This window comes from Protomyctophum bolini, assembly GCF_963924005.1.
Source record: "Protomyctophum bolini genome assembly, chromosome: 24".
NCBI classification, from domain to species: Eukaryota; Metazoa; Chordata; class Actinopteri; order Myctophiformes; family Myctophidae; genus Protomyctophum; species Protomyctophum bolini.
The window spans coordinates 30,346,037-30,401,036 of record NC_137885.1 but is presented as its reverse complement, the minus strand read 5'-3'; the positions used below and the strand labels follow the sequence as shown (position 1 = coordinate 30,401,036).

Here is a 55,000-nt window from a genome sequence, read left to right as displayed (position 1 = left end):
CATAATGTGCCACAAAAAATAGCTGTCTGAAATAGCTGTACATAGATGTCCAAAATGTCCAACTGTCCAAACATGATCGCCTCGTTCGGCCAACAACACATATCTCCCTCCCTGCACAGAAGCGCATGCACTGATGCCTGATTTATTCTTCGTCGTATAGCACGTGTTCCGTGCTGAAAATGGCTGATCTACGAGCTCACAACGCGTTGCGTCCGCAACGCGTTGTGAGCTTGCCGATCAGCTATTTTCAGCACGTGGAAAATAAAATATGCAGGCTGTGAGAACTCAGACCCTCCCTGCCCTGAGGGGTGAACAGAACAATATGGGTTACTGGAAGAGAGAGTGTGTGTGTGTGTGTGTGTGTGTGTGTGTGTGCGGAGATGACCCTGAACTGATAAATGTGTGACTGCATCTAAAGCGCTGGTTGGTTTCTCAACCTGTGGTCCGGGGACCACCAAGTGGTCCTTGAAGGACCTCCAGGTTGGTCCTGAGAGTCAGGTGACCAAATGGACCCTCCCTGTGGCAGGGGGGGCGGGATCAAGGTGTCTGTGAGTGGGGTCAGGTGACAGGGCTGGCTCAACAGGCGCACCTGCAGCAGATTGTGTCACTTAATGTGTTCTCTGTTGCAGTGAGAGGCTATGCTGGGTCCAGACAGAGCCACACAATAGACTCTGGGTATGCGCACGCTTAAAGTGAATGGCCCATCGAGTGGCAAATCAACATGCAAAAGTGAGTTTAACATTAACATTGTTTAATGTCGTTTTAATGCAATCAGACAGGACTTCTCTGTTTGGATGTAGTTTTTTGCCACTCAGTAGCAGGGGTTCCTACATAACTTCCTGGTTTGGTGATGATGTCACACGCAGTGTTGTTTTCGTCGAACTAAAACTAAGACGAAAAATGTTCGTCGACTACCTTTTTTCACGGACAAAAACTAAATGAAAACTACGCTATATGACGACTAAAACTAAGACTAAATATACTGACAATTTCGTCAAGAAATAAAAACTAGACTAAAAGGGACTAGTGGACAAGAGATCCAGTATAAGTGAATTTACACTTGGTTGCATGCTGAAGATAGTCGATCTACAAGCCCACAACGCGTTGTGAGCTTGTAGATCGGCTATTGTGTAAATCGGCTAAGTGTAAAATCTGTCATTTCGACGGCATCAAGGCCCGCCGAAACACATTTTAGTCGACTAAATCAACTGTAGATTTAGTCGACTGGAATTTGCGTGACATTTAGTCGACTAAAACACTAAGACATTCCAGGTGACTAAAATGTGACGAAAACTAAAATGAAAACTATTCAAGAGACTATGACTAAAACTAAAATAGAAATGTGCTGCCAAAAACAACACACATAAATAAGCCTCCATACGCCACATTCCTGCCTGTTATAGTTGGATGTTAACCCATTCTGACCTGAGATCAGATTCATACGAGGTTTCCACTGGGACACACACTGGTCTGATGAACCCATTCTGACCTGAGATCAGATTCTAAAAATGTCAGTCGTTCTTCGAATTTTTCAAAAATAGCAGACCTACAAGCTCATAGCGCGCCACTCGGTGGCGCGATATGAGCTTGTAGATCTGCTATTTTTCAATAGGTAAAGCATAACATGATGCTAACACCAAAATGGGTGCCCGGTCAGAATGGGTTAATTAGCAGCGACCGTTTAGTTCATGTTATCGGAGTATATAGAATTCACTGTGACTTTGTTACACTTTAGTTTTGGCTCCTGTTGATGATGTTGGAGATAGTTCGTTTGTTTTAAAAACCCATTTTGGCTCTATAGCTATTGAAAAAATAGCAGATCTACAAGCTCGTAGTGCGCCACTCGAGCTTGTAGGTCTGCTATTTTTTTTACTTTTTTTGAAACGGTCAGGATTTAGAAGACTTTTTTTTTTAAGAATCTGATCTCAGGTCGAAATGCGTTAAAGAACCACCATTCTTCCGTGCGTTTAGAATCTGATCTCAGGTCAGAATGCGTTAAAGAACCACCATTCTTCTGTGCGTTTAGAATCTGATCTCAGGTCAGAATGCAGGGTTAAAGAGGAATAAACGGCCTACTTGAGAACAACTGCCTGTGTCGTGTCCTTGATCTATAAGTGGCCACAGACCCTTACAGATCTTTAGCTCTAGAGAGCATGAAATGAAACCAAATGGACCATTTCAACTTCAGGGCAAAGTGCCAGGCAGGGGCAACGTTGGCATAAATATACAGTACAGTGGCATGAATATACAGTATGTTGGCATAAATATACAGTACAGTGGCATGAATATACGTTGGCATCAGGGTTTCTCTACTGAATCCATTTAGACCATGAGGATCTAGAAGATATCTTCTAAATCCTGACCTCATGTTTCTACGTCAGCGGTGCTCAAAACTATCCCATGTCAAGGAAAGGAGCCCCAGAATTATCTGTAATTGCCGCCGACCCCCGCCCATCTGGAAATATGTCCGTTCCACTATAGACTAGGGCATCATGACAGGTTCCTGTTCGGCTTCCCCCAAAATATAAAGATGCCCTGAAATTAAAAGAGCGTTGAGCCAGAAGGCAAAGCTCTCCGTCTAACCGAGCAATCTTCGTTCCTATACTCTCACCTTATATGGTCATGAAGTGTTCCTACTCTCACCTTATATGGTCATGAAGTGTTCCTACTCTATATATGGTCATGAAGTGTTCCTACTCTATATATGGTCATGAAGTGTTCCTACTCTATATATGGTCATGAAGTGTGGGTCATGACCAAAAGAATAAGACCAAGGATCACGTCCCACTGGGAGGAGACCCCCAAGGACCCCAGACCAAGGAAACACATCGACTCACTGGCCTTTGAACGTCTCGGAATCCCCCTGGAGGAGGAAGTCACTAATGTTGCTCTGGAGAGGGAAGTCTGGAGCACTCTGGTGGAGCTGTTGCCCCCGCGACCCGACTACGGATAAGCGGTTGAAGATGGATGGATGAAATTAATCTGACTTAGTTCTGCTAATGTAGAACAGATAATATATGGAGGAAGGACTCATTGGTAGCCCCCCCCTCTCTCTTTCTATCTCTCTCACACACACACACACACACACACACACACACGCACACACACCTCCGTGCAACAATTTTAGAAGATTACGACAATGTGAAATGTTTACTGCCAAGTGCCAACTCATTGCTGTGTTGCGCATGCATGCACGCACGCACGCTCGCACACACACACACACACACACACACACACACACACACACACACACACACACACACACACACACACACACACACACACACACACACACACACACACACACACACACACACACACACACACACACACACACACACACACACACACACACGTCTCCTCTGGGTCGCAGGCTAAAAAAACAACAGAAGTTTGGGAACCACAGAATTCTATAACGCAGCCCGCCAAGAGATAAAATTAAGGACTCTATCGCGGCTCATGGTAGCCGACACACAGGTGGACAGGACAGTACAGTACAGTACAGTACAGTACAGTACTGGTACAGTACAGTACAGTACAGTACAGTACAGCACAGCACAGTACAGTACAGTACAGTACAGTACAGTACAGTACAGTACAGTACAGTGCAAAACAAACACAAGTACCTGAAGTTGAAATCTTTCATCAGATGTCTTGTTGTCCTTTGAATCCAGAGAGAGACAGACACACACACACACAGAGACCCTGTCTCTAATGTGTGTTGGGGTATAGCTTGTCCCCAAAGCCCCCTCCTGAACACAATAGTCTGCCACACACACACACACACACACACACACACACACACACACTGACAGCTCACCTAGTCAACACGGGGGGCCGTACCAACTCCCTCTGTGACAACAGAGGGGTGTCTCTGAGCCCGACCGTCTCATCATCCACTCCTTCCCCACGACGGACGCTCACACCGCAAGTCTTATACCTTTTGTATTAACAACTTGTAAATGAAGTATTTGTTTCGATAGAGCGTCGTCCCCCGCTGTGCCCCCCTCCCCTCCCCCCCCCCCCCCCCCCCCCCACCCCTCCCCTCCCCTTCCCCACCCCCACACACACCGACGCCATTGGCTTTGTCCGTTCTACAAAGCGTGGCTTTACTGAGGCTGGTAATTGGATTGAGCTGTTAATCCCTTCTGACCGGGAGAACCAACTCCCCCCTGTTGGTGTTTTTGTTTTTTAAGCATTTAAAAAAAGCGTTTTTAACTCAAATCTTTCTCTATTTTCAGACGGGGGGTCGAAGGCCAAAAAACATATTATTTTTGGAGTCCTTGGCGCGTAAAAGTTTGAGGTGCACCAACTGACTCAGAAACATGAAGGTTTTTCAGAAATGACGGTTTAGAAGAGACGTTTTGTAGAAGCGGTTCCGACCAGGTCTAGGTGGGTTAAGACCCTGTTGCCATTTAGCAGTTATAGCTCTCTGAATAAGTTCTGGTGTGGCGCGGCGCAGCGCAATCTGCAGGCCGATCGGTGTCAGCGCCTTGTTTGTTTGTGTCTGACTGTGTTTATGTGTGTGTTGCCACTGTTTTTTTTTTTTTTATATATTTATTTTTATCCCACGATTTTGTAACCCATTTTTCACCCCTGTGTCAATCATCTAATGTGATCCTGGGCTCTACACACCCTCCACCAACCTAGTCCCCATATATGGGGGACAAGGGGAGACCAACCTAGTCCCCATATATGGGGGACAAGGGGAGAGCAACGGACTTGAACTCATGCTTCCTTCATGCCTGAGTGTCCAAGTTGCTCCTTTACACCTGACAGGGGGGAGTTTCCCTGGTTGGACGTAGCGCGTGGAAGGAACACATTACATGTTTAAGCATTTATTTCATATTTACATGTCTTCTGTGGTCTCTAACATTACACCTATAGCTACATGTTTAAGCATTTATTTCATATTTACATGTCTTCTGTGGTCTCTAACATTACACCTATAGCTACATGTTTAAGCATTTATTTCATATTTACATGTCTTCTGTGGTCTCTAACATTACACCTATAGCTACATGTTTAAGCATTTATTTCATATTTACATGTCTTCTGTGGTCTGTAACATTACACCTATAGCTACATGTTTAAGCATTTATTTCATATTTACATGTCTTCTGTGGTCTGTAACATTACACCTAACTACATGTTTAAGCATTTATTTCATACATATCTTCTGTGGACTCTAACATTACACCTAGCTACATGTTTAAGCATTTATTTCATATTTACATGTCTTCTGTGGTCTCTAACATTACACCTATAGCTACATGTTTAATGGTGAAAAGCTGGATTTTGCGTGATGGCAGGCTCTCAGTCAAATCTGGTCAAAATGGAGGAATGTCAGAGCTGAAATCGACATGTAAATATGAAATAATTGCTTAAACATGTAGCTAGGTGTAATTAATCAGTACTGTAGTACCACCTGGTATGGATGTCTGTCTGCAGCCCTAAAGTCACAACTTCTGCAACAAACTGAACATTTATTGTTCAAAGATTGTTGGACAACAACTTCAGAAACTTTATACATCCACATACTGTATATGATAACAGCATCCTAAGCTTAGCAAGGAATATCACCTCTAACGCTAAGCATGTGTTGTATGGAGAATATTCTACCTTCAGGAAGGAGATATGGTGTTCCAGCATACAATAAGGTCAGACTAAAGAGGTCCTTAATTGTCCACCAGTCGACCTTGAGACTTAATCAGGAGACGTAGTAGCCACAGGATAATCTAAGCGGTGGATATTGCTCTTGTCTTCCTCATCATGCCCCCCCCCCCCCCTAAGGACTGAAACATGCCCCCTCTAAGGACTGAAACATGCCCCCTCTAAGGACTGAAACATGCCCCCCCCTCTAAGGACTGAAACATGCCCCCCCCCTCTAAGGACTGAAACATGCCCCCCCCCCTCTAAGGACTGAAACATGCCCCCCCCCCTCTAAGGACTGAAACATGCCCCCCCCCCCCCCTCTAAGGACTGAAACATGCCCCCCCCCCTCTAAGGACTGAAACATGCCCCCCCCCCCCCCCTAAGGACTGAAACATGCTCCCGCAGTATTTAATTTGTTTTTATTGCGGACTGCGGAGCTCCTGAGATGTAGGTTCTGTCAGAGGAGAGCCGTAGCCTATACTTAGTACACGGTGTGTGTGTGTGTGTGTGTGTGTGTGTGTGTGTGTGTGTGTGTGTGTGTGTATGTGTGTGTGTGTGTGGAGGTGTTATTGACACGTCACTATGGAGCAGACAGCAGCATGCTGCCGTGCTGCTGAAGCAAGAGTCCAGTCTGGGTGAAATTCACATCGGAAAATTAATATAACGGCGCGTGAGCCCCGCCCGGACCCACGGCCCGTTGGTCAGGGACAGAGACGGCCCGACCCGGGCCCTGACAGGTCCCGACGTGGCTTGCAGGTCTCTACCCTGAAGGAACAGGTGTGTGTGTGTGTGTGTGTGTGTGTGTGTGGTCCTACCGTCGGACCACCAGGGCCAGCCCGCTGAGGCAGCTCTTCACCAGACAGACGGCCCGCTGCCTGGAGCCGTTGACGGGGACAGAGTTCACACTCAGCATCTCATCTCCAGCCTGCAGAGACACCGCGGCCGCCTCGCTGTGCTCCTCCACCTGCACACACACACACACACACACACACACACACACACGCACACGCACGCACACGCACACACACACACACACACACACACACACACACACACACACACACACATTGATTGATTGATTGATAATTGTATTGACAGTTTGTAGAACGGGTACAGTTCAAATGAAGGTATACAGTGGAGGTGCACGGAGATGAAACCATCATCCCATTATGGTCTCGTTGTTATTGTGAAATGTTCTAACTTCTCCATAATGACCTTATTCTTATTTTGGTGAATATTAATTCATCCTTCAATGACTTCAATATAACATTAATATACTTATGTTGACTGAAACCAGTGTTGTTTTTGGCAGCAAATTTCTATTTTAGTCTAGTCATGGACTTTGGAATAAAAACTTCATCTAGTTGTAGTCATATTTTAGTTACCTGGAACGTCTTAGTGTTGGTCTAGTTTTAGTCGACTGAATATCATAAGACGACTAAATCTACGGGTGATTTAGTCGACTAAATTGTATTTTGGCAGCCCATGCGCCGTTGTAATGACTGACTTTAGCCGATCTACAAGCTCACAATGCGTCGCAACATGACGCATTGTGAGCTTGTAGATCGGCTATTTTCAGCACGCAACCAAGTGTAAAATGACTTATACTGGATCTCTTGTCCACTATAGTCCCTTCCTGACATTTTAGTCTAGTTTTTATTTGTTGACGAAATTGTCAGTATATTTAATAATAATAATAATAAAACTTTATTTGTATAGCACCTTTCATGACATGAAATGCAGCTCAAAGTGCTTTACAGAGAAATGGAGGATAAAAGAAAAGCAAGGCAACAACATTAAAAAACAAGCAGTAATGCAATACAGTGAGGACATGAATAACAAAAATAAAAAATAAAAGATCAATTAAAAGCAATGTTGTAGAAGTGGGTCTTGAGCTGAGCTTTAAAAATGTCTACAGAGGCTGCCTGTCGAAGGTACAGTGGGAGTTTGTTCCATGCCGACGGCCCGTAGAAGCAAAAAAGCTGCTTCCCCGTATTTTTTAGTTGCCATTTTTTTGGCAAAGCGAGCAGGCCAGCAGTGGAAGACCTTAGGGGGCGGTTTGGGACATATTTAGGCAGGCAGTCATGTAGGTAGGAAGGTGCGAGACCATTGAGAGCTTTATAGACAAGTAAAATAATTTTAAAATCAATCCTAAAAACAACCGGAAGCCAGTGCAGTGATGCCAAAACTGGAGTAATATGTTCTCTCATCTTAGTTCTAGTTAAAACTCTGGCTGCTGCATTTTGGACAAGTTGTAATCTGTCAGTTGTTTTCTTAGGCAGTCCAGGAAAAAGTGCATTGCAGTAGTCAAGCCGAGAAAAAACAAAGGCGTGGATTAGCGTTTTTGCATCGTCCAAGGACAAATAGGCTCTGATTCGTGCAATATTTCTAAGGTGAAAAAGGCAATCTTGGTAACATGATTAATGTGTGAATTGAAATTCAATTCAGAATCAATAATATCCCCCAGGTTCTTTACTTTACTGTTACTTTCTACAGTCAGTTAGTCTTAGTTTTAAGTCCTCATAGCTTAGTGTTCAAAAAGGTAGTCGACGAACATTCTTTCGTCTCAGTTTTAGTCGAGGAAATCAACACTGACTGAAACCCATAGAACTCTGTATTGTTCCTGGTTCCGGTGAAGCGGTGAGTCGGTGGTAACCCGACCACCGTAATAAAACATTTAGCTCCACAGTAGCTGTAACCAGAGGATGCAACGGACTCAGAAGTCCCCTGCACTGGATCAGATTCTATAAACGTCTTCTTACATCCTGACAGTTTTCTGAAAAAGCCATGTTTTCTATGTCAGTCGTTCTTCGATTTTTCAAAAATAGCAGACCTACAAGCTCATAGCGCGCCACTCGGTGGCGCGCTATGAGCTTGTAGATCTGCTATTTTTCAATAGCTAAAGCATGACATGATGCCAACACCAAAACGGTGCGTGTCGCCAAACAGAACATGCAAGGAAAATGTGTATGTGTATATTAATTCGCATTGCCATTTGTGACTCAATTTGACTGGGGACTGCCATTGGATTTTTTTCTTTTTAGAATTTTCGTTTTTTTCATGTCATATAATGAAAGCAGGGAATCATAGCTTCAAATGGACATATTGGTTGTTCAGTTTGACCCACCAGTTTTGGAAATATGGCTCACAGCGAGTTGAGAAAACAGGCTTGAAAGGTTCACTTCTGTGGACTCTAACATTACACCTATAGCTACATGTTTAAGCATTTATTTCATATTTACATGTATTCTGTGGTCTCCAACATTACACCTAGCTACATGTTTAAGCATTTATTTCATATTTACATGTCTTCTGTGGTCTCTAACATTACACCTAGCTACATGTTTAAGCATTTATTTCATATTTACATGTCTTCTGTGGTCTCTAACATTACACCTATAGCTACATGTTTAAGCATTTATTTCAAATTTACATGTCTTCTGTGGTCTCTAACATTACACCTATAGCTACATGTTTAATCATTTATTTATTATTTACATGTCTTCTGTGGTCTCTAACATTACACCTATAGCTACATGTTTAAGCATTTATTTCATGTACATGTCTTCTGTGGTCTCTAACATTACACCTAGCTACATGTTTAAGCATTTATTTCATATTTATAACATGTCTTCTGTGGTCTCTAACATTACACCTATAGCTACATGTTTAAGCATTTATTTCATATTTACATGTCTTCTGTGGTCTCTAACATTACACCTATAGCTACATGTTTAAGCATTTATTTCATATTTACATGTCTTCTGTGGTCTCTAACATTACACCTATAGCTACATGTTTAAGCATTTATTTCATATTTACATGTCTTCTGTGGTCTCTAACATTACACCTATAGCTACATGTTTAAGCATTTATTTCATATTTACATGTCTTCTGTGGACTCTAACATTAAACCTAGCTACATGTTTAAGCATTTATTTCATATTTACATGTCTTCTGTGGTCTCTAACATTACACCTAGCTACATGTTTAAGCATTTATTTCATATTTACATGTCTTCTGTGGTCTCTAACATTACACCTAGCTACATGTTTAAGCATTTATTTCATATTTACATGTCTTCTGTGGTCTCTAACATTACACCTAGCTACATGTTTAAGCATTTATTTCATATTTACATGTCGATTGACACTTATTTCAGACATGCTCTAGTAGTGACTATGAGCCCACTGGCTGCAGGACTATTGTAACTGTGTGTCTGTGTACTATATATCTACAGTGTGCGGCACTGTTATCATTTTTACGATATTCTTTTCAGGCTATAGCAGAGATAATTTCTGGAACATGAGCTACGAAACCAACCTCAATGCAAACGGATAACAATGTTATCTCCTCTTCCTCGTGCAATATCACGATAAGCTGACACAAAGAAACCCGCAGGCTGGCTCTGGTCCATATAAGCCTGATGCACTTCACTGCTGTTCCATTCAGGCTATGGGACTGTTCTCTATTCCCCCCCCGGGAAGCGGGAACCCCCACACGGAGTTGCACCACTCATTTCACACGGGTGTGATTTTTTTTACCTTAGAAATGAGCAGGGCCTCCCCGTTCTCCCGGCCTCCTCTCAGAGTGAATCCCCAGGGCGCCCTGCCTTTCAGACAGACCTCCACCAGCTCTCCTCCTCCTCTTCCTCCTCTCCTCCTCTCTCTCCTCCTCCTCCTCTCTCTCCTCCTCCTCTTCCTCCTCTTCTTCCTCCTGCCTCCTCCTCCTCCTCCAGATCTCCTGATGTCCTCCTGCCTCCTCCTCCTCCTCCTCCTCCTCCTCCTCCTCCTCTCCACTTGTCGTCAAACTTCAGCCACTTCATCCTGACGGCGGACAGCCTCAGGTCGGCCCGGTAGTCCACCATGTCCATGGTGTGTTTCTGTTGCTGCTGCCAGTAGTGACCCTATAGCAGTAGTGAACAGTAGTGAACAGTAGTGACCCTATAGCAGTAGTGAACAGTAGTGACCCTATAGCAGTAGTGAACAGTAGTGAACAGTAGTGACCCTCCTGTCTACATGTGGAAGTGTCCTTGGGCAAAGACACTGAACCCCTAATTTCTCCCGATGTGCTGGTTGGTGCCTTGCATGGCTTCCACCGCAATCGGTGTATGAATGTGTGTGTGAATGGGTGAAAGGGTGAATGGGTGAATGGAATGCACATTCTATGTAAAGCTCACTTGGATAAAGGCGCTATATAAACGCACCATTTACCATTTATTCGTACGTCTCTAAATGTTTTGATGAATTGAAAATGGTGGGCCCTATTGTAAACAAGTGTAATGCTTTATGCATGGTGTCGTCCACTCACTGTTAACAGCTTTTGTATTGAGTTGTACTTGAAATGTACTGTAATTCTGCAAACTGTTATTAAATCAATCAATAATCAATCAATCAAGTCGTTTTACGTCCCGTCCTGATCGAAAATGTAAATGTAAATCAGAGGCACCCCCCCCCCCCCCCATGCAAACATGATCGCAAGCATATTTATGCTACCACTGGAATTTAACTTTTTGTTTTTAAACGTGAATGAATCCTATAAACTAAAACTACTCACCATGTCATTCTACACGTATATATTATACACGCTTCTTCCACAGACATCCATGATGATGATGATCATCACATAGTTTGTAAACTATAGTTTGTAAACAAAGGTTTATAATAGAATACATCCTTGTAGAAATGTTTCCTCCGTCCGTCTGTGTTTCAGTTCAACAACAGGTGGATGATGTTATTGTTGTGATGATGATGATGGACGCACGGCGAGTCTTATCCTTTAGTTTCTTCTTTTCTTCAGACTGTCTGATCGATAGATCGATTGACAAACTGATCGATTGATTGATCGATCGATCGCCGCGCGTTACGTGTAGCTTCTTCTGTTGTTGTTGTAGCCTACGACTCGAGGTTAACAGTTAACTTCTTCTCTAACGTCCGTGTAACCTATAGTCTCTCTCTCTCTCTCTCTCTCTCTCTCTCTCTCTCTCACACGTCTCTCTCTCTCTCTCTTTCTCTTACTCTCTCTCTCTCTCTCTCTCTCTCTCTCTCCCTCTCTCTCACACGTCTCTCTCTCTCTCTCTCTCTCTTTCTCTTACTCTCTCTCTCTCTCTCTCTCTCCCTCTCTCTCTCTCTCGTCGAGCTGCAAGTGGCAACAATCACGCACACGCACGCGCACGCACACACACACCACACACACACACACACTGGCTATAGTGTGTGTACCAGTGGACACCCCATAGCCCAGAGGGACAGGCGCACTGCCATTGGCTATAGTTACGTTTTACAATAGTTTTATTTAATATGATGAAAGTTTGGAATCAGCCAATCAGCTGCCTATTGTTAATGATTGAATGAATGAATGAATGAATTAATGAATTAATGAATTAATGGATGAGTGAGCGAGCGCGCACGCGTGTGTGCGTGTGTGTGTGTGTGTGTGTGTGTGTGTGTGTGTGTGTGTGTGTGTGTGTGTGTGTGTTTGCTGCATATGCATCATGAATGAATGAATGAGTGAATGAATACATAAAATAAATGAACCATAGCTGCATGATAGGCCTATGCGGCCGTCGGCCATGCGTCAATCATTATAACAAAGAACTTTTGTTTTGGGTAACCATGGAGATGCGGGCGTGGGTATAAACGGGTTGGTTACCAGGGCAACCAACGGGCCAACGGGATCACAGCGCCTGAGCGGCCCAGACCATGGGATCTCATCTCGTCCACTGCAGCCTAAAATTTGTAAATTCCACAAAGAAGTGGAATTTACAATAATTTTGGGTTATAAATAGGAATTTAAGAAAAAGGTGTAAACATAGCTGTGTTATATCATCACTTTGGGTAATACTATATCTTGTGAAACTTTAAAAAGCATTTTCTGTCAGAGATAGTTATACAATATACATCCATAAAGAATACGTTAGCTTTATACTTTTGATAAACAGTGTACACATAATGGATTCTCTCTCTCTCTCTCTCTCTCTCTCTCTCTCTCTCTCTCTCTCTCTCTCTCTCTCTCTCTCTCTCTCTCTGTCTCTCCACCAGTGAGCACCCAGTTTCCCTGAGGCAGCAGCTCCCCCTGCTGGCTGCAGCGCGGTACTGAGGTGGAGTCGGTCGTGCTGAGGCTGCAGTTGACGCCAAAGAAACTTGAGAAAGAAGAAATAAATCAGCAAACGACTATCCGCTGAAAACTACCGTTTATTTTCATAGGGATTTAATATTCTATGCATTACAATTGTTTAGCCTATTGCATGTCTTTATTATCAACAATTCAGTAAAGTAACAGAGGAATCCTTCGGAATTGTATTTATGTCAGTCCCAATTGTCCTTGAGTAAATATAATGTAGCCACGTCACGTTTTGGTTTACGACTCTAGTTTAATTCAGCCGGGACGTCATAATTAGCTGCAAAAGAACCCCCCCCCCTCCCTCCCCCCCCCCCCCCCCCCCCCCCCCACACACACACACACACCATCCCTGTCCGCAACAACTATGGCTGCAACAATTCATCGATTAATCGTATTCTAATCGATTTACTCAATTAGTTGTAAACTAATTAATGTCAAGAATTTGTACTAAGAGAAAGCGTGACTGCACGTCGCAGCTACATATGTGTTCATTTGTTCAAAGCCATATAAGGAGATTTGGCTCCCCATTTGAACGGTGACCCAAATCACGGTCACTCACTGATTTGGAATTTTGGAGTCAGCGATTTGGAGACATGTGCTGCAAAAAGCTGAAGCCCAGGATGTTGGCTGTAGTGTATAGTTTCCAAAGCTGCTGCTGCTGCTGCTATGACAACTGTTGTTTTCTTCTAGGCGAGCCTCTCCTATATACAGGTTTGTTTTTAGTTCAATGTCAATTTGTTTTAAAAACTCATCTTAATTGTCCCTATAAACACAAACATGAAATGCCATTTTAATTTAATGTTTGTGTTTTTTTTACATCACCATTACATCACCTATATAATCAACATGAGTTTAATATGTTAGCACCCCTCACTTCACATGGGTGTGATTTTTTTCCTATATACAATAATTTTAACTCTTGAGAGTGTAAAATTAAGCCAAATGGGGTCCATTTGGTTTCATTTTATGCTCTCAAGAGTTAAAGAAAATATCTATAAGGGTCCATCTGGTTACCAACTCTTCATTCAGCTGGTGACCACCTGGAACCCCCTCAAGGACCAATGGTGGTCCCCGGACCACTGGTTGAGAACCACTGACTGTAACCCTGCAAATAAACAAGTCATGCAGCACCCCTCCTCCTAAACAGCAGGTGGCAGCACCGCTCCAGAAACGGAATAAGTTTAGCCCAGTGTTGCCATGTCCGCTTGTTATAAGCGTTGTGTTGTGTTCTATAAAGTTGCTTGTAATTATTGGTAGTTGCTGGTTGCATTTTTTGGGGGGACTTGTTTCTAAAGTATAGTTGCTGATTTGGGACTTGCTTCCTAATGGCATTTAAACCAGTTCCATGTCTTGTCAAGGACCCCCATTAATGTAATAATTTTAATAATTGTAATAAAAATAATAAAAAGGACCCTTAGCCTACATTAACATCTAAACACATATTTTGTGCCAGGACCCTCCATACCAGCTCTGTGGCCTTGTTGTTAGAGTGTCCGCCCTGAGACTGGGAGGTCGGTTGGGGTTCGATCCCCGGCCGGGTTAGACCAAAGACTGTACAAATGGGACCCAGTGCTCCCAGCATCAAGGGTTGGATTGGGGGGGTCAGTCCCTGCTTGGCACTCAGCATCAAGGGTTGGGTTGGGGGGGGTCAGTCCCTGCTTGGCACTCAGCATCAAGGGTTGGGTTGGGGGGGGTCAGTCCCTGCTTGACACTCAGCATCAAGGGTTGGATGGGGGGGGGGGGGGGTCAGTCCCTGCTTGGCACTCAGCATCAAGGGTTGGATTGGGGGGTCAGTCCCTGCTTGACACTCAGCATCAAGGGTGGATTGGGGGGTCAGTCCCTGCTTGACACTCAGCATCAATGGGTTGGGTTGGGGGGTCAGTCCCTGCTTGGCACTCAGCATCAAGGGTTGTATTGGGGGGCCAGTCCCGATTTGTGTCGTTAAAATGTTTCACAAATATTCCACATTTGTCTCTTTTTTTAATGCATTGCTGAGTGCCAAGCAGGGACCGCGTTCTCTTACCCAACCTGGCAACGACCCTGGCTTCGCCCCGGAACAACAACACCAGTCAGAGGTCAGAGTTCACCAGGTCATTCTGCAGTGCGGTGGTATGTCTGTCTGTGTGTTTATTAACGCTCATCTTTATTCTCTCATCTTTACTTTTACACTCGTTATTTAATGTCGTCTAGTGTTTTTTACCCACGGGACGCTTCACTGTTGTTATCGTTATTGTTGTTGTTGTCGTCGGTTTTATTTGCGCGCCGTTCGGTGTTGTGGAAAAAACGGAAGCTAAAGCTAATGCTAACACGCTGCTGCAGTGATTGAACATGTCTGTGTGCGTGTGCGTGCGCGCGTGTTTGTATCCGTGTGTGTGCGTGTGTGTGCGCGCGCGCGGCGCGTGCGGGGGTGTTTTATGTTTTGTATTTTTTGTCTGTTCCACAATGAGTTTTTAATATCGGTGTTTTTTTTTACATCAAGGCCCTTCATTTATTTATTCACTATTTAATCAACGGACCACCGTCTGATGACATTTAGCCTCTCGGACCCATCTGAGCCACGGACCACCGTCTGATGACATTTAGCCTCTCAGACCCAAAACTAAAGATTATTTATTTATTGTTGGATAATGTTGTGTCCACAGTTCCATGCAGTATTGCTGTTGGTACCATTAGGAGAGATTATACAGGCAAACGTTGATCAAAATAACAATTCCTAAACATTCTCTAATTGTGTAGACATCTCATGTTCGTATGTTAAGTAATGCAGATGTTTATAACAATAATTTGAGTCTTGAGAGCGTAAAATGACACCAAATGGACTCATTTAGCTGGGGACCACTTGGAACCCCCTCAAGGACTGCTAGGTGGTCCCCGGACCACCCTGGGACCCCCTCAGTCCGGTCCTGATGAAAATATGAAATAGAGTTGATATTAGCAACAACATTAAGCAAGACTTTCACAAAGACAAAATTCTGTAGACACTAAATTGAAATGAAATAAAAAATGGGATGAAAAAAAAAAGAATAATAAATGGGATAAATCTATTAATACTACTACTACTAATAATACACAACAAACTACTGGTAAAAAGTTACAATTAGTTGAATCGTCAAAACGCCTGCATTTGATCATCCATTTATTCAGGTTAGATTAGACTATTTTATGGTTTTATCCAGAAGGTAAACACGTTAGTGTACACATTCCCCAGGAATAGCCTAAAGCATTCTGTCTCCACACAATGTTTTAATTGTTTTTATTCTTTTTAAATATTTCTGCTTGTAGCAGATTTGTTTCAAATGTATTATTTTTATAATTAAATTATTATGGCCACTATAATGTTTTAGTTATTACATAACTTAATATTCTACTGCCTGTTATTCTTCTTGGACAAATATAAAAAAATACTCCACTGGGCACGGCCGTGGGCTAGCCCCTCCCCTCTCTGGGCACGCTGTGGGCTAGCCCCTCCCCTCTCTGGGCACGCTGTGGGCTAGCCCCTCCCCTAACTGGGCACGCTGTGGGCTAGCCCCTCCCCTCCCTGGGCACGCTGTGGGCTAGCCCCTCCCCTAACTGGGCACGCTGTGGGCTAGCCCCTCCCCTCCCTGGGCACGCTGTGGGCTAGCCCCTCCCCTCCCTGGGCACGCTGTGGGCTAGCCCCTCCCCTCCCTGGGCACGCTGTGGGCTAGCCCCTCCCCTAACTGGGCACGCTGTGGGCTAGCCCCTCCCCTCCCTGGGCACGCTGTGGGCTAGCCCCTCCCCTCCCTGGGCACGCTGTGGGCTAGCCCCTCCCCTAACTGGGCACGCTGTGGGCTAGCCCCTCCCCTCCCTGGGCACGCTGTGGGCTAGCCCCTCCCTCCCCTCACTGTTGCCAAACTGGGTAGTAAAAACAGTGACTAAATATGCATTCATTTAAGCCTTTTTTTAAGACGAGAAACGCATCTTTGGTCGTCACCTTTAGCATTCAACCACCTTTAACCATTATTTTACACTACACTGAAGAATAGCAGAACTACAAGCGTACTGTAGATGTGCTATTTTTTTGCAATATCGAGAAAGTATGTGAATAATACTGAATATAATATATTAATTCAGAGTGAACTCCTCCTCCTTTTTAACAACAGGGTTTTTGGAGTCCCGGAACGCGGGGGAATTGGCAGCCACGGGCGCTACGTGCGTTATCGTGAAACGCATGCACTGAGCGACGCGCACACTTTCCCCAGTAGCCTAAAAGCCGATCCACAAGCTCCATTATGGTTACACCCCCCCCCCCCAATGTTAACCCATTCTGACCTGAGATCAGATTCTAAAAATGTTCTTCTACATCCTGACAGTTTTCTGAAAAAAACGTCAGTCGTTCTTCGGTTTTTCAAAAATAGTGGCGCGCTACGAGCTTGTAGATCTGCTGTTTTTCAATAGCAAGGGGTTCCCGCCCAGAATGGGTTAAATTACCTGTGTACTTTTTTATTTATTCACTATTTATATATATATATATATGTGTACTTTTTATATCGATTATAAATATAAATAACCCATTCAGGGCAGGAACCCCTTTTGGTGTTTTAAACATTGCCATACTTTAACTGTTGATAAAATAATAGCAGATCTACAAGCTCATAGCGTGGCACAGAGTGCCGCGCTATGAGCGTGTAGATCTGCTATTCTTTTGAAAAATCGTGAAAATGTGGTGCAAATCTTTGAATATATATTTTCTTTCAGAGTAAACGTTTTTAACTCAAATCTTTGCCTCACACCGCTGAGTTGAGTTTACCTGCCAGCCAGGTTAGGTTGTCTGCAGTGACTCTGTCTGTGTCAATATAGACTGAATTAACCTTCCACTGCTCGCCAATATAGACTGAATTAACCTTCCACTGCTCGCCAATATAGACTGAATTAACCTTCCACTGCTCGCCAATATAGACTGAATTAACCTTCCACTCCTCGCCAGAAAGCCTAATGGCCAATCAAATGGTGGTCCGTGGCTCAGATGGTCTGAGAGGCTAAATGTCATCAAACGGTGGTTCCGTGGCTCAAATGGGTCCGAGAGGCTAAATGTCATCAGACGGTGGTTCCGTGGCTCAGATGGGTCCGAGAGGCTAAATGTCATCAAGCGGTGGTTCCGTGGCTCAGATGGGTCCGAGAGGCTAAATGTCATCAGACGGTGGTTCCGTGGCTCAGATGGGTCCGAGAGGCTAAATGTCATCAAACGGTGGTTCCGTGGCTCAGATGCTGAATAACTAAATAATGGACCTTGACGTGAAGATGGTGTAAACTGTAACTTAAGTAATAAAGTAATATGTACAAATGTTGAGGCGTTTGTGCTTCACGTGAATAATTCCAATGTCCACATAATTATGATACTAATAGACTAGTGCTGTTATTGTTAAATATATTCTACATTATGATACTAATAGACTGTTATTGTTAAATATATTCTACATTATGATACTAATAGACTGTTATTGTTAAATATATTCCACATTATGATACTAATAGACTGTTATTGTTAAATATATTCCACATTATGATACTAACGGATGCTGTTATTGTTAAATATATTGTACATTATGATACTAACGGATGCTGTTATTGTTGAATCCAGTTTGAAAGCAGCGCAGCAGCAGTAGACGTCATGGACACCAGAGCCTTACAGAACCCTTACCCGGACTACGATGGCAGCCCTGCGTCCACACAGGCTCTGTTCGATGCCCAGGGAAAGGTAAGGAAGTCTCTGTGTGTGTGCGTGTGCGTGTCACTGTGTGTTAGGCTTGGGCGATATTGATTTTTTGATATCTGTATAGAGCGTCGCAGTCCCTCCCTCTTTCAGAACGACCCAGGAAATGAGTGGCCCAGGAAATAAATCCCAATGCATTTTCCCCTCATAGGCTTTTCTTAAAGTATTTATTTAAAGACGGTTACGCCGCGGACAAAGCCAACTCGGATCGTGACAAATCATGACGATGAACACAATGTTTTGGGGCCGATCAAATAATGTATAAGAAGAAAAACGAAACAAATAGTGTTGTGTCTCCTGCCTTTATTTTCTTCTTTCTAATGATTTGATCGGCCCCAAAACATTGTGGTCATTGTCATGATTTTGTCACGATCCGAGTTGGCTTTGTCCGCGGCGTAACCGTCTTTAAATAAATACTTTAAGAAAAGCCTATGAGGAAAAATGCATTGGGATTCATTTCCTGGGCCACTCGTCGTTCTGAAAGGGGGCGGGACTGCGACGCTCTATTGATGCCGTGAATTATACCGCGATAATCGGTATTATCGATTATCGGCCTTTTTCATTTGGCTGGAAGGAACCCGAAATGCTGCCAAACAAACAGCAGTATTTCCAGATGTTTTCTTTACGAACCGACTTGCTAGGCGCCATGTTTTGTTAGCTCTCCTGGGCGGAGGCGGTCCGCCAACGCTGCTGTCGCGGTAATTCAGCGTCGGTGCCAGTCAATGCACGGACACTAAGTTATATTAGGCAAATTATAGTTGTTTAAAATGAAATACTCGTAAATTCATCACACAGACAGACACACACACACACACACACACAGTAATGTAGACGTTTATTAAAAAAAGATTACGATTAGTATTATGACGGTATTCGGTATTATTTATATACTATATTACCGGTATATTGCCCAAGCCTAGTGTCACTGTGTGTGTCACTGTGTGTGTGCGTGCGTTTGTGTGTCACTGTGTGTGTCACTGTGTGTCACTGTGTGTGTGCGTGCGTTTGTGTGTCACTGTGTGTGTCACTGTGTGTCACTGTGTGTTCGTGTGTGTGTGTGTTAGGGCTGCACGATTTTGCAAAAAAAAAAATAACCTCGATTATTTACCTCGATTTCGGTTTTGATTTTGATTATTTTTCAGTAAAATATGTTTTTTTTTAATGCAAACAAATGTGAATTTTCCTATTGGAATAAAGTCCAAACCTTAAAAGGATCCCTGGCTACAAGACAAATATGCCTTAAAACATTACACTTGCCCTCTATGAATAAAAATTTATAAAAACATAAATATTTTATTTCTTTCATAAATAGATAATCTTTCAATCAATAGGGACTGCTCCTATCGCAGGTTGATATATGTCCATGTGTGGTCCAGCCCTATGGAATGCATATGCTAATAAAAACAACTTAATACTTCCTAAGAATAATATGAGCATCAAAGCAATATTTAAATACTTTTTATTAGCATGTGCATTCCATACATTCCCTGGGGCTGGACCACACATGGACATACAGTATGTCATATGACATCCTCAACTTGGTCAGGAGTAGTTCCTATTGAGTGAAAGATTCTCTATTTATGAAAGAAATAAAAAATATTTAAGGTGTTTTTATTTTTACTTATAGAGGGCAAGTATAGTGTTTTAAGGCATATTTGTCTGGCCAGGGATCCTTTGGGATTAAACAAGTGAAAACGTTTACAAAATATGTTCAAATTCATTCTTAAAAAATAGCCAATTTAATGTTTAGGTGCCCACTCTTCCTGCACCCTTTGCAATGTGAAATGCCTCTGAATCTGTAGGCCTAATCCTTTTTCATTTTGATTCTGTCTCGTCATATTATGGGCCATGTGAAAAATAATGATGCCACATCTCTTTTCAACTTGCGAGTGACAGCTGATGCTTGTACTGTGAAGACAAAAGTTTCTGAACGTCTCATCCTCCATTTTTAAGCGTGCTGAAAATAGCCGATCTACTAGCTCACAGCGTGTTGCTGAGGCGACACTTCGTGAGCTTGCAGATCAGCTATTTTTTTGCACGCTCGTCGCTGATGCAACAGGTCGTACGGCGAAACATAATACGGGATTCCCGTTTGTTTTTAGCGAGACGACGTACAGTCAGACACACATGGCTATTGGGTCCTCGATGCAAAATAAACAGTAGTGTAAGTGTACACTACCCAACTTTACGATAATAAGGGACAGTAGGTCGGGACACGATATTGATATTAAAGCTTCATGTTCTGCAGACTGCAGCAGCAGTCCCACTCGCCGATTAGCTCTGGTCCATAGCCCTAATGCTAGGGTAGAATTAGCATCAGGGCTATGGACCAGAGCTACTCTCGCCGCTATGCCTGTCCATTCTCCAGGCGTGCTGCCGCCGTCTCCCACAGGGACCGACCCTCCACTATGTCGGAACTAAAACCTGTCCCCGTAAAAAGTCTGTGCCCGTGAGAGACTGCAACACGAGCGCCCCGACCTTAGAGGTCCCCTATGGTCCCAACCGGCTCCAGCACCCGCAAAACAAACACAAGCTCAGCGGCGTGTGCAAAGCGTGGCGTGTGCAAAGCGTGGCGTGTGCAAAGCGTGGCGTGTGCATCCACAACTTTTACACCGCTGAGTAGTTTTGCTCCACATCTGAAACGGAGAAGCCGAACCATTTCAAGACGACAGACATTGCCTAGCCCATTTTAGCAACTAAATCCTCGTTCCTATCGCTCCCCTGGCACGGCTGGCAGACATGCTAACGCTGCAGTGCTTTCAGGTTTCCTCCATAGATTGGTTTTCTCTCTGCGCGGCAGAGGGAGGAGGAAGTAACTACGGTAGCTCGGCAGCCTGCAGGCGAGTTCGAGAGAGATTTACCGTAAATGCCCTAGTTGAAGGGAAAAACGATTTTCGATTATCTTTTTTTTTTTAATCGTCCAAATCCAAAAATCGCGATTTCGATTGAAATTTGATTAATCGTGCAGCCCTAGTGTGTGTGTCACTGTGTTTGTCACTGTGTGTGCGTGCGTGTGTGTGTGTGTCACTGTGTGTGTGTGTGTGTGTGTGTGTGTGTCACTGTGTGTGTGTGTGTGCGTGCGTGCGTGTGTGTGTCACTGTGTGTGTGTGTGTCACTGTGTGTGTGTGTGTGCGTGCGGTGCGCGCGCTGCACATTAATCGTGCAACACTATTTGACTGTCAAATAAATTTTAGTTTGACTGTCAAATAAATTTTAGTTTGACTGTCAAATAAATTTTAGTTGCTACAAGAGAGAGACTTTAACCCATTCAGGGCGGGAACCCCTTTTGGTGTTTTGAGCAATTATGTTATATTTTAGCTATTGAAAAATAGCAGATCTACAACAAGCTCATAGCGCGCCACCGAGCTTGTAGGTCTTGTAGGTCTGCTATCTTTGAAAGGTCGTGAAAATGTGGCACAAATCTTTGAATATATATATTTCAGAGCGAACATTTTTAATTAAAGTATTGGCTTCTTGGGGGGGGGGGGGTCCCTGGAAGTCCATATTTTGAGATGGGGGGGGGTCTGTGGCCCAATAGAGATAATTCTGGGGGTCCTTGACATGAAAAAGGTTGAGCACAGCTGACATAATAGAAACATGGGTTTCCCTTCCTAACATTTTAGTCTAGTTTTTATTTGTCGACGAAATTGTCAGTATATTTAGTCTTAGTTTCAGTCATCGTAGCTTAGTTTTCATTTAATTTCCATTCGTTTTTGTCAGTGAAAATAGGTAGTCGACGAACACTTTTCGTCTTAGTTTTAGTCGACGAAAACAACACTGAACAGAATCCCCCCCCCCCCCCCCTCCCCCCACAGCTCACTGCGCCGTTCGCCCGCCAGCTGAGCAGCAAGGTGAGCGAGCTGCTAGCGGTCATGGAGAACGGGCTGAAGTCTGCCGACCCCAGAGACTGCACCGGATACACGGGCTGGACCGGTGAGTTCTGGATTCCAGATTTATAGACCTGTAAGGGTCCATTTGGTTCCATGTGTTACACACTCTCAGGCCCCTTTTCCACCGGTTGGTTCCCAGTGGGAACCGGTTCAGTTCTTTTCCACCGGTTGGTTCCCAGTGGGAACCGGTTCAGTTCTTTTCCACCGGTTGGTTCCCAGTGGGAACCGGTTCAGTTCTTTTCCACCGGTTGGTTCCCAGTGGGAACCGGTTCAGTTCTTTTCCACCGGCCGGTTCCCAGTGGGAACCGGTTCAGTTATTTTCCACCGGTTGGTTCCCAGTGGGAACCGGTTCAGTTCTTTTCCACCGGTTGGTTCCCAGTGGGAACCGGTTCAGTTCTTTTCCACCGGTTGGTTCCCAGTGGGAACCGGTTCAGTTCTTTTCCACCGGTTGGTTCCCAGTGGGAACCGGTTCAGTTCTTTTTGGTTCTTAGTCCATGAGCCAGAGCTCCAAAATTGAAACGTTAATTATGAATTGAGTGGAGCAAAACCATACCTATATTAGATCGTTATCACCATTAAACTTCCCCAATTGAGTACCAGTACTTACACGAAGACAATGATTTATTGTATTACAAAATCTTAAATTTAAATGAAATGAATGATATGAAAAAGCTACTACTGTGGAAGGGTTTATCATGTATTCATTTACTTGTATTGATCCTATAAACAATTTAATATTGCGTATAGTTTGCCCACCAATTTTGGAGCTCTGGCTCATGGACTAAAAACCAAAAAGAACTGAACCCGTTCCCACTGGGAACCAACAGACTGGAAGCCAAATCTCGCACCGGAAGTGACATGAATACAAAGCAGTGAATGGAGCCGGCTGGACCAGCTCATAACAAACATTATTTATGAATTATGAACCATTGAGACCTGTGTCATATATGTATGTACTAATGCAGATTGAAAAGTTGCTTCCTACCTTTGAGTTAGTGTTGCTGAAAGACACCCAGATCCAATTGTATATTCCATATTTCCATATGTACTATAAGAGTGAACTAGTGTCAACACGGAGGCACACAGTGACAGTTGTGAGCATGGGCAGATTGCACTACCTCTGCTACAGCGTACGTCATGAAAACGGCCATTAGGGGGAGCCATAGTACAGTGAAATACAGTGGGGAATATCTATTGATTCATTGATTGAATACTTTATTGGCAGAAATGTAATCAGTATAGGGTACAGTCAAACACATCACAAAGGGATCACTGAAAAAAGTCCTTGCTGTCTTGTTTCCATTCAGGTCCTGGCCCAGGACCGAATGGAAACAAGACAGCAAGGACTTTCAATCAATTCATAATCATAATAATAAAAATAAAAAAATAAGATATGTAGGCCTGCAGGTTGGCGAACAAAGAAGGGCTTATAAGGAGATGGGGGTAATAGTAAATAAATCCCGCCGTCATTCATACTGTATTTATTCCCCGACCCGACATTAAAATAGGGAACAACGTGCGTCCCGTATCAGTTCATTACGGGGCTCGTGACAGGCTGCAGACACTTGAGAGTTGGGACTAGCTGATAGCGCCGCTGCTCCTTCAGTTTCGTTGTTTACAAAATATATATATATATTTTTTTATTGGGATTTGATCATTGATGCAAATTCTAAACGTATGGATGCAGCTGCAGAAGTTGTGTTGCCTGAAGGAATGCATAGTTGCGTTCTCCTCAACTGCTGCGCAGCAACAACAAAAAAATATAAAAAGAATGAAGAAAAAATCGTTATAAATGTGAGTCGTTTGGCATCCCTAGCCCTTTACCCGTTCTGAATATTATGAACACCAAATGACGCACAGTGTGGGTAATGAGATGTAATGGATCACATTACTGATTGGGAGGGAATTGACCTGTTGTGTGTTGTACTAGTGCTAGTAGTGCAGCAGCTGCAGCGTCTCTAGGCACACACACACACACACCCACACACACACACACACACACACACACACACACACACACACACACACACACACACACACACACACACACACACACACACACACACACACAGTCACAAAGCAACCAAAGGTATGGCTCCCCCATGTCTTGCAAGTATGATCGAACCCTACAAACCCTCCCGCTCACTCAGATCAGCCAACGCAGGGACGTTGGAAGTACCCTCACTAAAAACGCCGGGACAACAACGCTCCACACGTCCCAAACTCTTCTCCCTTCTGGCTCCAAAACTGTGGAATGCACTTCCCATTGCAGTCAGAACTGCAGCATCACTCCCAATCTTCCGCAGTAGTCTGAAAACCCATCTTTTCAGACTCCATCATGGCCCATAGCACTTACCCCACCCCCCTTAAATAGCATTTCTGTAGACTTAGATTAGCATTTGACACAGACTTATAGCATGTTATGAAGACAGCGCTATAATTGCATTGTATGTAGTCATAGCACGTCATAGTACATATGTATACATGTATACATAGTAGTTTATATGTATAGTTTCATTATATAGATATTCCACTGTTACTTTCTTAGCTTACGCATGTTTCATGATAAATGTTTTTATGTGATGTATTCCCATGCTTTTTTTTTTTGTTCTTGCTTAATGTAAGTCGCTCTGGATTAAGAGCGTCTGCTAAATGCCTAAATTGTAAATTGTCACTCACTCACTCGCGCACTTGTCAATTGGAGTCCCCCCCCCCCCCGGCCCCACAATGCGATACAGAAATCCTCCACAGTCTGCTGTGAGGTTTTGAACCCGTAGCAGGGATGCGAGGTCCATGGATGCTCCAACTTGTACGCCAGTTGCTTTAGCCAAAGCATTGTTGTTTGGCGTGTGGCGTAACATAGCCGAGGGATGTTTTTTTGTGCTTTGGCGTCATGGCTTTGTAGTTTCGGTGGTGGTAGGAAGAAGTGACTATCTGTCTCTCTCTCTCTGTCAGTACTTAGTTTAGACAGTTTTTGGTTTAGACTAGTCATTGGTTAGACCAGTCATTAGTCCTATACAACTACAACCTATCTCAAACCCTCACCCTAAACCTAACCTCCCACGAAGCAGCACACCTAAACCTAACCTTAACCCCATGTCTAACCAATGACTAGTCTAAACTAAGTATGCACCCCAGTGTTGTTGCTAGGGCTGCAACTAACGATTATTTTCATAATGAATTCATCTGCCGATTATTTAAACGATTAATCAGATTATGACACTTATTTAGCTATCATCTTAAATATATATTTGAGGTTATTTTAGTTCTTTTTTTCACTTAATTTTTATTGAAGGAAGAACAGACACAAACAAAAACTCAACTAACAAGACAATACGGGAAAGAAAAAGAAAAGAAAAAGGACAAAAAGTAAAAGAAAAAAAGGCTGCATTTTTCATATTACAATAAACATTCAATGAAATTCTATTGCAATATCGCTAGGCTGAGAGAAGAGATTCCACTTTTCCCATTTTTTATAGAATTTATCCTCTTGTAGTCTACAGTATGAATGTTAGTTTTTCCATAGAATACAGTTCCTCAATAATGTCCATGCATTGATCTTTCGTTGGTGGGTCCTGTTGGTACCAGCGTCGTGTGATTGCTTTTTTACTTGATGCTAAGAGGATCTTGATTAAATATTTATCATGTGTTAGAAACTCTTCAGGGATATTTCCCAACAGTAGAAAAGAAACAGACAGAGGTATCTCAAAACACAGAATGGTCTCCAAAGTGGAGTGAATATAGGTTATTTTAGTTCTAACTAACAAAAAATATAATTCATTCAAAAATTAATTTGATTAGCTGCTGCTTTTCAAATAAAAGACAAACTGAATTAAAATGAATCAAAGCAACTCATGGTGTCTTTAAGGCTTATTGTGACTGCATACATTTGATGAAAGAATAGCTGCACATGTGTCAGTCTAGATTAGGAACAGTAACTCTTCTGAACTCAAATAGGTCATTTAAAAATAAATATTCAAGCCATGTGTTTTGTTCTTGACACTTTGGCTCACTCCTCTTTAGCTTAGTTACACTTTAGCACTGGGAAAAAACTATGGTTAAGTGAAGAAATCACCTATGATAAGTTGAAAAAAATCTCTAGTGATTAGTTGCAGATTTGATTAATCGATTACTAAATTAGTTTACAACTAATTGAGTAAATCGATTCGATTACGATTAATCGATGAATTGTTGCAGCCATAGTTGTTGCGGACGGGGAGTGTGTGTGTGTGTGTGTGTGTGTGTGTCTCTCACAGCGTGGGGCTGGAGGTGTGGTCACAGTGGTGGGGACGGCAAAAAGGGGATGTTGCACGGAAAACTGTGTGTGGCACACAATGCATTTCAGTGGTGACACGTGATTTCCTGAAGATGATTGTTAGACTGTTTGGCGTGTGTTGAGGTTGGAGGACAGGGCTGTGCAATTTAGGCATTCACAATTTAGGCATTTATCAGACGCTCTTAATCCAGAGCGACTTACATTAAGCAAGAACAAAAAAGCATGGGAATACATCACATAAAGACATTTATCATGAAACATGCGTAAGCTAAGAAAGTAACAGTGGAATATCTATATAATTAAACTATACATATATACTACTATGCTATACATATGTACTATGACGTGCTATGACTACATACAATGCAATTATAGAGCTGTCTTCATAACATGCTATAAGTCTGTATCAAATGCTATCTAAGTCTACAGAAATGCTATCTAAGGGGGTGGGGTAAGTGCTACGGGCCATGATGGAGTCTGAAATGGTGGGTTTTCAGACTACGGCGGAAGATTGGGAGTGATGCTGCAGTTCTGCCTGCAATGGGAAGTGCATTCCACAGTTTTGGAGCCAGAAGGGAGAAGAGTTTGGGACGTGTGGAGCGTTGTTGTCCCGGCGTTTTTAGTGAGGGTACTTCCAGCTTCCCTGCGTCGGCTGATCTGAGCGCGCGGGAGGGTTTGTAGGGTTCAAACATACTTGCGAGATATGGGGGAGCCATACCTTTGGTTGCTTTGAATGCCAGCATCAGAGTTTTGTATTCTGTGCGGGCAGCGACCGGGAGCCAGTGGATTTTATATATAAATAGAGCTGGTCACTGAGCTCTCATTGACTCCAGTGTATATTATATATAAATAGAGCTGGTCACTGAGCTCTCATTGACTCCAGTGTATTTTATATATAAATAGAGCTGGTCACTGAGCTCTCATTGACTCCAGTGTATTTTATATATAAATAGAGCTGGTCACTGAGCTCTCATTGACTCCAGTGTATTTTATATATATAAAATACAAAAATTTGTGTGTGCCCGACTGCCCGCACACACATACACAAACACACACACACACACCGAGTAGGCTACCGCTCTAGTCTCTCCTCTGACAGAACTGACGTCTCAGGAGCTCCGCAGTCCGCAATAAAAAACAATTTAATATACAGCGGGAGCATTATTACCACACTAAGCAAAGTTGGATTTGTACAGTGCAGAAACTGCAGATGCACAATAACGTAGGTGTTCTTATTATTGTGGGTCTGGGTTTCATGATGCAGCGCGAGTCCACGTTGCGCTGATTGACAGTGCACGGGCACGGGCAGCAGCTACTGTAAAAAAAAAACTATAATTAAGTAGGCTACTTTTTAGTGTGACGTCTGTGTGTTATTGACTTCTTGTTCCTTTTGTGGGTTTATCCCATTCTGGGCGGGTTGTTATGCTTTAGCTTTTTTTTGAAAAATCGCAGAACGACTGACATAGAAACACGGGTAGGTACCCTCACAAAAACATGCAGTAATCCTGGTCTCTAAACTGCCTCCCCCTGGCCGGCCGGGGCGCCTGATGGAGGGGAAAGGAACTGGTTGGAATAACGTGTTCCTTCCACCTCGCTACGTCCAACCAGGGAAACTCCCCCCTGTCAGGTGTAAAGGAGCAACTTGGACACTCAGGCATGAAGGAAGCATGAGGTCAAGTCCGTTGCTCTCCCCAGGTTGGCGGAGGGTGTGTAGAGCCCAGGATCACAGTAGATGATTGACACGGGGGTGAAAAATGGGTTACAAAATCGTGGGATAAAAAAAAAACAAAACAGAAACACGGCTTTTTCAGAAAACTGTCAGGATGTAGAAGAACATTTTTAGAACCTGATCTCAGGTCAGAATGGGTTTATCACCAGATAGTGCAGCTGTGAGTGGGTAGCTGCTGCGTCCGTGCACCAATAGAGCGACTATGGCGGCGCGCATGCGTGCTTGAAATATTAAATAAAAAAATGTCGGGCTTCCGGGCCGTTTCTGGACTTTACCAACGGGGGCTTAGGGCCGGGCCAGGGCCTCTAACCTCCACCTCCACCAGGTGTTTACAAGTCTTTCTGCTCCCTCCTTCTCCCATCCGGCCTTCGCTTGCGAGCCTCTTATTGTGCCACAAAAAAACAGGCACAAACATTCCTTTGTCCCGGTCTCTCCGTTCGCACACTGAACGCTGCTGTGGGTAGATCGAGGATATAACCTTATGATGAGCACTTTTCACTTTTTACTGTATTATCTCGTGCCTAATGTCTAGATGCACAACATGCACTTTTATGACCTTATCGCATAGCACTTTAATTGCCTGCACTTTAATGGTTTAATGTGCACCTCTGTACTCTGGTATCTGCTATGTTGAACTGTTTGTTTGTTTGTACTGTTTCATTCATTTTTTAATGTACTGTCTATGCTGCAACCCAATTTGCCCTTCGGGGGACACTAAATAAACTTGAACCTTGAACCTCCCCCCAGGCATCGCTCTGCTGTACCTCCACCTCCACGAGGTGTTTGCCGAGTCGTCCTTCCTCCAGAAGGCTCTGGACTACGCCTGCCACAGCCTGAAGTGTCTGACGCAGCGTCAGGACGTCACCTTCCTGTGTGGCGACGCCGGGCCGCTGGCCGTGGCCTCGGTGGTCTACCACCGCATGCAGAGAGCCCAGGAGGCCCAGGAGTGTCTGAGCAGGTAGGAGGGGGGGGTCCCGGGGGGGTCCCCGGTGCTGAAAATCGGGGTAGCATCAACAGTAGGCATGTAACGATTCGCTCGACTCACGATACGATTCGTATCACGATATGAGGTTCACGATACGATTCTTCACCTGGGCACAGACACACACAGCTCCCCTCTACAGTCACAGACACACACAGCTCCCCTCTACAGTCACAGACACACACAGCTCCCCTCTACAGTCACAGACACACACAGCTCCCCTCTACAGTCACAGACACACACAGCTCCCCTCTACAGTCACAGACACACACAGCTCCCCTCTACAGTCACAGACACACACAGCTCCCCTCTACAGTCACAGACACACACAGCTCCCCTCTACAGTCACAGACACACACAGCTCCCCTCTACAGTCACAGACACACACAGCTCCCCTCTACAGTCACAGACACACACAGCTCCCCTCTACAGTCACAGACACACACAGCTCCCCTCTACAGTCACAGACACACACAGCTCCCCTCTACAGTCACAGACACACACAGCTCCCCTCTACAGTCACAGACACACAGCTCCCCTCTACAGACACACACAGCTCCCCTCTACAGTGCTCTACTACTGAAAGTGACTATAATTTCTCTCCAAATGAGAGAAATATGATGGAATATGACTAAAGCTCACATTTCACATCACACACTAGCCCCCCATTAAAAAACAAAAACAAAAAACACTTCACAAAATCAAAAAACACAAAATCGATTTTTTTATTTCAATGAATCGATTCATATCGTCGGGATTAATATCGATATATATCGATATACGATATATCGTTACATGCCTAATCAACAGCCATTCTACCACAGGTCTTTTCGAGGAAGCAATTTGATTGGTTGAAACAGCCTTCTAGCCGGTGGTTAAACCACCACCTAATCAAAACAAAGAATTCAGCCGCTCTGTTCTCCCAGAGCGCTATAGCAAACTAGGTGGCTAGGCTAGCTAGTTTCTTGGGGAAATTTGTGGTCGTATAGTGACTACATCTGTCATTAAAAAAAAATATTCTTTCAGCGATTTTCTTAGTTTTAAGGGTAACTGTGGTAGAATTGCATAAATGTGTGACTAAATGTTCTACATTTCATTATGCTTTAAGTAGCATGTGGCATGTCAAACTAGGGGGGTTTTCATCATTCTGAATCCATTCCAAGCATTAGTTTTGCACGAAAAACACTCCTTGTGCTAAAAAAACGGCCATAGACACTTGCCCAAATGTGCCCGAATGTGCTGACTTCATCACATTTTGTGATGACGGCTATGGCCTTTTTAAGCCCAAAGGAGTGTTTTTCGTGCATAACTAATGCTTGGAATCGATTCAGAATCCTGAAAAACCCCTAGTTTGGCCATAGACCCCCTAGTTTGGCCATAGACCCCCTAGTTTGGCCATAGCCACTTGCCCAAATGTGCTTCATCACATTTGTGATGTAATGTTCTCCCCCACAGACTGCTGCAGCTCCACCACAAGGTGGTGATGGGAGCAGGAGGCCTCCCAGACGAGCTCCTCTACGGACGGACAGGTTACCTCTACGCCCTCCTGTTCATCAACCAGCAGCTGGGCCAGGACACCATCCCTCTGCAGTACATCCAACAGGTACGTCCACCCTCCACATCCCTTCCTTTTCCCCTCCATCAGGCGCCCCTGGTGGCCAGGGGGAGGCAGTTTAGAGACCAGGATTACTGCATGGCGATCGAACCCCGACCAGTTTCAGGGCGAACACTCTAACCACAAGGCCACTGTCTAGTTACCCTAACCGAGAGGTGGGCAACTTTGACGATGGAGAGGGCCACTATAGTTCCACACTCACTCCAGAGGGCCACTATAGTTCCACACTCACTCCAGAGGGCCACCATAGTTCCACACTCACTCCAGAGGGGCCAGTATAGTTCCACACTCACTCCAGAGGGGCCAGTATAGTTCCACACTCACTCCAGAGGGCCACTATAGTTCCACACTCACTCCAGAGGGCCACTATAGTTCCACACTCACTCCAGAGGGCCACTATAGTTCCACACTCACTCCAGAGGGCCACTATAGTTCCACACTCACTCCAGAGGGCCACTATAGTTCCACACTCACTCCAGAGGGCCACTATAGTTCCACACTCACTCCAGAGGACCACTTCAGGGCTCGAAATAGCGACCATTTTGGTCGCAAATGCGCCTGAATTTTAATCTGTGCGATCTCAAAATATAACTGGGCGCACCAGTGCTACTGCATATAATTACTGTAGTGCGACCAAAACGATCGCGACCGAAAGTGTCGCGGGCCGGTTCCCTCCCGCGAGATGATTTAAACTTGTAGAGCATAACGATCTGAGCATGTAAAAAAAAAAGTAAGTTCCTAGTCCATTCCTGTCCAGAGTTATGATTGTTTAAAGAAATATCTCCTTGGCTTCTTCTACTTCCTCTAACCTCCCGTCAGTCCGTGGACTGATTGGGTGATCAACATCAGCTGGACCTGAGGTCCTCAGCTGTGAGAGACAACAAAAGGGCTCAATTGAATGGAATGTGTGGAGTCACACACACACATTTATGATGACGTTATGAAAATAACTTCTCATAAATATATACAGTATATATACATATATATATATATTTTTTTTACTTAAATCAAAAAGCAGGCCTACATAAAACAAAGGGTTTTGTAGCCATTTACAAATTCAGAAATTATAGCAGAGACAGTATTTAGAATTTAATTATATTTTCAACTGGTTTATTGCCACAAAAATAGCATCTCATACCAACTGGCTTGTAGGCCAGTGGTTCCCAAAGTGGGGTCCGGGGATCCCTAGGGGTCCTCGGTTAAATGATAGTTAGGAACCAAATGGACCCTTATGGGTCTGAAACTCTGAGAGTGTACTACATACTATGGGTAAACCAATTTCACTGTACATTTGTACACTCAGTTAAACTAACTTTGATTTTATGGGTCCCAGAGATAGAAATGGGGAACGGTAGCCTAATTCAGGTCAAACTGGGGGTCCTTGAAATGTAAATAACTGAAAATCACTGCTAGAGCCGTAAAAATCTTCTCATATGGGGGTCCCTGGCATATATTTTCAAATGGGGGTCCGTGGGCTAATGAGTGTCAATTTGAGGGTGCTTGACAAATGTTGGGAACCGCTGTTGTAGGCTACAAGTGTAATAATAATGAATGTAAAAAATCGATTACATATTGGTGCTCGTAAAATTTTGGTGGGTGCTCCTAATTTTTTTCTGGTGCTCCTTCATTCTGAATTTGGGAGCACCAGTGCTACCAAGTAAAAAAGTTAATTTCGAGCCCTGCACTATAGTTCCACACTCACTCCAGAGGGCCACTATAGTTCCACACTCACTCCAGAGGGGACACTATAGTTCCACACTCACTCCAGAGGGCCACGTTGCTTATTCTGTAGCAAAATTAGCTGATCTACAAGATTACACTGCGAGGTGTTTTGAGCTTGTAGATCAGCTATTTTTGTTATAGTAACTTTGTGAACTAAATACAAATGCACTGGGCATAAAATGTTTTAATACTAGTAATTCCAAACCCCAAAGAAAACTTCAGACCACAGAAAATCCACTGAATGTTCAAAGTTCATGTTTTTTGGGTGTAATTGAGGTCATAAAACCTAAAAGAAAAAAGAAAAACAAAAATAAACGAAAATAAATGTCATAAAACCTTTAACCTATGCTGTGTTCTCCGCCGCAGATCAGCGACGCCATCCTGGCGTCGGGCGACAGCCAGTCCCGGAGGTTCCGCGTCCAGGAGCAGACCCCTCTGATGTACGAGTGGTACCAGGAGCAGTACGTGGGCGCCGCGCACGGCCTCGCCGGAATCTACTACTTCCTCATGAAGGTGAGTGGTACCAGGCATACTTCCTCATGAAGGTGAGTGGTACCAGGCATACTTCCTCATGAAGGTGAGTTGGTACCAGGTATACTTCCTCATGAAGGTGAGTGGTACCAGGCATACTTCCTCATGAAGGTGAGTGGTACCAGGTATACTTCCTCATGAAGGTGAGTGGTACCAGGCATACTTCCTCATGAAGGTGAGTTGGTACCAGGCATACTTCCTCATGAAGGTGAGTGGTACCAGGTATACTTCCTCATGAAGGTGAGTGGTACCAGGCATACTTCCTCATGAAGGTGAGTGGTACCAGGTATACTTCCTCATGAAGGTGAGTGGTACCAGGCATACTTCCTCATGAAGGTGAGTGGTACCAGGTATACTTCCTCATGAAGGTGAGTGGTACCAGGCATACTTCCTCATGAAGGTGAGTTGGTACCAGGCATACTTCCTCATGAAGGTGAGTGGTACCAGGTATACTTCCTCATGAAGGTGAGTGGTACCAGGCATACTTCCTCATGAAGGTGAGTGGTACCAGGTATACTTCCTCATGAAGGTGAGTGGTACCAGGCATACTTCCTCATGAAGGTGAGTGGTACCAGGCATACTTCCTCATGAAGGTGAGTGGTACCAGGCATACTTCCTCATGAAGGTGAGTGGTACCAGGCATACTTCCTCATGAAGGTGAGTGGTACCAGGCATACTTCCTCATGAAGGTGAGTGGTACCAGGCATACTTCCTCATGAAGGTGAGTGGTACCAGGCATACTTCCTCATGAAGGTGAGTGGTACCAGGCATACTTCCTCATGAAGGTGAGTGGTACCAGGCATACTTCCTCATGAAGGTGAGTGGTACCAGGTATACTTCCTCATGAAGGTGAGTGGTACCAGGCATACTTCCTCATGAAGGTGAGTGGTACCAGGCATACTTCCTCATGAAGGTGAGTTGGTACCAGGCATACTTCCTCATGAAGGTGAGTTGGTACCAGGCATACTTCCTCATGAAGGTGAGTGGTACCAGGCATACTTCCTCATGAAGGTGAGTGGTACCAGGCATACTTCCTCATGAAGGTGAGTGGTACCAGGCATACTTCCTCATGAAGGTGAGTGGTACCAGGCATACTTCCTCATGAAGGTGAGTGGTACCAGGTATACTTCCTCATGAAGGTGAGTGGTACCAGGCATACTTCCTCATGAAGGTGAGTTGGTACCAGGCATACTTCCTCATGAAGGTGAGTGGTACTAAAGTAGTGACGTAGCGTCCGACAAACGCAATACATTACAAATTGACTGTTAAATAAAGTTTTGTGGAAGAAAAAGAAATCCCTGGAAAAGAAATCCATGATGATTGGTCGGTTTAGATAAGAAGAGTCTGACACAAAACAGTGTCGTCGTTAAGCAGCAGGAGGATCCGTTTATCTCTAGCACAGTGAAGAACGTCCAACACATATGCAATGATTTACTCGCCTAATGCTGCCTGCAGGTTCCATGTTTAATTCCAGCAGTGTGTAACCTACATTATCTACAGTGACATAGTAACGGACTTCCTGTGCAGAAACTGGCCCATCAAAATAAGAGCCACTTGTATTGATTAGTCAACACTAGTTTTATTTCTGAGTCTTCTTACAGGACGTTAACGTCTCATTTGAGTGCCTGTCAGCATTCTCTATAATAGCCTACTATATATCGGGGCACGGTGGCACAGTTGGTAGTGCTGTCGCCTCACAGCTAGAAGGTCCTGGGTTCGATTCCCGCTCGGGACGCTGTGGGTGCTGGTGACGTGTTTCCTCCTCCGCGTCATCAGTGCCCATATACCCGAAGGCGGGGTTGGCGAAAGGGCCTTTCTGTGTGGAGTTTGCATGTTCTCCCCGTGTCCCCTAGGGTAGATACCCTCACAAAAACATGCAGTAATCCTGGTCACTAAACTGCCTCCCCCTGGCCAGCCGGGGCGCCTGATGGAGGGGAAAGGAACTGGTTGGAATAACGTGTTCCTTCCACGCGCTACGTCCAACCAGGGAAACTCCCCCCTGTCAGGTGTAAAGGAGCAACTTGGACACTCAGGCATGAAAGGAAGCATGAGTTCAAGTCCGTTGCTCTCCCCTTGTCCCCCATATATGGGGACTAGGTTGGTCTCCCCTTGTCCCCCATATATGGGGACTAGGTTGGTCTCCCCTTGTCCCCCATATATATGGGGACTAGGTTGGTCTCCCCTTGTCCCCCATATATATGGGGACTAGGTTGGTGGAGGGTGTGTAGAGCCCAGGATCACATTAGATGATTGACACAGGGGTAAAAAATGGGTTACAAAATCGTGGGATAAAAAATATATATACAAAAAAAAGAAAAAAGGGATAAGTGACTGTGGGGGGCCGCCAGTTGCCCATGTATTATCTGACTAATAATAACGCTGTATGAATGTACAGTTTGTCTGTAACGCTCTTAACCCCCCCCCCCCCCCCCCCCCCCCCGGCAGCCTGGCGTGGTGGGCGGGGCCGAGCTGGTGCATCGCCTGGTGAAGCCCAGCGTGGACTACGTGTGTCGCCTGAAGTTCCCCTCAGGAAACTACCCTCCCTGTCTGGGAGACAACCGAGACCTCCTGGTGCACTGGTGTCACGGAGCCCCCGGGGTGGTCTACATGCTGCTGCAGGCCTACAAGGTGAGACCTGGTCTACTGGGGGGTGGTGGTCTACTGGAGGCTGGTCTACTGGGGGCTGGTCTACTGGTAAATGGTAAATGGTAAATGGTGCATTTATATAGCGCCTTTATCCAAGGCACTTTACATAGATTGTGCATTACATTCACCCATTCATACACCGATGGCAGCGGAAACCATGCAAGGCACCAACTAGCACATCGGGAGCAATTAGGGGTTCAGTGTCTTGCTCAAGGACACTTCGACAGTAACTCTGGGGGAGCCCGGGTTCAAACTGGCAACCTTGCGGTTCCCATCCAGGCACTCTACCCCTGAGCCACCGCCGCCCCTGTGGGGGCTGGTCTACAAGGTGAGACCTGGTCTACTGGGGGTGGTCTACTGGGGGCTGGTCTACAAGGTGAGACCTGGTCTACTGGGGGTGGTCTACTGGGGGCTGGTCTACCTGGGGGCTGGTCTACCTGCGGTTTGTCTACAAGGTGAGGTCTGGGGGTGGTGCAGGGAAAAATCCGGCCTAGGGCGCCAAATTGCTCAGTGCCGGCCCTGTGGACTATTTTACAGTGTTGTAAGATTTAGATGGACTATTTTACAGTGTTGTAAGATTTAGATGGACTATTTTACAGTGTTGTAAGATTTAGATGGACTATTTTACAGTGTTGTAAGATTTAGATGGACTATTTTACAGTGTTGTAAGATTTAGATGGACTATTTTCAGTTATTCGTTGTTTTAAGACGCCATTTCTTGACCCGGTTGGCCAAACCATTCTTCTACATATTGTGCTAATTGTTTATAAATGATGAAACACAGTTACTAATGTGAGGAGATCATTTATTTATAAATGATGAAACACAGTTACTAATGTGAGGAGATCCTTTATTTATAAATGATGAAACACAGTTACTAATGTGAGGAGATCATTTATTTATAAATGATGAAACACAGTTACTAATGTGAGGAGATCATTTATTTATAAATGATCAAACACAGTTACTAATGTGAGGAGATCATTTATTTATAAATGATCAAACACAGTTACTAATGTGAGGAGATAATTTATTGTTTATAAATGATGAAACACAGTTACTAATGTGAGGAGATCCTTTATTTATAAATGATGAAACACAGTTACTAATGTGAGGAGATCATTTATTTATAAATGATGAAACACAGTTACTAATGTGAGGAGATCATTTATTTATAAATGATGAAACACAGTTACTAATGTGAGGAGATCATTTATTGTTTATAAATGATGAAACACAGTTACTAATGTGAGGAGATCATTTATTTATAAATGATGAAACACAGTTACTAATGTGAGGAGATCATTTATTTATAAATGATGAAACACAGTTACTAATGTGAGGAGATCCTTTATTTATAAATGATGAAACACAGTTACTAATGTGAGGAGATCCTTTATTTATAAATGATGAAACACAGTTACTAATGTGAGGAGATCATTTATTTATAAATGATGAAACACAGTTACTAATGTGAGGAGATCGTTTATTTATAAATGATGAAACACAGTTACTAATGTGAGGAGATCATTTATTTATAAATTATGAAACACAGTTACTAATGTGAGGAGATCATTTATTGTTTATAAATGATGAAACACAGTTACTAATGTGAGGAGATCGTTTATTTATAAATGATGAAACACAGTTACTAATGTGAGGAGATCATTTATTTATAAATGATGAAACACAGTTACTAATGTGAGGAGATCATTTATTTATAAATGATGAAACACAGTTACTAATGTGAGGAGATCATTTATTGTTTATAAATGATGAAACACAGTTACTAATGTGAGGAGATCATTTATTTATAAATGATGAAACACAGTTACTAATGTGAGGAGATCCTTTATTTATAAATGATGAAACACAGTTACTGATGTGAGGAGATCATTTATTTATAAATGATGAAACACAGTTACTAATGTGAGGAGATCATTTATTTATAAATGATGAAACACAGTTACTAATGTGAGGAGATCATTTATTTATAAATGATGAAACACAGTTACTAATGTGAGGAGATCATTTATTTATAAATGATGAAACACAGTTACTAATGTGAGGAGATCATTTATTTATAAATGATGAAACACAGTTACTAATGTGAGGAGATCATTTATTTATAAATGATGAAACACAGTTACTAATGTGAGGAGATCATTTATTTATAAATGATGAAACACAGTTACTAATGTGAGGAGATCATTTATTATTTATAAATGATGAAACACAGTTACTAATGTGAGGAGATCATTTATTTATAAATGATGAAACACAGTTACTAATGTGAGGAGATCATTTATTTATAAATGATGAAACACAGTTACTAATGTGAGGAGATCATTTATTTATAAATGATGAAACACAGTTACTAATGTGAGGAGATCATTTATTGTTTATAAATGATGAAACACAGTTACTAATGTGAGGAGATCATTTATTTATAAATGATGAAACACAGTTACTAATGTGAGGAGATCATTTATTTATAAATGATGAAACACAGTTACTAATGTGAGGAGATCATTTATTTATAAATGATGAAACACAGTTACTGATGTGAGGAGATCATTTATTGTTTATAAATGATGAAACACAGTTACTAATGTGAGGAGATCATTTATTTATAAATGATGAAACACAGTTACTAATGTGAGGAGATCCTTTATTTATAAATGATGAAACACAGTTACTAATGTGAGGAGATCATTTATTTATAAATGATGAAACACAGTTACTAATGTGAGGAGATCATTTATTTATAAATGATGAAACACAGTTACTAATGTGAGGAGATCATTTATTTATAAATGATGAAACACAGTTACTGATGTGAGGAGATCATTTATTGTTTATAAATGATGAAACACAGTTACTAATGTGAGGAGATCATTTATTTATAAATGATGAAACACAGTTACTAATGTGAGGAGATCCTTTATTTATAAATGATGAAACACAGTTACTAATGTGAAGAGATCATTTATTTATAAATGATGAAACACAGTTACTAATGTGAGGAGATCATTTATTTATAAATGATGAAACACAGTTACTAATGTGAGGAGATCATTTATTTATAAATGATGAAACACAGTTACTGATGTGAGGAGATCATTTATTTATAAATGATGAAACACAGTTACTAATGTGAGGAGATCATTTATTTATAAATGATGAAACACAGTTACTAATGTGAGGAGATCCTTTATTTATAAATGATGAAACACAGTTACTAATGTGAGGAGATCCTTTATTTATAAATGATGAAACACAGTTACTAATGTGAGGAGATCATTTATTTATAAATGATGAAACACAGTTACTAATGTGAGGAGATCGTTTATTTATAAATGATGAAACACAGTTACTAATGTGAGGAGATCATTTATTTATAAATTATGAAACACAGTTACTAATGTGAGGAGATCATTTATTTATAAATGATGAAACACAGTTACTAATGTGAGGAGATCATTTATTGTTTATAAATGATGAAACACAGTTACTAATGTGAGGAGATCATTTATTTATAAATGATGAAACACAGTTACTAATGTGAGGAGATCATTTATTTATAAATGATGAAACACAGTTACTAATGTGAGGAGATCATTTATTTATAAATGATGAAACACAGTTACTAATGTGAGGAGATCATTTATTTATAAATGATGAAACACAGTTACTAATGTGAGGAGATCATTTATTGTTTATAAATGATGAAACACAGTTACTAATGTGAGGAGATCATTTATTTATAAATGATGAAACACAGTTACTAATGTGAGGAGATCATTTGTTTATAAATGATGAAACACAGTTACTAATGTGAGGAGATCATTTATTTATAAATGATGAAACACAGTTACTAATGTGAGGAGATCATTTATTGTTTATAAATGATGAAACACAGTTACTAATGTGAGGAGATCCTTTATTTATAAATGATGAAACACAGTTACTAATGTGAGGAGATCATTTATTTATAAATGATGAAACACAGTTACTAATGTGAGGAGATCATTTATTTATAAATGATGAAACACAGTTACTAATGTGAGGAGATCATTTATTTATAAATGATGAAACACAGTTACTAATGTGAGGAGATCATTTATTTATAAATGATGAAACACAGTTACTAATGTGAGGAGATCATTTATTGTTTATAAATGATGAAACACAGTTACTAATGTGAGGAGATCATTTCCACGCCGTTTCACAAATCACATTTCAGGACTTTTCATCGTTACGGTATAGTGTTATTGTTTGAACTTCCTGTGGTTTCCTGTGGCAGGTGTTTGGCGTGTCCCAGTACCTGGAGTACGCCCTCTGGTGCGGGGAGGTGGTATGGCGCTACGGCCTGCTGAAGAAAGGCTATGGCCTGTGTCACGGCGTGGCGGGGAACGCCTATACCTTCCTGGCCCTGTACCGTCTGACCCAAGACCCCAAGCACCTCTACAGAGCCTGTATGGTGAGTCCCCCCAGGACCCCTACCCCAGGACCCCTACCCCAGGACCCCCACCCCTACCCCAAACCCCTCTACCACCTCTACAGAGCCTGTATGGTGAGTCCCCCTAGGACCCCCACCCCTACCCCAAACCCCTCTACCACCTCTACAGAGCCTGTATGGTGAGTCCCCCCAGGACCCCCACCCCAGGACCCCCACCCCTACCCCAAACCCCTCTACCACCTCTACAGAGCCTGTATGGTGAGTCCCCCCAGGACCCCTACCCCAGGACCCCCACCCCTACCCCAAACCCCTCTACCACCTCTACAGAGCCTGTATGGTGAGTCCCCCCAGGACCCCTACCCCAGGACCCCCACCCCTACCCCAAACCCCTCTACCACCTCTACAGAGCCTGTATGGTGAGTCCCCCCAGGACCCCTACCCCAGGAGCCCCACCCCTACCCCAAACCCCTCTACCACCTCTACAGAGCCTGTATGGTGAGTCCCCCCAGGACCCCTACCCCAAACCCCTCTACCACCTCTACAGAGCCTGTATGGTGAGTCCTCCTAGGACCCCCACCCCAGGACCCCTACCCCAGGACCCCCACCCCAATTCCTCTAGCTCAGCTCTGGATTCAGAGCGTCGGATGAATGACTGCATTGTAAATGGTAGGACTTCATGCAAACGTTTCCAGTCTCAAGGTTGTCTTTGGTGTTCATCCTTGTCTCTCTCTCTCTCTCTCTCTCTCTCGCCCTCGCTCTCGCTCTCGCTCTCGCTCTCGCTCTCGCTCTCTCTGTCTCTGTCTGTCTGCAGTTTGCTGATTGGTGCATGAACTATGGCAAACATGGCTGCCGGACCCCGGACACTCCCTTCTCACTCTTTGAAGGTAAAATCTTATTAAAGCCCACCGACCACCCTGGCCTGACAGCGCGCCGCGTGTTCGAGTCCCGTTCATGACCACCTTTGCGGCGTCTCTCCCCTTCTCTCTCTCTCTCTCTCTCTCTCTCTCTCTCTCTCTCTCTCTCTCTCTCTCTCTCTCTCTCTCTCTCTCCTGTCACTGTAACTATCCATAAAGGCACAAAAGCCAAAAACGAAACTACACTCCCAATCTAAACTATGGAATGAGTTGGGAACGCCGTAGTACTGCTGCAGACTAAAACCGTAACTCTATAAATCTTATCTTAAAAGACGAAAATAAAAACCGCGTGATTTTTTCCTGACGTCATAAACTGTCAGAATCGGCTTTTGTTGCGTTGGTTCATGTGCTAATAGAGTGACTTTGAGAGCTGTTTCCCCCGTTTCAATGGAAGAGTCAATGAGTTGCGACTTTTTTTTTATTTCTTAAATTGCTATTGAACAACACAACGGAGCGAAATAACTCATGGGATGGAATAGTTTGCCCCATAATAAGGTAAGAAAACAACCAGCAACTCAAAAAGTGGTCTTTACCCTCTTTAAGAATAGAGGCCGCTCAGCTCGTAGTCACGATGATGGAAACTTTGTTGAACCAACGTTTCGGCGAGCAGGTTGCCTTCCTCGGGGTACTTGATGTGTTGCCGTGTTTTCTTTGTTCTCGCTTACTGTAAATCGCTCTCTGGATTAAATTAATCTAATTAATTAAATCTCTGGATTAACCCATTTCTGGGCGGGAACCCCTTTTGGTGTTGGCATCATGCTATGCTTTAGCTATTGAAAAACAGCAGATCTACAAGCTCGTAGCGCGCCACCGAGTGGCGCGCTACGAGCCTTTAGATCTGCTATTTTTGAAAAATCGAAGAACGACTGACATTTTTAGAATCTGATCTCAGGTCAGAATGGGTTCATCAGACCAGTGTGTGTCCAGTGGAAACCTCGTATGAATCTGATCTCAGGTCAGAATGGGTTCATCAGACCAGTGTGTGTCCAGTGGAAACCTCGTATGAATCTGATCTCAGGTCAGAATGGGTTAAAGAGCGTCTGATAAATGTATAATACTTCTTGTCTTCTCTCTGCTCTCTAGGTATGGCTGGCACCATCTACTTCCTGGCTGATATATTGCAACCAATGAAATCAAAGTTCCCAGCCTTTGAGGTGTAAAGGTATCCGCCCACATCATGGCCACGCCCCCCACCCCACCCCACCCACCCACCCACCCACCCACCCACCCCCTGCGCCGGACAACATAAGACGTCCTGCACTCTGAGGCGTTCATAAAACGTGCTCTCTCTCTCTCTCTCTCTCTCTCTCTCTCTCTCTCTCACACACAACCCAAAAACACTCGTTATTCTGCATGATCCAAGCGGGCTCCGCATTCCTCATCGCCAGCCAGTCACTCTGTGTCTCTCTTGGTATAATAGATCTGCGTTTCTGAAGATCGGTCGTGGGTTTTTGCCAAAACCTCGTTGTGCCAAAAGCAAAAGCCAAGCGCCAACTCAACGATGTGGGCAAGTCAAAAAAAAAAAAAAGACTTAAAAAAAAAAGTCAAAGACACAACGACCTGTATTCATGGCTAAAATAACCGATCTGCAAGCTAACGGCACTGCCACGCGTTGTGAGCTTGTAGATCGTCTGTTTTTTTTGTTTTGTTTTTTTTCTTTATTATTTTTTTTGGTGATGAACATTACAAAAAAAATAAATTCTTGTCGATAATAAAATGCCGAAAAACTGACTGGGGACCTGACACCAGATTGATCCAAACGGGACTGACACCAGATTGATCCAAACGGGACTGACGCCAGATTGATCCAAACTGGACTGACGCCAGATTGATCCAAACTGGACTGACACCAGATTGAACCAAACTGGACTGACACCAGATTGATCCAAACTGGACTGACACCAGATTGAACCAAACTGGACTGACACCAGATTGATCCAAACTGGACTGACACCAGATTGAACCAAACTGGACTGAACAGATTGATACAAACTGGATTGACACCAGATTGAAACAAACTGGGGACTGACACCAGATTGAACCAAACTGGATTGACACCAGATTGATACAAACTGGGGACTGACACCAGATTGAACCAAACTGGATTCACACCAGATTGATACAAACTGGACTGACACCAGATTGAAACAAACTGGGGACTGACACCAGATTGAACCAAATTGGTCTGACACAAGATTGAAACTCTGGTCAAAAGAATGGTAGGGTCAGGTGTCCCACTGAGCATTCCACAGGCTATCAGACGTCTAAACATGGGTTAGAACTGGACTAAAACGGAATGTTTTTTTTTTAGCTGTTTCAACAGCTATATAAAAACGGTCCATATATATATACATACATAAATATGTTTTTAAAAAACTGCGAAAATATAGATATGGGAGAATGCAACAGGAATAAGCGCCTGGCCTCAATCCTATCACTAAACGATGCATCTTTTAAAAAAAGGTTAACATTAACAGAGCTCATACGAAGCGTCACATTTGAAAACAAAGTTAACCCCCCTGAGTCCGTCGAAGCTCGGCCTAGACGTCGCTGAGAGAACGTTCCCTTTCCGAGCAGTAAAGGTCTCCACAAACACACGGGGAGCGCGTTTTATTTTTTATTTTTTTAGCGGCGTTTCTCCATCTGGGTTTTTCCTGAAAAACGCCCTCCAGTGTGCGACCACCTTAAAGGTCCCCCCCTGCTGCGTCCAGTGTGCGACCACCTTAAAGGTCCCCCCCTGCTGCGTCCAGTGTGCGACCACCTTAAAGGTCCCCCCCGCTGCGTTTTGTTAGATTTTTAGCAGCGTGTTTTTTTTTTTTTTTTTTTTTTTTTCTCACGCCAGTTTTCAGAAAACACGCGTCGGTCCGGTTCTGCCCGGACGGTTTCACACGGACGTCTGATAGCCCCGCCCCCCCCTGCTCAGCGGGACGTCTGATAGGCTCGTTGCTCAGTGGGACGTCTGATAGCCCCGCCTCCTGCTCAGCGGGACGGCGAGGTAGAAACGTAGTGTGCACAAAAAGTACTTCTATAGTAAATTAAAAGTTATTTCACTATAATAACTTGTATAGTTGTAAATACTGTGTGGTTGTCAATAAATTCCCCTACAGGCACACCGGGAGACTCCTTGCACTGTTTCACATCCACTAACGCTGGAGAAGACCGCCCCCCCTCCCACCACCCCACCCCCACCCCCACCCCCCCACCAACCCAACCCCAAACTGAAGTGGAATTAGCAGATCTACAAGCTCACAACGCGGCCGCGAAGCGACGCGTTGTTGTGAGCTTGTAGATCGGCTATTCTCACTACTGCTACTTAAACATTTTGTTTTCTAATTTATGGGATTTATTAGATTGTTTTTTTTCTTTGATTTCTTCATGAGATTACTGAAAAAAAAAAAACATTGAATTTTTTGTCTTTAAATCAATCATAAACATCTTTGCTTTTTTTTTTTGGGAATGTTTTTTTTATTTTTAATAATACTTTAATAAATAAGTAAAACTTTAAAATAATAATAATTAATAACAAAATGTAGGGAACCAAAATGTATGGGACCCTTAAAAAAATGTGTTCCCGCGACCCCTCAGATGGGTCACGACCCAGTGTTTGGGAACCGGTGCTGTGTAGACCAATCACGGCCCAGTGTTTGGTTACCGGTGCTGTGTAGACCAATCACGACCCAGTGTTTGGTTACCGGTGCTGTGTTGACCAATCACTGCCCCAGTGTTTGGGAACCGGTGCTGTGTTGACCAATCACTGCCCCAGTGTCTGGGAACCGGTGCTGTGTAGACCAATCACGGGTGCGATGTGCCATTGTTTTTCTCCTCTCTGCTTTAGTTAGGGAACGTTTGCCACATGTGTGGCAAATCTGCACAAAAAAACAATGCTTACCACTAGCGTTCTCCACAGACGGTGTCCATACAGGCGTCTACAGTCAGGCTATGGCCATTTTTAGACGGAGTGTTTTTTTTTCTCTAAATCCTGACAGTTTTCTGAAAAACCCTATGTTTCTCTATGTCAGTGGTTCTATGTCAGTGGTTCTAAGTCAGTGGTTCTCAAACATTTTCATGTCAAAGACCCCCAAAATTATGTATTTGGTCGCCGACCCCCCCCATCTGAAAATATGTTGTTCCAGGGACCCCCGCCCCGCCCCTCCCAGAAGCAAAGATATGAGTTAAAAACGTTTGCTCTGAAAGAATATATATATTCAAAGATTATTATTTTTTTCTTTCAAAAATAGCCATTTTTAAATAGCTAAAGTATAACATTACTTTAAAAGGGGTTCCCGGCCCCAAAATGGGTTAATGGGACCCCAACTTTCAGCGGCTCTCACAAGGGTTCCCAAGGGAGACGGTTTCGAACGCTTAGATAAGTGATGGTAGACACCTTCATGAACACATCTGTGAAGAAAGCTAGTGGTAAGCATTATTTTTTTTTCTTTTCTTTTTTTTTGCAGATTTTCCACACATTTGGCTAATTTTCCCTTATTAGCTGGGACGTCGTCGACCCCTTAGTGAAATGATCTTAAAAAAATGATCACGTTTAACTCTAAAAGTCTGCTATGGTTGGTGTCCAGATAACTTGATGCGTTTAACTCAGTTATGTTGGAGTCCAGATAACTTAATGCGTTTAACTCAGTTATGTTGGAGTCCAGATAACTTAATGCGTTTAACTCAGTTATGTTGGAGTCCAGATAACTTAATGCGTTTAACTCAGTTATGTTGGAGTCCAGATAACTTGATGCGTTTAACTCAGTTATGTTGGAGTCCAGATAACTTAATGCGTTTAACTCAGTTATGTTGGAGTCCAGATAACTTAATGCGTTTAACTCAGTTATTTTGGTGTCTAGATAACCGGCTTAAAATGCGTTTAACTCAGTTATTTTGGTGTCTAGATAACCGGCTTAAAATGCGTTTAACTCAGTTATTTTGGTGTCTAGATAACCGGCTTAAAATGCGTTTAACTCAGTTATTTTGGTGTCTAGATAACCGGCTTAAAATGCGTTTAACTCAGTTATTTTGGTGTCTAGATAACCGGCTTAAAATGCGTTTAACTCAGTTATTTTGGTGTCTAGATAACCGGCTTAAAATGCGTTTAACTCAGTTATTTTGGTGTCTAGATAACCGGCTTAAAATGCGTTTAACTCAGTTATTTTGGTGTCTAGATAACCGGCTTAAAATGCGTTTAACTCAGTTATGTTGGAGTCCAGATAACTTAATGCGTTTAACTCAGTTATTTTGGTGTCTAGATAACAGGCTTTAATGCGAGGGCTGTCTGCACATCTTTTTGTTAAGTTGATGTACATTAACGGTTGATATTTTTGTATGTTCATTTTCGCAAATGTTTTTTGAATGAAGTTTACGCAAAAAAAAAACAAAAAAAAAAACAACAACGAATGAATGTGACCGACTAAAACGGTCGCAAAACTTCTCAAAGGACATACAGTAGTAATCATAAATGAAACTTATACAGTGTTGATGTTTAATTGGAATACTATGACGTGTTTGGAAAACGGTTGACATTAGTTTAATTCTTGTGACTTGTAGTAGTGTTTTCTTTTTTTAAGTTAAACTTAGTGAAAGTGTTTAGAAACAACATGATGATTTGTTGTGAGTGACGTCGTATGCTGTTGCTAAGCTGCCTCCCGTAAGCATTAAACAGTGTATTTTTGTAGCGTTTGGTATATTGTCAAATGGAGTTTTCTTTTTTTTTTTTTTTTTTTTTGCAATGACAGACGACATCCACACAGTGGCAGCAGAGAGCTGATGTGTCGTCGGTCACCCACACTCTTAACTCATTTATGTTGAAATTTAAAAAAGAATGTCATGACAGTTTTGTTTCTATAATAATCAGTGGTTCAGTTCAGTTCAGTTTTATTTTGGTCATAAAAAAAAAAGGCAAAACATTACATTACATGTATTCATTTCGTCGTGTTTTTTAACACTTGATTCTTTTTTTTTGTAGAGACCAAAAGGGCTTATAGAGGATATGTATGTATAAAGTGAGTTTAACATTGTTTAACGTTGTTTAATGCAATCAGATATCAGGACTTTTCTGTTCCAATGTATGGGCTGTCGAGGCCAGAAAGTAGTTATTTGCCACTCAGTGGGCGTTCCTGCATAACTTCCGGGTATGATGATGTCACACGCATAACCTCTATTGTGCCTGTCCCAGGGGGGAGGTGCCTGTCCCAGGGGGGAGGTGCCTGTCCCAGGGGGAGGTGCCTGTCCCAGGGGGGAGGTGCCTGTCCCAGGGGGAGGTGCCTGTCCCAGGGGGAGGTGCCTGTCCCAGGGGGGAGGTGCCTGTCCCAGGGGGAGGTGCCTGTCCCAGGGGGAGGTGCCTGTCCCAGGGGGGAGGTGCCTGTCCCAGGGGGAGGTGCCTGTCCCAGGGGGAGGTGCCTGTCCCAGGGGGGAGGTGCCTGTCCCAGGGGGGAGGTGCCTGTCCCAGGGGGAGGTGCCTGTCCCAGGGGGAGGTGCCTGTCCCAGGGGGGAGGTGCCTGTCCCAGGGGGGAGGTGCCTGTCCCAGGGGGAGGTGCCTGTCCCAGGGGGGAGGTGCCTATCCCAGGGGGGAGGTGCCTGTCCCAGGGGGAGGTGCCTGTCCCAGGGGGGAGGTGCCTGTCCCAGGGGGGAGGTGCCTGTCCCAGGGGGGAGGTGCCTGTCCCAGGGGGAGGTGCCTGTCCCAGGGGGAGGTGCCTGTCCCAGGGGGGAGGTGCCTGTCCCGGTGCCTGTCCCAGGGGGGAGGTGCCTGTCCCAGGGGGGAGGTGCCTGTCCCAGGAAAAGCTATATAATATTATTAATCATATTCGGTATTCTGTTTCGGCCAGGTGCATCCCTACATTTATAATAATAAACCATTTATATAGCACCTTTTTTGACAATGTCACAAAGTGCTTAACAATATAAAAACAGCAAGGCAGAGTAAAATCACATTATCAAGGAAATTAAAAGCATGGTACATTGTTTAATGGGTTTAAAAAGGCTTTCCTATAAAAGTGGGTCTTTAATTTAGTTTTAAAAAATAGCCAAGGGGGCGGTGGGGTGGTAATGGGGGGGGGGGGTTAGGGGTGGTAATGGGGGGGGGGGGTTAGGGGTGGTAATGGCGGGGGTTAGGGTGACACAATGCTGCCACCACACTGTTTTTTAAGCCCGGTGGCTTTACGAGGGGGGGGGGGGGGGGGGCTATACGACCCCAGACCCTGACCTCAGTGCCATCTGTGAGGGGGGGGGGGGGGGGGGGCAACATGGGGGGTGGATGTAGTGCTGTGTGTGACTTTGGAAGCTGCTGTATTTCTCTCACTCACGCAGACCTGGCAACCCTGAGATCAGGAGGAGCAGAAAGTGAGCCTCCCTCGACCAAAGGTAAAAATAGACTCTCTCTCTGTCTGTCTGTGTCTCTCTCTCTCTCTCTCTCTCTCTTTCTGTCTCTCTCTATCCCTCTCTCTCTGTCTCTCTCTCTTGCAGATCAGCTATTTTCGGTCATTTTAGTTATTTTAAGATGGGAGAGTATATGTGTGAACTAAGTGCAGATCAAACTAGCACTAGAATACACGTTTAGAGGCGTTTTCCAGAAACATAATAATACTAATAATACAACTGTATTTGTATATACCTTTCATGACATGAAATGCAGCTCAAAGTGCTTTACAGAGCAATGGAGAAAAAAATAACATAAAAGCAAGGCATAAACATTAAAAAACAAGAGCAGTAATGCAATACAGTGAGGACATGAAAAACAAAAAATGTAAAGATCAATTAAAAGCAAGGGTGTAGAAGTGGGTCATTTTTAAAGCTGTGCTTTAAAATTGTCTACAGAGGCTGCCTGACGAAGGTACAGTGGGAGTTTGTTAAACTACAGAGGCTGCCTGTCGAAGGTACAGTGGGAGTTTGTTAAACTACAGAGGCTGCCTGTCGAAGGTACAGTGGGAGTTTGTTAAACTACAGAGGCTGCCTGTCGAAGGTACAGTGGGAGCTTGTTAAACTACAGAGGCTGCCTGTCGAAGGTACAGTGGGAGCTTGTTAAACTACAGAGGCTGCCTGTCGAAGGTACAGTGGGAGTTTGTTAAACTACAGAGGCTGCCTGTCGAAGGTACAGTGGGAGTTTGTTAAACTACAGAGGCTGCCTGTCGAAGGTACAGTGGGAGCTTGTTAAACTACAGAGACTGCCTGTCGAAGGTACAGAGGGAGTTTGTTCCATGCCGTCGGCCCGTAGAAGCAAAAAGCTGCTTCCCCGTTTTATTTTAGTTGCCATTTTCTTTAGGCAAAGCGAGCAGGCCAGCAGTGGAAGACCTTAGGGGGCATGTGACTTATTCCTGGGTTCTGACCTCAGCCCAGCACCTGCTGTTTAGTGAGCGGATGTGTGTGCTTTGTCTGTCCTCACAATACAGACACACACGCACAGACGAGACAGATCTGTGAATTTATTATAAACCGCTGGTTCCCAAACTGAGCCCCGGGGGCCCCTATAGACTGGAGGGCCCCTCCATGTGGAGTTACAGATCCGTTTATACTCTGAGCCCCGGGGGCCCCTATAGACTGGAGGGCCCATCCATGTGGAGTTACTGAGCCCCGGGGGCCCCTATAGACTGGAGGGCCCCTCCATGTGGAGTTACAGACCCCCGGGGGCCCCTATAGACTGGAGGGCCCCTCCATGTGGAGTTACAGATCCGTTTATACTCTCGAGGGCCCTAAAGTATTTTGTTGAGGCTATTGAGAGATCGTTATATGGTGCAGCAACATCAATGGAAACGTGTACGCGTTGCATGCGTTCAATACTTTACTATACGTGGATTTCCAGCTTGGTGTGAGCCGCTGGAAAACTGGGATATTTTGACAAAGATCTAGTAGCCGCCAATACACTATAGTTCTTTATTTCAATAATTGTATTATTATTATTCATTATTATATTTTCACAATCTGATACAACGCCGGCTTATAGCCTATACTCTCTAATGTTTTGATAATTCGCGCGGCAGATGTATGCATACGACGGTAGAGTTCCAATATAGTGTATTTAAGGAGAATGAAGATGATCAGGTCATATAATTGTGAAAAATAATAACAAAATGATTGAAACAAAGAACTGTTTGCGAGCGTGCTGCTTGTTTATGTTATATGGATATACATACTGTACAACTTTGTCATGAATAATTCCACAAAAAGTACTTTTGTGGAAAATAAATAATTCCACAAAAAGTTGTATTTTTCACACTCTTGGAGTGTGAAAAATACATTTGGGTACATTTTGCACTCAGGGATTTATTTTTGTTAGATCGTGGGGTCCCAGAGATAGGAAATGGGGTCCTTGAAATTCCAAAGTTTGAGAAGCCAACTGTGCATGGTAGATATTTGTGGACAGCTGCTGATCTGACCGACACGCATCTCCCTCGGACCCTCAGACCCTCCCTCGGACCCTCCCTTGGACCCTCCTTAATACTATCTGGACTGGTGAGACGTAGGAGGACTCCTGTAGACCTCCCGGTGCCTCCAGCCCCCAACAACACACACAGGTTGACCCAAGGTGAGCGACCCCTCCAAATGTCCTTTAATTTTCCAAAACTCCAGTGTCCTTTAATTCAATGGTTCTCAGAGTGGGGGTCCGGGGACCCCCAGGGGTCCTTGAGGGGGTTCCAGGGGGTCCCCAGCTAAACGTGTCCAAGGACCACTTTTCAACCTCATTAATGATCATTATAAAATAGCATGATTGTTTTCTACTCGGTCTGTGTCTCATAGGAGGGCTGTCTGTCCACACTGTGTCTCATAGGAGGGCTGTCTGTCCACACTGTGTCTCATAGGAGGGCTGTCTGTCCACACTGTGTCTCATAGGAGGGCTGTCTGTCCACAGTGTGTCTCATGGGAGGGCTGTCTGTCCACACTGTGTCTCATAGGAGGGCTGTCTGTCCACACTGTGTCTCATAGGAGGGCTGTCTGTCCACAGTGTGTCTCATGGGAGGGCTGTCTGTCCACAGTGTTTCATCATTCAGATCATAAACCAGATTTAAAAATATATATATTTAGATTTGTATCATCGTGAGAACGATGGCTTCCATTTTCACATTGCAACTTCTCACCTTGGATTCCCATCAATGATGTCACTGGTGGATGGCAGGTTTCTGAACCGCCCACAGCCCTCCTATGAGACACAGACTAGTTTCTGAACTGCCCACAGCCCTCCTATGAGAGACAGACTGGTTTCTGAACCGCCCACAGCCCTCCTATGAGACACAGACTGGTTTCTGACCTGCCCACAGCCATCCTATGAGACACAGACTGGTTTCTGACCTGCCCACAGCCCTCCTATGAGACACAGACTGGTTTCTGAACCGCCCACAGCCCTCCTATGAGACACAGACTGGTTTCTGAACCGCCCACAGCCCTCCTATGAGACTCAGACTGGTTTCTGACCTGCCCACAGCCCCTCCTATGAGACACAGACTGGTTTCTGACCTGCCCACAGCCATCCTATGAGACACAGACTGGTTTCTGACCTGCCCACAGCCATCCTATGAGACACAGACTGGTTTCTGAACCGCCAACAGCCCTCCTATGAGACACAGACTGGTGGTATTTTATAATGATCATTAGTGAGGATCAAGTATATATATATTTCGCTGTGTTGAACAACTCAGATCTTGTGTTGGGTTCTGATGGGTTCTGATGGGTTCTGATGCGTCCGCAGACAAAATCATGGCTCCAAAGGTTTGAGACCCACTGCTTTCATTTTGTATAATTATTCTGATATCATTGCATTAACTTTTCTATTTCCAGGTAACAGACTTCTCGTCCCAACATACATGTACATGTACATTTACTGTACAGCCTATAATCCTGTCCCAACATACATGTACCCTGAATCAGCCTGTAATCCTGTCCCAACAACATACATGTACCCTGAATCAGCCTATAATCCTGTCCCAACAACATACATGTACCCTGAATCAGTCTATAATCCTGTCCCAACATACATGTACCCTGAATCAGCCTGTAATCCTGTCCCAACAACATACATGTACCCTGAATCAGCCTATAATCCTGTCCCAACATACATGTACCCTGAATCAGCCTATAATCCTGTCCCCAACATACATGTACCCTGAATCAGCCTGTAATCCTGTCCCAACAACATACATGTACCCTGAATCAGTCTATAATCCTGTCCCAACATACATGTACCCTGAATCAGTCTATAATCCTGTCCCCACATACATGTACCCTGAATCAGTCTATAATCCTGTCCCAACAACATACATGTACCCTGAATCAGCCTATAATCCTGTCCCCAACATACATGTACCCTGAATCAGCCTGTAATCCTGTCCCAACAACATACATGTACCCTGAATCAGTCTATAATCCTGTCCCCAACATACATGTACCCTGAATCAGTCTATAATCCTGTCCCCAACATACATGTACCCTGAATCAGTCTATAATCCTGTCCCAACATACATGTACCCTGAATCAGCCTATAATCCTGTCCCAACAACATACATGTACCCTGAATCAGCCTATAATCCTGTCCCAACAACATACATGTACCCTGAATCAGCCTATAATCCTGTCCCAACAACATACATGTACCCTGAATCAGCCTGTAATCCTGTCCCAACATACATGTACCCTGAATCAGCCTGTAATCCTGTCCCAACAACATACATGTACCCTGAATCAGCCTGTAATCCTGTCTCCAACAACATACATGTACCCTGAATCCCAACATACCCAGACTGTGGTTCAGACAGAACCCAGACTGAGGTTCATACAGAACCCAGACTGAGGTTCATACAGAACCCAGACTGAGGTTCATACAGAACCCAGACTGTGGTTCATACAGAACCCAGACTGAGGTTCATACAGAACCCAGACTGTGGTTCAGACAGAACCCAGACTGTGGTTCATACAGAACCCAGACTGTGGTTCATACAGAACCCAGACTGAGGTTCATACAGAACCCAGACTGTGGTTCAGACAGAACCCAGACTGTGGTTCATACAGAACCCAGACTGAGGTTCATACAGAACCCAGACTGTGGTTCATACATAACCCAGACTGTGGTTCATACAGAACCCAGACTGAGGTTCATACAGAACCCAGACTGTGGTTCATACATAACCCAGACTGTGGTTCATACAGAACCCACACTGTGGTTCATACAGAACCCAGACTGAGGTTCAGACAGAACCCAGACTGTGGTTCAGACAGAACCCAGACTGTGGTTCATACAGAACCCAGACTGAGGTTCATACAGAACCCAGACTGTGGTTCATACATAACCCAGACTGTGGTTCATACAGAACCCAGACTGAGGTTCATACAGAACCCAGACTGTGGTTCATACATAACCCAGACTGTGGTTCATACAGAACCCACACTGTGGTTCATACAGAACCCAGACTGAGGTTCAGACAGAACCCAGACTGTGGTTCAGACAGAACCCAGACTGTGGTTCATACAGAACCCATGGCCCGGCCGGGCCTTAATGTTCAGGCCCGTTGAGAACTCTAACGCTGAGTCTTCCGTCTAACTCTAACCATATGAGGAGGTCGGCTCTCTCACGGTTTAAAAATATCTGTCTGACTTGAGTCCTATAAGTCTCATGAAATAGCCAAAGGAGTTCCAGGAGCTATAGACAGATCTATGGCTTTTTACAACCTTTTGGTGTTTAATTCATGTCCCACCCACACACACACCTATCTGTGCATGTGCACGCGTCGGAGGCGATTATCAACCGTGTTATTTTCAATGTCAGTGATTAGGAGGAGTGACTTTCAATGCTGCCCTAAGGAGTCTTGAGTTGACACAGTGCCCTAAAAATAACCCTGTCCCCTTCTAGAGAGGCCTCCTGTCCCTCTGTCGTCGAGGGGGCGTCTCCCCTTACTGTTTTGCCCCTGCTAAGACAGATATGGATGGTTCCAGGCCATGCAGTCACCGGACCCCCACCCTGCTCCTCCTCTATACGGGGACCCGGCCCCCCGGCCCCTGCAGCTAGCACCCGGTGACATCACAGCCCTGGGAGACATAAGTAGGGTCTCCTGAGCGGGGCTCAGGACCACCACTCTCTCCTGGGACTCCGGCTTCTGTTCTCCTCTCTTTCCCCTGCGTCGACGCCGTCCACCACTCCACTCTCTCCGAAATGGTGTGTACCCAAAAACCTGAAACAAAACGCTTGTGTTTTCATGGCGTTTTCTTGCTTTCTTTCTTTCTTTCTTTCTTTCTTTCTTTCTTGTGGACTTTGTTGGACTTCATTGAGGTTTTTCTTCTTTGGTAGAGAATGGATAAATCAAGACTGGCTTTTTTCTCCTCCTCTCCTCGTTTGCATTTATCATTTATAATTCAGTTCATTTCTCTGAGGAAGAGAACCCTTTGGAATATATCAATTTCTCCTTATCGTTCCTGTAGGTTTATATATATATATATATATATATATATATCTGAACGGATGGATTTAATGTATATTTGATTCACCGTCTCTTGAGCGTTGTGCATCATCTAGTTAACATGGTTTAGAGACTTTAGACGGGTCTAACATGATAATAAATATTATCATGTTAGACCGTCTAAAGTCTCTAAACCTGCATATTATGCAGCTCAATGCAACAGTATAACATCTATAGTTAAAATGGTTTAGAGACTTTAAACGGTCTAACATGATATTATGCAGCTCAATGCAACGAGGGTTCAGTTTCATGAAATGAAATCACTTCAACGTCACCTTTGTGCTTGTCCAGAATT

General features: G+C 43.8%; 2 protein-coding genes across 7 annotated transcripts in view; both read left to right on the top strand.

Annotated features, from left to right (window-relative positions):
• Positions 1-14,861: 14,861 nt before the first annotated feature.
• Positions 14,862-46,951, top strand: lancl1 (LanC antibiotic synthetase component C-like 1 (bacterial)). 5 transcript variants are annotated; one of them, XM_080758244.1, is made up of 10 exons: positions 14,862-14,886; positions 18,377-18,493; positions 22,324-22,441; positions 29,151-29,361; positions 30,841-30,988; positions 33,089-33,235; positions 35,699-35,881; positions 40,206-40,382; positions 41,173-41,245; positions 42,359-46,951. In XM_080758244.1, the coding sequence occupies exons 2-10, from the start codon at positions 18,407-18,409 to the stop codon at positions 42,433-42,435; spliced, it is 1,221 nt and encodes a 406-aa protein (XP_080614370.1). In that variant the 5' UTR covers positions 14,862-14,886; positions 18,377-18,406; the 3' UTR covers positions 42,436-46,951. The 5 variants fall into 5 exon arrangements, 3 of the variants coding, with proteins under 3 accessions (XP_080614370.1, XP_080614371.1, XP_080614369.1); XM_080758245.1 differs by having other exon boundaries at positions 14,880-14,898; XR_013963663.1 differs by lacking the exon at positions 14,862-14,886 and having other exon boundaries at positions 42,359-44,996; positions 45,039-46,951.
• Positions 46,952-54,303: 7,352 nt separating this feature from the next.
• Positions 54,304-55,000, top strand: part of LOC308311525 (myosin light chain 3, skeletal muscle isoform) — a 12,127-nt gene continuing 11,430 nt past the window's right edge. Inside the window, exon 1 of one of the 2 annotated variants that reach the window (XM_080758248.1) lies at positions 54,304-54,404. In XM_080758248.1, the coding sequence (XP_080614374.1) occupies positions 54,402-54,404 (3 nt within the window). In that variant the 5' untranslated portion in view covers positions 54,304-54,401. The remainder of the gene's footprint in view (positions 54,405-55,000) is intronic. The other variant, XM_080758247.1, reaches the window with a different exon arrangement.

Coding starts and splice junctions, on each gene's coding strand:
- lancl1 (XM_080758244.1), top strand. CDS start 18,407: ATGGACACCAGAGCCTTACAGAACCCTTACCCGGACTACGATGGCAGC. Junction 30,989..33,088: donor CTCTGCAGTACATCCAACAG/GTACGTCCACCC, acceptor TCTCCGCCGCAG/ATCAGCGACGCCATCCTGGC. Junction 33,236..35,698: donor TCTACTACTTCCTCATGAAG/GTGAGTGGTACC, acceptor CCCCCCCGGCAG/CCTGGCGTGGTGGGCGGGGC.